The following is a 72,089-nucleotide window of genomic DNA, read 5'->3' on the forward strand; positions in this document are numbered from 1 at the left end:
ATTGCATGCACAGAATACATGGTATGATCTTCACACAATACGAAGGATCATATGGGCTGAATATCTGATTATACCATCCATTTAGGAGCTGCGGGAGTGTGCATTGGATCATATCCTACTTTAAAAATACATGATTTCTACACGATTCAGCCTACGACGCATCGAAAATCGGGCAATCGCCCAGAAATCGTGCTGGTGTATGGCAAGTAATAGTTATTATGTAGCTACACTAATCCACCAATAGTATCTAATTATCTCCAAACTTCTATGAGTGATAATACTATTGTACAATCCTCTAATATATAATGAGTGAGTGGGTGGTACTAGTGTGCTCTAGCCACTGATGGTATAATAGACTAAACTTTGATTACTCCTCTATATAATGCTGCATTTTAGATATATCAAGTGGCCCTATTCTATGCTGTTTCCCTAACTTCCAGCTGTATGCTGATATAATTTGACACAATAGGAAATCCCAATTTATAGCCCCCTCTCAGAGTAATCTGATAAAGGTGAACAGCCTTGTTATTGTAGCCACAAAATATGTGGCCTTATTTGCTCATCACGCATTGGTTTGTTAAGTAGCAGCCTTACTTATGGCGCCACACAAGAACCTTACATGCTGACTTAAATATAATAGGTAGTTTATTGTATGTCCACAAACTAAAATTTATTCAGAGCTCACTTATTTTATATGTAATGTCATCCACAATATATTTTGTATTCCAAATTTATGGAGATAATCAACAGTTTTTATGTGGTCACACATTAGACTCCAAGTGGTACACTTGCTGTCATTGGCAGTGTATTATGATTGATCTCTCTGTTTGTTAATCCAAATAGGGGAGCAAATGCTATGATTATAGTTTATGTTGCTTACACAAATAACCAGACTCACAATGAGTGTTCTTTCCCTTAGCTAAAATAAGCATGTATACACAATAAGTTGAAATACAAAGTTTGGTATAGAAAGCGGGTGTTTGCAATAAGTTAAAGTGTAAAGTTTAATATAAGGAGAATAAATCACAGTAAATTGTTATAATTCTGATATACTGGAATTTATATAAAGGGCTAACAATAACTTTCTCTACACATTAGCAACATATATACATACACCCCTTTCCCCAGTTCGCACAACATTGTGCAGGATAGGTATAAGAAGGGTTAATTTTAATACATATTGATGGGTCTAGAGCATCTTATAATAAGAGGCTGAGAATTACCTTCTTCTTTCAATACCTGCAGCGCATAACTTCACATTAGTATCCCTCATCCAATTCACACAGACTGCTTAAAGCTTGAACAGTGAAACACGCGTCGGCAGTTTCAGTTTTGTCTCCCTGGTTATCAGACCATACTATTATATATGTTTAATAAGAAAATATTTTTTATATATTCCTAAAATGTTGTGGGAACTTGAGGAGGGATACCGATGCAATACCATGCGCTGCTAGCACTAAGATACTATGACCATTGCTATCCCTTTATCATAAGGTGTACTAGCGCTGTTACTATGCATTGTTATTAATCTGCTCTATACCCTACCCTGCACATTGCTTTGTGAATTGGAAGAGGGATTCTAATTTGAGGTTATACACTGCAGGTGTTGAAAGAAGAAGACTATTCCTAGCCTCTTATTATAAGATGCATTAGTGCCATCACATTGTTGTGTGAATGGGGAAAAGAAGTGTATGGATATACGCTGCTAATTAAATAAGCCGCTCATTGTGTATAAAAGGTTATCGTGTGCAGCCATAAATTAGGCTGCTTAATATTAGTGTCTACCCCCTGGAAACAGGTGTTATGGGGGATAGTCTTCAAAAAATGTTTCATAAATATGCCCCCATAAGAGCTCATTGTTCTTCTGTTTAGTGGGTAAAACATTTGAAAAGAGGTCATGTTTATCCTTAGACAGATGTTTGGACTGATACTTAACCTGTTTCCTTCTAATGATGTAACATATGATGATGTGTGATTCCAATCAAATGCTCCTGTATGTGTGTTCAGCCATTTGTTCAGTTCCATAATGCATTTCTCATTGAGCCTTAGTAGGAAGATGTCATTGAAAAATTCACAGGCAGAATAGAGATGGTGAATAAAGGGTCCAGGACTGGTGTCAATTAAAATGTCTCCATTAATGTGACCTGCAGAGAAGGAGTACAATTATTAGAGAGTTCACATTGTTACAGTTTACATCATTCTGCAATGTGATGGAACACTTAAGGGGCTTATCCGTTAGACAACTTTTTGAGCGATCTGACCAGGAGGTTTTGGTCGGAACATTCAGAAATTTGTTAATGGATAACTGGCAAGGACCAGCGATGTGCGTGCACGCTGGGTCCTTGCCGACCCCAACTATCTGTGGAACATGCTCATCAACCTGACGATGAGCATCAGGTTCCACATGTTCACAGATAGGAGGTTGGTCTCCTGTACTGAATGATGTTCAGTGAATGCCATTCAGTGTTGTCACTGCACCCAGCGACCTGAAGGACTGACCGCTAGGCATTCAGTTTTTCAGGTCACCTAATAGATAGGCCCCTTTACTCAGGTTACTCAAGATGTTCAGTTTATTCACAGAGCATAAGCCAGTGAAGTGGTGTACTAGGACACAGCTTCAGCATGCCCAGAAAATGGATCCGACATACCTCCATTTTTTGGTACACTGCCTAATGTTGCCCCCAAATGGCTGCAGCCTGTTGATCAGGCTGCAACTTCTGGGCATTGTTAGCGACCTTGCAAAAGAAGATCTTCACATGCGCAGTACAAATCCTGTGCATGCGCAAATCTTCTAACATCAGTGTTGTATGCAAACCATCGGGTTTGAATACAGCTCTGAAAGGGGCCCTATGTCATACTGACATACACCTGGACATCAGTAATACCAGATCATTTTCTAAACTAATTATATGAGACAAGTTTGAAATAAATGTGTTGTTTATTTATTAATGAATTGAAAGTAGTAACTGTGCCCCTTAATCAAATTTCAACTAAATAAGACATATAATAATCTTAGCACTATGTATTACAATATACATACCCTCTTTGAAAATACTGTGGAGCCTTTCCATGGGAAATTTCAGTGACTCATCTGTAAAGACCATGTCTGGGCTATCAGCATAATAAGTATCCAGATATGCTCTGGAATCAAATCCATGTACATGATAGAGTTTGTGGGAGCTAGAAGTCATCTTAAAATTGTATATCACAGACTCAAGTCTTTTGTATCAGGAGTGCTGTTTATATTCACTAAGATCCAGATATTTAAATTCATCATGAGCAGGAAAATCAATATTATTACATGATTATTTGTCCTCTTCATGAGTCGGTCATGGGAATGCAGGTGATGATATTCTAACTGACATTCTACAGGCTCTGCTAGAAAAATGACAGTTAGAAAGTTAGAAGCGGATTGATAGGTTCTTTATCTCTCTTCTCTTTATATTTCTCAAAGATTTCATAAATCTCCTCCGATTTAAATATTATAACACAACCATTTTGTAATATGTTCCCAACATCTACAAAATTTATTAAAGGTAACTACTACACATACAACATTATTTTTTTTATCATCCATCTGGTGACAAAATTGGAAAGCCCTCCAGGGATTCTCAAGAGGAGATATTGTCAGTGATCAATAAGACACAGCAACATACAACTGATGCGTTTCATCCTAATATGCACATAACTCCAAATCACCAACAGAAAAAATGTTTGTTTATGTAATTACTCCTTGTTAAAATATACCATTTGGATAAGAGAGAAGCAATTGGATATAATAACCAAGATAAATTAAACTATGTTCATTATCCCATTATCATTTTTGGATCACACACAGAATTTATTTAAAAAAAAATGTAATCTCCTTCTCCCATCATCAAATGTAGTGTATACTTATTCTCTCATTGCTGACCTAATATAATTGTACACCACCAGTTTTATTGTTTCTATACACCCAGCACATGCTGCAGTTTCTATTAAACCTGCTTAGGCTTCCGTTCTTCAATTCGTTGGCATTTTTGCTAAAAACAAATCCCACAAGGCCAGATGTGGGAAGTGATTATCCCAAAAAGAGAGGTGACTGTTCAATATTAATCCTTCAGGAGCGCTCTGCAGCTTTTAGTACCACAGACCATGGGATTCTGATTGAGCGCCTGAAATATTTCTGTCAAGTGAATGGCACATTTCTTAGCTGGCTCTAATCATTTCTCACCAGCAGGTCACAGAGAGTTTCTTCTAGAGAATACTTACCATCACCAGTGCCACTGTCATGTTTTATTGCACAAAGTTCTATAATTATCTTCAATTAATTTTGCAGTATACATGCTACCATTGTGTGAAATAACCAGACTTCATGGATTGGTCTACCACTGCTACATATGGAGATGTTACACAATTGGACCTGTCCTTTGCTCCAGGTACTGAGAACCCAATACCATCCCTAAATGGCTATCTGGCTGAACTCCAGGAGTGGATGAGAGCCACTTGTGACTGAATCTTGGTAAAACACTTAAACATCAATTATCAGCCGCAATCAAATATTCATTCCTTTATCTGAGGAACATAGCCAGAATGCAGCACTTAATCCCCTCATGAGATTTGCCTAAAGTCAAACATGAATTTGTATCATAACGCTTAGACTACTGCAATGCTCTCTAAGTCTTCCAGCAAAATAATTTCACTGTATTTAAGTTTGTACAAATTACAGCTGCCAGGCTGTTAACTGATTTCTTACTGCCCTGCTCGATACTGAAATCTGTAGATGAATGATTATTAGCAGCACTTAGAATCATTATGTCATTTGTGCATCAAGCTTTTAGCTTTGCGACTCCAACTCTATGGAAGTAGCTGCCCCTTCATAGTTTGAGAAGCCTCCACTCTAGAATCCATCAAAAACAGACTCAAGATTTACCTGTTTACTAAAGCATTTCACTAATGTCCCTTTCCTGTAGTTCCATAAAAAATACAACCCAAATGCTTAGTTCTCTTTTCTTTGATTATTTTATATCTGCTAAATAAATGTTATTATTATTATTATTATTATTATTATTATTATTATTATTATTTATGTTGGGTGAGGGAGTTTAATAATCCTGTGAAGCATATTTTTAAAGTATATTTGCTAAAATACCTGTAAATATTAAGCACATATTAAGTGTCTCCTAGATTTAAGACAGAGGGACAGCAGCAAATATCTCCAGTATCTGCCATGATGCCGGCATTTACAACCATAAAGCAGACACCATAGTCTGAGCACAGCTATATTTGCTGAGTGTCTGAAAAGGTATTTAAAATGTAGACAGATAATGAATAAAGCTAAATAGTTTTTTTTATATTTCTAGGGTTCAGAGAAGATCAACAGGTGAACTTTACCTTAAATTTGTTGATTTGGTTTTATAAAATGTGTTTGTATGAAATTTGATTTTGATTTATATTTAGTACATAGTATATGACAGTTATTGGTATAAATATTGTGTGAACATTTTTGCATCCAAGTTTTATTCTCAATATTTTACAGTAGTAAAAGTATTTAGTTGCATTACCTCTTCAGAAGGTACAGTATATTGAAAAGTTTTACTATTTTTACATACATAATTATGTTTAAACTTTTTATTCAGTTTTTGTGTGCTTGTTTTTTTTCTAAGTGACTAATGATAAAATTAATTTGAAGCACAATACAATAATAGCCCTTTATTTTACTGCCTCATATTATTGATCCCATGAAATGAATATAGTATATTAAATCTTGATTTAAAAAAAATATATATACATTTTAGAGAGGTTCAGAGATAGAGGGGTGGTGGACTATTAGGAGATATAATAATATAAAATGTATTATTATTATTATTATTATTATTATTATTTGGTTCCTATTACTAAAAAAGTGCAGTATGCTAAAAATCCAAAAATGTATACTTTATATTTATAATTATTTCACTGATATTTTTGCCCAAAGTGGGGTAGACATACAACTACAGCAGAGTTTTACTGTAACTTTAATAAAATGCCAAGTAATGTACAGTACATATTATGATTTAATGACGTTAAAGAAGATGGATGCTCATAATGTGGTTTACATAGAGAAAAATATAAACTTGTTTTAAAATTCTGTATGTAAAACAAATATATATATAGAAATTTTAAAAGTTTGTAATTGATACAAAAAAGCCAGATGAGGCATTGTAATCTGTCCTTTAACATGATTAAGGAATGTGGCACAGTAAAGATGGTAAACTGTCTCCCTAAGGTCCCTTTTGAAAGCATTGGCATGTTTTATAGAAGCATATTAATCACACAGCATATAGCAAAGATTATATTCAGCTTCCAAAAAGGTTAGTGTGTTATTATGTTTTTAGTTATCATTGTGCAAAGTAATTAATTTTATTTTAAGTAAAGCAACACATTTATATAACAGTTTGTATGTAGGGATATGACTTCATTAGCCCAAGGAACACCTTGTACTAAGATGTTATGTGCAAAAATATTTGTAAGAATTTAAAAAAATATACATCAGTTTGACAACAATACTCTAAAAACCAATGCCTACCTACAGCATCTCCTCCTCACAACTCGGTCAGATCCCATTGAAGAGGCAGTCTATCCCTAGAGCATTTTCAAATTGTCCATCTTGGAAAAAAACAAGGCTTCCTCTTCCCTGATAGCCAGCTGTGATGCAAGATATAGACTACAGCTGAGGCCACCACCTAGCAGGTAAGTCTCCTATGGCCCTGGGTAGGAGTGATAAATAGTCTGTTCTGGGGCAGAGCAGATGTACTATTTTATTCTCTTGAGGGACCAATGCATGCTTCATACTGCAAGAGGGTATTGCCTTGAATCATTAGAATATATGCTTAAAAATTCAAATATACTATTTGGCAAAAGACACATTGACTTTTTATTGAAAGTTATCTCCAGCAACTTCTTTTGCAGAAATGCTTTTTAAAGACATGTTGATTGGCCCCAAACCAGAAATAAGACTCAGAAAGTTTATTGCTTTTTAGATTTTTTAGATTTTTATTATACATTTTAATGGATATTTTTACTAAAGGTAATCAAACATCAATCAACAGATTGTTGGACACTTTACAGGAATCATGGAACAGTAAAAAAAATAAACTAATGGTTAGGTTTGGTAAAGAGTTCACAAATGCATAGAAATAGATCTATTTAGTATGGGATGTATTACAGTTGTAATTCATGTCTTGGCTCCAAAGTTAATTAATTGATTCCTGCCTAGTGTCCAATGATCTCACCTTCTATAGAAGGGCAACATTCCTGTCCAAGTATTGCACAAATTCTTCCTTCAGCTGACAATAATTTATGTTAACGTAACATCTAAAAAAAACAGTATTCATTAAGTAAACAATTTTTGTGTTCTGATGCAGGAAAATGTTTGTCCTTGGCTCCAAAGTCAATAAAGATTGATATATTTTGGTAAAATGGACAAACACTTTCTCCCAGAGGTGACGCTATAAGGATATGTAATAAGGATTTGTGATATAATGCTTAAATTGAAGTTTAGAGTACTCAATTTACACAAAGTAACCTCTAGCCAGCACATATTTTGCTTTTGAAATTTTAGGGCCTCCCATATTTGGAACAATGAGTTCTGGCTTTTTCCCGGTATTATGTGAATCTTCATTTCCCCTTTCTGATATGGTTACCCTTGATCCTCCTTAGCCAATTCTGAATTTGCAGATGAAATTAGTGCAGTAGAAGATGTTGCTAATTGAATCAAGAAACATGATAGTTTTGTGCTCATTTAAATTAGAAACTGGAAGCCATCTTGTTCACAGAAAAAGATAAAATGTTTACTTTGTCTGGGAAAATCCCATTTTGTGAAATATATCATATTATGTTGTGTTCTTTATTACAGTATCTGGGTTTCTCCTGTCGAAGCCGGAAGATTGGCTGAGACCTAAATTGTAAAATTAGAATCTGCCCGACGCCATTTTATGTTGCCCCTGACGATGCCATCTTGCGTCATCAGCATGAAACCATTGTGTGCGATGCTAATATGCTATTATTAGCATTGTGTGACCGCATGTTGTTACCGCATATTGTTAAAAGTCTCACCATACCCCATACGCACATTACATCATACATATAATATGCAAGACGCACAGTTGCGCTGTTTAGCAAAGCACTCTACACATAAAATGCACCACGCACAGTATCGACTGTACAATACCCCGTGTACAGCGCTGTTATCATTATTAGTGTCATGCGTCTGCCACTGCCCCAGGTTAAAAGTCCTCAATATACAAATACGTACATTTATTACTACATATAATATGAACAACCCCGCAAAGTACGTACCATGTTGTAACCCACAAACATATAGATGCACAATGCATTCTAGCACCTTTTCTTAATATCCCCACACTAACACATTGCATACTTACACAAAAAGGTCCCCTAGCATTAAGGTTAATATTAATGGTTTTATATGTTATCAAATCTATTGTGAAATGCAGGTATTTTGATATCTAGGGCTTAGTACATGATAAGCAGACCGTGTTTGGTGCTATTCTAAACCATTGTTCATTTGCAGATATCCGGTTCCATTTGTAAAGGAGATCACAACATGCGTCTGTGAATTATGGATCATAGAGAAATAGGCATTGAAATGTACTCTGTAATGTAATGTTTATTAGCCAGTTTCTTCGGCAGGAAAATGCACACAAAGAGCTGTTGGAGGGCTGAACTATTACAATACAAACTGACCTATGAACTGTATCGTAACAGAAGAACCAGGAAGAAGAATTAATGGGATTATGCCAACTCATTCTATTGTATTGCCTATTTCTGCAAGGGTACATATGCAGGCACCCTGGATCTGGTAGTTAGTCATCTTTTCTGTTGGCGGAGGTTTCATAGTTGATGCCAGGAAATCTGGATCCAGGGCGCATGTGTATGTATCGACTGTACCTTGTGATTGTATAATTTGTTTGCGCTAATTGTATTTAGATCACAGTGTGTAACTATATGCTTTTTGGTGAATAATATCTTTTTGTGCTTTGGAACCACAATCAAAGTCTGGAAAGCAATTATTTCTTGTGCGACTTATAACACTAAATAGCGACATTATGGTATAAAGGTTAAATAGGAATTCATACTCCAGGCTTGAGTTTGAGTTCCAACATAATATACTGTATATGTATGTATGTATGTGTATATGTATATATATATATATATATATATATACAATGTCTTGGGCACTAGTTGTTGTTTACTCCTAACACTGTTAGAAATTGACAATGCTGTAAGTCTTATTCTTACTACTATGCAATATAACAATTAATATGATTGCCTAGATTTAATGAAGAAATTGTTACCCTTCATTGTAATTGGTAGTTAACAGCATATTTTGTAAACAATGTATTGCTACATTACATTGATATGGGGCTGTGTTCTCCAGAATTATCTTAGAATTTGTGGACATAAACTAAAAACATTTTATTTATTCAGACTTTTGGTAATGAACTAAACTTTATTTCTATAAGCAGCATTTCCTTATCACAGTCATTTGGACTAAACTATTGCCTTTTCACTCTGTAACATTCACTATGCTATTGAAAGCACTGCTAGAATGAGTCTTGTACTGTATCTTAAGTCTTATCTCACATAAGGAAGTATTTCTCCCATCCTGAGGGTTTGCTTTTCCATGGATTGTGCCTGTATTACCTGAAATTCTGCAATAGATGCTGCCATCTTAATTGCAAGATCTACCTGATGACTCTGGCAACATGGTGGATTTGTAGGTGAGAAATTTGGGGTGCAGGGCTCATTGACAATCTCTAGGTTATGTACTGTGTCCTCCACTGTCTCCATGTGCAAGTACTGTATGTGTTATTCATACATAATGTATGTAATGTGGTTTTCTTTGTTAAAAATGGCAATATTTAAAAGGGGACATAAATGAGAAATTAAACTATTGACAGAACAATGTGCCTGATTCAGAGTTGGATGTTAATGCTGCCGCAGTTGTGAATAAAAAAATATGCAAATGTCGCAGCTGCCAGAAAATATACTGAGACGCCCAAATGCAGCATTAGTATTGCAAATGCAGGCATTGGTGCACAGAGATGCCACATTGGCCACAGATCACTGGATAGTCACAGAACTGAATAACCCTATGGTCTCAAGGCATGGGTGTTGGAAATGAAATGTTGGAGCCATATTACATGCATATGGAATCGCAGAAGCTGGATGTGACACTCCCCAAAATGGTTGTGTTGTTTACCTGCAGCTCCCCATTACCTCTCCCAAATGTTTCCTGACTGTCAATCACACTGCAAGTATATAGTCACTGCCAGTGACTACAGTAATGTACCCAGATGCCTGTGCTGGGCAACTTAGATAGATGCACAGATTTATATTCATAGTATAGCTGTAAAAACTTTGCCATAGCATAGTACAGCTCTGAATCAGACCCTATGTTATTTTATTTTGATGGTGGACTCACCGGCTATCTCCTCATGCATGGCCTACTGGCTTGAAGGCCTTGTAATGTATCTGATGATTTAATAATGAGATGAATTATTATTTTCTGAATCATGACCTCTTAGTTTATGCTATGAAGTAAAACACTTTAACACATGACATTGAACTAATTACTTGTGGCTTCTGTAATCATTATTTTGCACATATTTGTAAAGTTTTATATTTAATATGATTTGTATAATAAGGTCAGATATACACAGTAGCCTAGTGCTGAGAGTGTGGCGTATCTGTTTCCAGCATGGCAGTGCACTTATTTAAATCTAAAGGCTGGAATTGCCTTGACTTCTACCCATAACCTGAGTATTCTATGACTATTGGGGCCAAAGCCTGAGACTGCTGCAGCCTTTCCTCTGCTAAGTTTTACTACAGCTATTTTAACTCTCCCTCTCTCACATATATCCCAACATATATATATATATATATATATATATATATATATATATATATATATATATTATATATATATATACAAAGCATCAAATCCTGCACACTCTAACTGTTTGAAATCTTCAGGGTGCCAGATTATAAATATTAATAGTTGCATAAGTCCTGAACACTAGATAACCAGCACACCATTTTCAAATGCAAAAAGGTTTTAATCCATTAAAGCCATCAAAAAGGAAAATTAAATAGCCTAACAGCTAACATCATCTGTTCATTTGAGTCAAAAGTGCAAAAAATTCAATCATGTAATAAAGTTCCAACATGGTACTCATCATATAAGCACAACCCTCATTGTAGCATCAATGTGTGGCCCGGCCAACATTGATGCTACAATGAGGGTTCTGCTTATATGATGCACTTTTGACTCAAATGAACGTGCTCCTGATGAAGGTGGTTGTTACCCCTGAAACGGCTGTTGAGCTGGGCTGGCTACTACTGGGATGGCATGCATTTGTTTATGGACATATGGATATGATGAGTATTATCTCACTATGGAATTTATGCTGACTTTTTGTGATGCTTAAAATTCTCCCAGGCTCTGCCAAGATGCTATTTGTATTACTATGTACTTTATGGCTGTGCACCTTATACAATACATTTTTTCTATTTTTTCATTCATTTGGATGTGCTGTCTCTTTCTTGTATATACTTTGATTTCATTTATGTGCCAGGTACTCCTCACAATGGAGTTGTAGGTGTGTGCTGCCTGTCTAAGAGTGAACTATAACACTAGGGAGGCATCTGATTGGCTACAAATTTAATCTGCAGCAGGGCAACAACCCCAAACATAAATAAAACTTCACAATTGAACTATCTTCAGCGTAAAGAAGACCAAAGAGTCCTGGAAGAAATGATATATCCCCCACAGAGTCCTGATCTCAACATCATCAAGTCTGTCTGGGATTACATGAAGAGACAAAAGGATTTGAGCAACCCTACATCCACAGAAGATCTGTGGTTAGTTCTCCAAGATGTTTGGAACAACCTCACTGCTGAGTTCCTTCAAAAACTGTGGGCAAGTGTACCTAGAAAAATTGATGTTTTTTGAAGGCAAAGGGTGGTCACATCAAATATTAATTTGATTTAAATCTCTAAAACTTTTGCACAGTATTGTATGTAAGTATGTATGTATATATATATATATATATATATATATATTCTGTATGTTGCTATCATGCTAATAATTCTATGTTCGTAGATGACCTATTTGTATATTTTTCTGCATTATATTATGCATTATATTTGCTGCCTCATTTTTGGGCTAGAAATTGCTGCATAGTTAATCATTTGACATTTGTTCAGATTTTGTTCTGATGCTCCATTTGTCTGAACCATTTAACTGAAAAAATTGCATTTTTGCAAGTCAGATGCAACCAATCACCTTAACATCATTATTTTTAGACATCACTTGTTGTTATCTGTACATTTAATTGTTTTTTTTTTGCTATGGCTATATGTGATTTGCTGAAGGAATCCTCTTACAACAATTTGACAAACATAGATTGACAACATAATTACAGTACACAGATACAGTTGCATATGTACAGTACTCCCTTTGGGCCTGATCCTCAGTTACAAACAGTGCAGATATTAATGTAGATTAGAGACTTTCTTTACATTGCACATATGTGAAAATCTCTATAGTCTTCTACACGGAAAGGTACAGTTGCAATTGAGATGCAAAATTTTAAAGATTTGCACTGGGCATTTCTTTTTTGGATACTCAGATGCATGAAGGTGGTCTGACTAGTAGGCATGTAATGAGAGTGTCAATGCCATGTTGCATAACTGGTTGCAAATTCATGCATTTAATCCCTGAAATTAGAGGCCAAACTCTGATGGAGAACATGAACCTACCATGGGGCTGGTATTAGTTTCAATGATGAGACCAATGTTGGCATAAAAAGACACATCAAGCAATATTACAGTTTCAAAAGATGCCCAAAGTGAGTGTCCCACAAGCCCTTAAATTCAGACACATGGATATTCATTAGTGAAAGGGTTGATACTAGCACTAGAGTAACCTAGCAAATGCAACTATAGAAAACAAAATAAAGTATCCTTTTCAGCATATGACTCAGATTCAGATCCCATTTGTCTATAGCAGTGAAAAAAACAGAGCAAGAGGCAGAAATTACCCCTTTAAAAGGTACACATAATATTCCAGTGATTGGTTCCTTAACTGGTGATCATTCATACAGATGATATGCTGTAAATAGCCCCTCTTGACGCAGCAGGTACTGTGGCAACTCATAGAGAAAACATTGCAGTCAGATTAGTAGACCAGAAAAAATTGTAAAATCAATGTATCTATTCATAATGCAAATGTTGTATGCATACCCAGTGATAAACCTCAATAGAAAGACAAAAAGTTTTTGATTTACAGGAAAGGGCGAAGTGAGAAAATATATAGTGCATACGAGATGAAAAACTGTTCTGACACAGCTGTGAAGTTAAGCCTTTTGCTCCTAGATCACTCTAGCTGACAATAGCACAACACTGATTTACCCATGCAGTTAATGTAACAATGATTAATCTTATTTATACTTATTGGAATGCACCAGATTTTATATGGATAGCTACCAGATAATACATTAGGCCTTATGTGTTATCTGGTTCCAGATGAATGCAGAGAGACCAGTTGAGACAAAAACGTCACAATATCCACCCACAATAGGTCAGTCCCAGGTAATTCGCATTGATTTAATCCAGTTTAATAATGACAGGCTATCACAATATATTCTTGTGTGTATGGTATTTGTTCTCTAGATGGACTGAATTTAATATAATTGTCACACAAACTGCATCTATTTCTGCAAAAAAAAATTGTATTAAAATTTGTATGTACATATCTTTTTGTGTACACATAGGTATTAAGCAGCTTTTGCATATGCTATATCATCCACAGTCAAATGGGAAGGTTGTAAAAAATCATTGGACTTTTAAAAATATACTCCATCTAGGCACCTTCTCCCTGTTACTTCATTTGCAGTGAGTTAATTCAAGTTTATTTAGCAAAATCTAGAAAATCATATAAAATAATAACAAGCAGTCCAACATCAGCTACCAGCAGCATGAAAAGTTACAATATCATGCTATCTCCACCAACAACACCTATATCATAACCTCCTCATTAATGATTGTAGGTTTTCCTGCATCCAAATTGTTAAAGCAACTGACCACTCCTCTGTCAATAATTTCAAAGAAGAATCATTGCACACTTGCTACATCTTCATTAAATCAGGGAACCAAGAAGTAGACTATTATCTTTACACAACAATTGTATGTGAAACAATCATTTGCAAGAGCAACCAAATACTATTTGACAGCCGCAATCCTGTTGCACAGTTGATCACTAAAGCCATGATGGCCATTATAGAAGGACCAGATTATAGGTAGGTTAACAGGGGCCCCCACATACTTGCCAACTATCCTGCATTCTTCCTTTGGGATGTTCCTGTTGTCTCCCACTGCCCTGCAGAGCCTCCCAATCCCCTGGGATCCCCAAGCCCCATTGGAAATAAGGACTGTGCATGCGCAAATTTAGCTGTGGCAAGGTGGATTTTGGCGCAAGTATTCACAATAGGCCAGCCAAGCACCACGGGTCCATGGGCAGCATTGGCCACCCAGCCCAGCAGAGCAAATGTGCGGCCACCTACCAGAACAGATATGTAGACAATGCCTTGCCGTCTCTTTCTCCAGCAACCATGGCAGTAGTGGAAGATCCCTCTCTCCCCTGCATGTCGGGAGCCACGGGGAGTGTGATATCTGGGAGGGAGAGTGATGGGAGACCTGGTCCAGTGACCAAAACAGCTGTAGTCTGGCAGGCATTTTGAAAGTTTGGTGGTGGCTGGGTCCAGGAGCTTTCAGGAGAGCTGGAGGGTGAGGATTTCCCAGTCCCAAGGTAGAGAAGTAAGTGTGTGTGTGCTGTATAGTGTGGTGTGTGTGTTTGTATTTTGATAACAGATAGGGGCCCCCACAAGTTTTTTGCCCAGGGGCCCCCACAAACCTTAATCTGGCCATGTATGTTAGCATTAGAAATTTGTGAGTTATTGGAAAGAGTGATCTGAAATGACTTGAATTCAATTGTCTAAAGACTGAACAAAACACATTAAATGAAACAACTTTGGTTGGGAGGAAGTATCTGCAGAAAATGGTTACACAGCTAATTGCTTGCAATAGGTAAATGGACTGTAATTATGCATTTCTTACACTACAGTAACCAGCTTTTCATTACTCCACTTTTTTAAAGGGAATAATGCTCCTTGAGAAGGAGTAATATTGAAGTTTCTCTGGAACTTTATTTGTGTGGACAAACAAGAGTGACCTATTGCTGGGTACCATCAATGGTATAATATTGAGAAATATTTTGGAGATAGCATCTATCAAGTGAACATAAAGAGACATAACTTTCTTAATTTTTTTTTTAGTGTGAGAGAACCTATCTGAATTACACTCACTAACTTTGTTTCACAGTATTAATTTTAGAGTTTTTTGGTTAAAGCTCTAGAGTGGAATTGGTGCTAGTAGCTCACTATTGCACAGACTGGACCCTATTGATTTGATTTGTTACATATGTTAGCATTAGATCTGCATCCAATATCCACCACCAATGCATCTAGTTTTAGATGATTAGATAAGATCATGTGTCCGAACTACAAAATTGTAGATCAAATTATTTTTTTCACTTTGCCAGGACCAATGGGTTTGCAACATCTTGCAATTGGATCAGTTCATTTTGGCAACCATGCTTGATCCTAGGTTTAAGTCCTATGTAATGTCTTTCTTTCCCACTGACACAGATTCTTATCCTTGCAGTCAAGTTGTCAGCTCAAGTGGCACCCACTGGTGTTGATGTTTAATCAACAAATTATGACTTCTGGTCAGGCTTAAAAGAATTGCCTATATATATTGTCAATTTTACCATGACTAAGTCTAAAACAGTAAACATCAGTAACATGGTGAGGTAACAATTTAATTTTGAGCTACTTGCACAAACTAACTATAGTTTACTTTCCAGCATGAACTTTGTGTGCTTAGCACATCCAGAAAGTTTGTCAGCCACTTGCATAGGAGATTACTTCCAAAAATGTTGAAAAACAAAATTCTTTGAGGAAGACCTTTGCTGCAAATTGCAACAAACAAATACTTTGTAACAGTGGATTCCAGTTGGTTTAAACAAATCACTAGGATTTATTTTGTTGGGACCCAAACACACAATCACTTCACTCACAAAAGTGGTTGTCCCTATCTCAGCACTGCTTGCTTTATGGGTTTCCTAGGACAATTACATCATTCACACATTTTCATTATGGGCTTTGCCAAGATTGTGTGTGTTTAACAAGCAGCATATATTTATGTACTTTACTGGAGGTTATCAAAATGATTTTAAAAAAGTGCAAAGCAAATTTCTGACCACGTAAAGACAAGGTCACAAGTCTCCATGTAATTATCATAACAATGCTATTGTACAATGAATGTGAATAGTGATGGCAACAGTATACGGAAAATACTGATAGACAAACTCTGGTAATTAGACTCTCTTTATACTCCTCCTAGTTGACTACAATGTTTACAGACTGTTAAAGATTCCTATTTCTCCTTTTCCTATCACAGTAAATGTTGGAGTATTAGCTCCAGCTTTTCAAGGCTCTTCTAGAGGTTATAGCAGAAGGATGCATCTCATTTTCGACAAACACTTGTCAAAGGTGTTGACATTCTGCATCCTGTATCTTACAAATGTTATTATTTTATTGGGCCTGTGATTTTCTGGTTAGAGAAGTTTGTTATTAACTATCTAATTAATTAATTATCACTTTTCTACAATTATCAATGTCTAATGACCTAAAGGTTTGTGACTTTATTTATTTATAAAACAAGTAGCACACTCACAATAAAATATCCTGCCGGTATTACACACAAAGAATCTGGAAGCCTGGTTGGTTGGTTGGTATACCAAGTGTTCCCAATCCTTACATGACGAGGTACACTGGATGTAGTATGTGTATATATATATATATATATATATACATATACATATATACATATATATATATATATGTAATGATTGATTTTGTCCCCCCTAACAATAGACGTGGTGATAGGGATCAAGTTGTATTACAAAAAGAGACATTCTGGATACATACTCTAAGAATGGTAAATCCAGATGGTCTAAACAAAATCTTGTCTCTGACATGCTTCCTCTAACATATTATTGGTCTTATTGTTATTTATCTTAGGATTTAGTGTATATGATACTTGGTTACAATTTCCCCCTGCCCATAATATTTATATATGGTTACTAGGGGTTACGAACGAGTCCATTAGAAGTTAGATATTGCCAGGGTGTTGGGTTTTCTTCTATTTTTAATATATAGAATCTGTTTCTGTCTTGCTACTGTAGGATGACCTATAGGCTGCAATAATGTACTAATTTTCAGTGTGACTGTTTTCAGTTATTATGTATAATGTTTTACTATTAAGTTCTGCTCTTTACTGCACTCCTAATGGATCTGTGCCATTATTGACAATAAGTACTCTCCTTTAGGATGGAGAAAATATATGCGCTGTATGTTTCTATTAGTTAATTCAGTGTTTATATGACTTTTCCTTTTTTTATTACAATGTATTTTCTCGATCACTTGCAGTGTTAGCCTTGCCCCCTGGAGTCACCGGGATGCCAGCACTGCAGCGAGGTATGTGATGTCATTGGGACCTCTGGTGTGTGTCAGGGAATGGTGAAGGGCAGCACTTTTGTATATAAGGTATGTTTTTTTATACAAATGGTGACTTGATAAATGGGTTTGCACCCCAAAACATTGAAACAGCTTACCATGTTGTCAATGTGAATCTATACAGAGTCATTGAGTGGCAGACATTTTCTTTGTATATGTGCATCAAATGAGTTTGAGTACCCGGCAAGTGGTATCCTACAGAGGAATCAGTATGATTTACTGCCGGCATTTCATATCCCAATAGCGGAAGAACAGCAGAGGTGAAAATCCTGTTTGCACTAAAGGTAAGTATAAACTAACCGAACCCCCCTAAAACTAACCCTCATTTAGGGGTGCCTAAATTTAACCTCCCCCAAGTGCCTAACACTAACCCCGCTCTAAGTGCCTAAACCTAACCACCCCATCCCCACACCCTAACCCTAACCTAACCCAAGGGGTGCCTAACCATAGCCCCCATTCTGCTAGCCAAACCCTAACCTCCCAGGGGGGCTAACCCTAAGTACCCCCAAGAGCCTCTAACCTAACCCTCCCCCCTGTGGCTCTCCATGCCTGGTGCCCGGCTTACCTTTGATTGGTAAGCCAGGTGTTGGGTTACCGGCATAGGTCTAATGACAGGCATCAGGATTTTGGCATTGTAACCATCGGCTTCCTGATTGCATCCCTCTGCAGGAGCTGAGTGCCGGTCAATGAGAGACTATGAGGAGAATTCAATTAGAGGCAAAAAGCTTTTTTTGCAAAAAATTTTGCCTAAATACTTTTTGCCTAATTCAATTCCAGTACAATTTCACCTAAGCAGAAACTCGATGCATTGTATTCGGCAAAAAATATTCTCCAATCAATAGCAGGTGACAAGAAGTGCAAATCTTTATTTTGTGGTGCAAACATGGGGAAACAACTCAGAACCCTTGGGACAGCCCCCCAAAGACAAACCTGCAAAAAAACATCTAAGAACACCCCCAAAAATACATAATTTTTGGGGTGAAAAGTTAAAAAGTTGGGGGATAAACATAAAAAGTAGCGAAATAGACTTCTTGGGTCAGGTGTTTTTGGGATTGCAGGTGCCTGCAGCAGATGGCTTTTTCATGTTTTTAAAAAGTTCACTTTAGAGACATAAACATATGCTAGCACCCATTTTCAAGTACCCCAAAGTTTACTGGATTACTTATTTTCACCAAAAAATACTGCTTTATGCCATTCTTCACCACTTTTACAAATATGCTAATAGCAAGCAATTTACACAATTTATGTACCAAAAGAGTTTTATTATTGCTATTAGTACACAACTATATTGATTCACTATGGTACTGTATCTTTTTCTGGGGTACAGACTTATTTCCCCTATTCTTTCAGTACTTTTCACCTGTTCCACATTCGCCTATTTCCATTTTTGCCTGTTTTGCAATTGAATTAGGAGAAAAGCTGGAATGTGCATGGAATGAATTCACCTCTGAAACAGGCGAATGAGGCGAAAAGTCGGAAATGTGAAAATTTTCCAGACATTTCGACTCTAATTGAATAACCTTCTATATAGTATATAAATATATATATATATATATATATATAAAAAGTTAAAGAAGATGGCACTCACCAGCATAAATGCAGCTTATTTATTCCAATAAATCAATCATAGGCTTACATACAGGCGGCAATGTTTCGGTCCCCAAACTGACCTTTTTCAAGCAATCAAGCCTTCACTTGCATAGTGACAATGAAATACAGCTCCCCTTAGAGTAAGGTCCTACTTACCTGATGCCTGCCTGGCCCTTAAATGCAGTCCTCATGGTGCTCTTGCCGCTCACAGACTGCGTGCGTTCCACGCGGTGGTACGCATCTCACGAAAGTCACTCCACTTCCGGTCATGTGATATCCAGCAGCAGCCGCTGGATTAGTCCATACACAGTGGAACGCATCACCTGGAAGTCACAATGCTTCTGATCAGGTGATCAGCATCCATAGGGGCAAGTCAACTTACAAGTAGTTCACAGACTACAATCACAGGGCAACTACTAGCCACGCCCACAGGGCTATCCAATTACTGGCAACAACTAGGGCAGAATATTAATAGAGAATGACCAAGAAAACATATATATTAAATAGTACATCATACACAATCAGGATGAATACCAAAAGAATAGCTATAGAGAACAGCAGTTCTAGGTATAAGCGGGCATCAGGACCCTTGTAATACACATCAAATATCTAATAGACAATAGACAAATAATACAATCTAAACAAACAAACTAACATTTTTAAATATAAAAGAATTTAACTATGTGAAGGAAAAAACCTACACATATAAATACATTTAGTGGAGTACTGTGTTAGCCAAAAAGCTAATTAGAGAAAAAAATGTTTTTAGAAGAACTTTTAGAGAAATTCTTCATAAAATTTTTCACCATATAACGGCTATTATGAGATCAAAGATATAGCCTATAATATCAGTGTGGCAAATAGGAACGAAGAGCATTATGCTCATCCAGCCCCCTAGGCGAGATCGTATCAAGTCTATATATCCAACGTGCTTCCAATCTGTGTAGCATAAGTTCACGATCACCTCCTCTTGGATGGGGAGGGACCCAATCAATCAATCTGTATCTCAGGGCTGATGGCTGATGATTGTTTCTCTGCCAGTGTCTAGCTACTGGTTTATCGGACGTCCCTGATGCAATAGCTTTACGTATTGAACTTCTATGGTTCGCCATCCGCTCCCTAAAATTTCGGGTAGTAAGGCCCACATATGTAAGTCCACACGGACATATAATCATATGAATGACATGGTCCAATGTGCAATAGAGATTATGCAGGATTTTAATCGGTTTGCCACTATGTGGGTGTAGAAATGTCGCACCCGTCACCATCGAGCGGCATGTCACACAATTAGTGCATCTGAAGCAACCCTTCCTAGTTGACTTCAGCCAGTTATCACTAGGTGCATCATCAGGCTGGCTAGGTGGTCGCATCAACAGTTGTTTTAAGTTAGGGCCTTGCCTGTAAGCCATCATAGGTACATGCTGCATGCTCTTCTTCAACATAGGATCTGATGCCAATATAGGCCAATTCTGTCTAATTGATTTGTTTATCTGATTAGACTTATTGTCATATCTGCTGCTATAAATCATCCTTTTAAAGCTAGTACGTTCATCAACCACCGGCCCAGTTAAAAACTTAGATCGTGCTTTTAGCAGGCATCTCTGAATGGTAGAATTAGTGTACCCACATTCCAAAAAGCGCGTTTTCATGTCCAGGATCTGTCTCTCTGCAATCTCTTCCTCAGAGTTCAATCTCAAGACCCTTAAGAATTGTGAGATTTGTAAACTCTGCTTTAATCTCGGGGGATGTTGACTCATTGCATAGAGTAACTTATTACGAGCCGTTTCTTTCCTGAAGAGTGTTGTACAGAGTTTACCATCTTTCTTGTATATAGTCACATCCAAAAAATGAATGCGATCCTCATTAATGTTTGCAGTAAATCTAATTGGGCTTGATAGTGCATTAAGATCATTGACCATCATCCAGAATCTTTCCTCTGTATCACCGCATATCATAAAAACATCATCAATAAAATGACTATAATGCAAAATTACATGACCAAATTTGGGTAAGATGTTAATACTCTCATAACTGTGCATTTAAATATTTGCATATGCGGGCGCCAAATTACTACCCATTGCTGTCCCCAAGCACTGTTTATAGTACTTTTTTCCATACAAAAAATGGTTCTGAACCATATAGTATTTCACGTACTACTGTCATACCTTCGTCATGTGGTATGACAGTATACAAAGATGCCACATCTAATGTGGCTAGAAAAATCCCTTCTCCTATACCATCAATCACTTTAATTTTGGACAAAAAATCACCAGTGTCCTTAATGTAACTCGGGGTTAAACATACTATAGGCTGTAAAAAGCTATCTATAAACTGAGCTAATGGTTGAAGTATAGAGCCCTCAGCTGAGATGATTGGACGCCCCAGAGGGTCCTGTAGAGTTTTATGAACCTTAGGTAAGGCATAGAGTATCGGACACCTGGGGTGTTCAACAGTCAAAAAATTGCTGATCAGATCATCTATCCAACCATGATGTACAGCTCTTTGGATAACTAAATCAACTTTCCTTTTGATAGTAACCATAGGGTTACTTAGACAGGGAACATATGTAGTGGTATCTTTTAGCTGACGTTGGATCTCTTTATCATAATCCACCCAATTCATCAGCACTACAGCCCCACCCTTGTCTGCCGGGTGTATCACCAAATTATGGTTATTCATTAATGATCTAAGGGCAATACGCTGTTCCTTACTGAGGTTATCATATGCAAACTGTTGGTCATTTTTCATAATGTCACTCTCTGTGATCCTCAAAAAGGTCTTAATAGACGCATTAGCTGATTGCGGATCAAAATTACCAGGTTTCTTAAATGGACATGCATCTATACTCTCACATGAAGGATCAACAGAAAAATTCTCTTTCAAACGCAGCTTCCTCCCAAATCTATAATGATCCACCTGAAAATCAAATGGATCATGACGTAGAGTAGGGACGAAGCTCAAACCCAGAGCCAATAAAGAAGTCTCAGCCTTGGATAACCAATAATCTGATAGGTTGAATATTAAGTTTACATCCATCTCCTGCGACAGCTTCTCCTTATGACTGCCCCTCCTCGGGTGTGGCATCCTTCTTTTAGGGTAGAAGGTCCTTCCCCTGACTCCGTCCCTTTTGTTTATCCCTAGAACTGCTATTCTCTATAGCTATTCTTTTGGTATTCATCCTGATTGAGTATGATGTACTATTTAATATATATGTTTTCTTGGGCGTTCTCTATTAATATTCTGCCCTAGTTGTTGCCAGTAATTGGATAGCCCTGTGGGCGTGGCTAGTAGTTGCCCTGTGATTGTAGTCTGTGAACTACTTGTAAGTTGACTTGCCCCTAGGGACGCTGATCACCTGATCGGAAGCATTGTGACTTCTGGGTGATGCGTTCCACTGCGTATGGACTAATCCAGCGTCTGTTGCTGGATATCACATGACTGGAAGTGGAGTGACTTCCGTGTGATGCGTACCACCGCATGGAATGCACGCAGTCTGTGAGCGGCAAGAGCATCATGAGGACAGCATTTAAGGGCCAGGCGGGCATCAGGTAAGTAGGACCTTACTCTAAGGGGAGCTGTATTTTGTTGTCACTATGCAAGTGAAGGCTTGATTGCTTGAAAAAGGTCAGTATGGGGACCGAAATGTTGCCGCCTGTATGTAAGCCTATGATTGATTTATTGGAATAAATAAGCTGCATTTATGCTGGTGAGTGCCATCTTCTTTAACTATATATATCTGCTGATGTACCCTTGACCCCGGAGGAACAGCTGGTGTGCACCCCAGTGCTGGACATTGGACTTATGTGATTGATACCTATGTGGAATCTTTCCAGCACCCTTCCTGGAATAAAGAGAAATTTTTTGATTAAATACAGTAAAATTTCCCCAGTGGATTTTTGGATCTGCTTTTTTATCCTTGTATGGGGTAATCTTGACTTGGTTATCACTAGTCTTCTTTAATTTTTCTAGTGGAGTACTGTTTTTAGGATCTTTCCTCTAACCCTGTATCATATAATATAGATCTGTGCTATTTATGTATATATTTCTTTGATCTAATTATATGTGTCTATAATATCTGATACTTATGTGTGTATTTGCCTGGATGCTTTTGTGAGAAAATCTACAGTGTACTTTGTATCCTGGCTTCAATATATTGTTCAGTTGTATATTCATCTAGGTCTATATGAGAGTATATCTGGTGTGTGTACAGGTCCTAGCTCTAATGCACTAATGTTTTGGAGATCTATCATTGTGGGTTGATAGCCTAGTAGAGAGAGAATTTATAATATATCCTTTTCTATTTTTTTGCTTTTGTGGTTTTCTGCTCTCCTAATGTCTCAAGAAAAATCTATTGCTTTGGATGATTGTCTACTATCTGAAGCAGAACATTTTCTTTGCTCATTAACAGATGAGGATGCTGAGAAGGTTTTGTTTGATAAACATGAATTTAGTAGTTTACCAGCTGAGAAACCTATTGACCTTTATTATAAATTGCTCCGTATGAAGAGACGTGAGGTTGATTTAACTCTACACGGGCAATTTTTGTTGGAATATTTTAGATCTAAGAAAATCCCTAGGGGTTTTAGGGTCAATAATATTCCAACTATTGGCCGTAATAACCCCAAATTCTGTGTGAAATGGTGTGGTGTCCTTAATAAGTGTGCACTAGATTTAATGCTACTTGTGATCGAAGAGGTTGGCATTGAATTAGGCCAGATTAAATCAGATATGCACAGTTTGATCTATGCAGTTCACAACAACTGTATAGTGATAAGGCTGAAAATTGGAGCTCTAAATTACAAGCTCAGATTGATACGTACAAAGCTGATCTGATTTCCTTTAAAAGGAAAAAGCTCAATACAGTTAATAACGATTATGTGAACCACCAAGTATATAGATTGTTGACTGGCAACACTGGACGTAAACCATATCATAGAACACAGAGAGTAAGGCAGACTGGCAAACTAGATACAGTTGATTCTGCCTCATCCGCGAATGCCTCAGAAACTGAGTACTCCGATAATATACCTCCTAGTGGTTTTTTAGGCAAAGGGATGGAGTCAGGTGAAGGACCATCGACCCTAAAAGAAGGAGGCCACACCCGAGGAGGGGCGGTCATTAGGAGAAGCCGTCGCAGGAGACGGATGTAAACTTAATCTTCAACCTATCAGATTATTGGTTATCCAAGGCTGAGACTTCTTTATTGGCTCTGGGTTTGAGCTTCGTCCCTACTCTACATCATGATCCATTTGATTTTCAGGTGGATCATTATAGATTTGGGAGGAAGCTGCGTTTGAAAAAGAATTTTTCTGATGATCCTTCATGTGAGAGTATAGATGCATGTCCATTTAAGAAACCTAGTAATTTTGTTCCGCAATCAGCTAATGCGTCTATTAAGACCTTTTTGAGGATCACAGAGAGTGACATTATGAAAAATGACCAACAGTTTACATATGATAACCTCAGTAAGGAACTGCGTATTGCCCTTAGATCATTGATGAATAACCATAATTTGGTGATACACCTGGCAGACAAGGGTGGGGCTGTAGTGCTGATGAATTGGGTGGATTATGATAAAGAGATCCAACGTCAGCTAAAAGATACTACTACATATGTTCATTGTCTAAGTAACCCTATGGGTACTATCAAAAGGAAAGTTGATTTAGTTATCCAAAGAGCTGTACTTCATGGTTGGATAGATGATCTGATCAGCAGTTTTTTGATTGTTGAACACCCCAGGTGTCCGATACTCTATGCCTTATCTAAGGTTCATAAAACTCTACAGAACCCTCTGGGGCGTCCAATCATCTCAGCTGAGGGCCCTATACTTCAACCATTAGCTCAGTTTATAGATAGCTTTTTACAGCCTATATTATGTTTAACCCCGAGTTACATTAAGGACACTGGTGATTTTTTGTCCAAAATTAAAGTGATTGATGGTATAGGAGAAGGGATTTTTCTAGCCACATTAGATGTGGCATCTCTGTATACTGTCATACCACATGACGAAGGTATGACAGTAGTACGTGAAATACTATATAGTTCAGGACAAAAAAAAACACCTGTTGAAATTTTGTTGGAATTATTGGAGCTGGTATTGAGTGAGAACCATTTTTTGTAAGGTAAAAAAGTACTATAAACAGTGTTTGGGGACAGCAATGGGTAGTAATTTGGCGCCCGCATATGCAAATATTTATATGCACAGTTATGAGAGTATTAACATCTTAACCAAATTTGGTCATGTAATTTTGCATTATAGTTATTTTATTGATGATATTTTTATGATATGGGGTGATACAGAGGAAAGATTCTGGATGATGGTCAATGATCTTAATGCACTATCAAGCCCAATTAGATTTACTGCAAACATTAATGAGGATCGCATTAATTTTTTGGATGTGACTATATACAAGAAAGATGGTAAACTCTGTACAACACTCTTCAGGAAAGAAACGGATCATAATACGTTACTCTATGCAATGAGTCAACATCCCCCGAGATTAAAGGAGAGTTTACCGATCTCACAATTCTTAAGGGTTTTGAGATTGAACTCTGCGGAAGAGATTGCAGAGAGACAGATCCTGGACATGAAAACGCGCTTTTTGGAATGTGGGTACACTAATTCTACCATTCAGAGATGCCTGCTAAAAGCACGATCCAAGTTTGTAACTGGGCCGGTGGTTGATGAACGTACTAGCTTTAAAAGGATGATTTATACCAGCAGATATGACAATAAGTCTAATCAGATAAACAAATCAATTAGACAGAATTGGCCTATATTGGCATCAGATCCTATGTTGAAGAAGAGCATGCAGCATGTACCTATGATGGCTTACAGGCGAGGCCCTAATTTAAAACAACTGTTGATGCGACCGCCTAGCCAGCCTGATGATGCACCTAGTGAAAACTGGCTGAAGTCAACTAGGAAGGGTTGCTTCAGATGCCCCAATTGTGTGACATGTCGCTCGATGGTGACGGGTGCGACATTTCCACACCCACATAGTGGCAAACCGATTAAAATTCTGCATAATCCCTATTGCACATTGGACCATGTCATTTATATGATTATATGTCCGTGTGGACTTACATATGTGGGCCTTACTACCTGAAATTTTAGAGAGCGGATGGCGAACCATAGAAGTTCGATACGTACAGCTATTGCATCAGGGACGTCCGATAAACCAGTAGCTAGACACTGGCATTGAAACAATCATCAGCTATCAGCCCTGAGATGCAGATTAATTGATTGGGTCCCTCCCCATCCAAGAGGAGGTGATCGTGAACTTATGCTACACAGATTGGAAGCACGTTGGATATATAGACTTGATACGATCTCGCCTAGGGGGCTGAATCAGCATAATGCTCTTCGTTCCTATTTGCCAACACTGATATTATAGGCTATATCTTTGATCTCATAATAGCCGTTATATGGTGAAAAATTTTCTAAAGAATTTCTCTAAAAGTTTTTTTCTCTAATTAGCTTTTGGGCTAATACAGTACTCCACTAAATGTTTTTATATGTGTAGGTTTTTTCCTTCACATAGTTAAATTCTTTTATATTTTAAAATGTTAGTTTGTTTGTTTAGATTGTATTATTTGTCTATTGTCTATTAGATATTTGATGTGTATTACAAGGGTCCTGATGCCCGCTTATTCCTAGAACTGCTGTTCTCTATAGCTATTCTTTTGGTATTCATCCTGATTGTGTATGATGTACTATTTAATATATATGTTTTCTTGGGCGTTCTCTATTAATATTCTGCCCTAGTTGTTGCCAGTAATTGGATAACCCTGTGGGCATGGCTAGTAGTTGCCCTGTGATTGTTGTCTGTGAACTACTTGTAAGTTGACTTGCCCCTATGGATGCTGATCACCTGATCGGAAGCATTGTGAGTTCCGGGTGATGCGTTCCACTGCGTATGGACTAATCCAGCGTCTGTTGCTGGATATAACATGACCGGAAGTGGAGTGACTTCCATGTGATGCGTACCACCGCGTGGAACGCACGCAGTCTGTGAGTGGCAAGAGCACCATGAGGACAGCATTTAAGGGCCAGGCGGGCATCAGGTAAGTAGGACCTTACTCTAAGGGGAGCTGTATTTGGTTGTCACTATACAAATGAAGGCTTGATTGCTTGAAAAAGGTCCATTTGGGGACCGAAACATCGCCACCTGTATGTAAGCCTATGATTGATTTATTGGAATAAATAAGCTGCATTGATGCTGGTGAGTGCCATCTTCTTTAACTTTATGTATCTGCTGATGAACCCTGGACCCAGGAGGAACAGCTGGTGTGCACTCCATCGTTGTATTGGTGCTTGATGTGAGTGCTGGACATTGGACATATATATATATATATATATATATATATATATATAACTCCCACAATTGATGGCTGCACTCACAGGTCTAATACCATAAATCACAGATAAATGTATCTATTTCAAATAGTGACATCACTCTGTGATTTCTGGTATTAGACCTGTGAGTGCCGCCATCAATTACTGGAGTTATACTTAGGCTTGGAACATGGACCCTGGATTGCACCTGGGCAAGTAACATAGTTAATAAGCCAGCTTGTCTAGTTTTTCTCTAATATACATATATACCTCGCAGAATGAACGTCACTTGGAGACAACAGAAAAAATATCAAGTGTATTAAATCTAATGTTTTTGGGGACTCAGCCCTGTCCTCAGGATCATACACACAGACTTCATACAACACTCACCCCACAGGTATAAAACCCCTCTCGTGTCCATCAGCTGTCCCACTACATACCAGACATAGGTGCCTCCCACATGTTCTCAACACTGTCGTACTTCCGGGGTCCACTGTAGCCGTAGCCATAGCATCCGCCCGCTTGCGTACCACTGGCTGACCGCTTGCATTCCAATCACCTGTACTCAGCATCCTGGAGCCAGGGGGCATGTGTTATACATCCGGAGTCAGGAAGGCTGTGGATATCACAAGACACCTATTACACAAAGACCATATAGAAAACATATTACACAGACATGTACCAGACCATAGACTACAACAAATAAAAAACTTCTTAATGAGCCATGCCCCTAAGAACAAACACCCACATTAAAGAATGCACCAAATGACACAACAATACATGACATTAACATGAGCATGAAAATGTAAGGAATAAACAGATAACCATAGCAACCAAATCCAATTAAGTAACACTATAGAAGACTATTCCAGTTGATTTTATCATTAAGACCACCCAGCTTAGTCATACCCAGCCGTGTAATCTATCTTGATTCTTTAAATAATAGGGTCTTAGCCTGGTCACCCCCTCAAAGAGAGGGTGGAACATGGTCAATGATAAAATATTTAAGGGAGTCCAAAGGATGGCCTGCCTCCCCAAAGTGTCTAGTGACTGGCTGATCAACATCTTTGCCACTCAATAACATATGTATTGCAGAGCTAAGTACAGCAATGCGTTCCCTAAATTTTCTAGTTGTTTCACCCATGTAGTGGAAACCACAAGGCCATATAATAACATACACTACGTGGGTGGTCTTAAAATATTTAAGGGAGTCCAAAGGATGGCCTGCCTCCCCAAAGTGTCTAGTGACTGGCTGATCAACATCTTTGCCACTCAATAACATATGTATTGCAGAGCTATGTACAGCAATGCGTTCCCTAAATTTTCTAGTTGTTTGACCCACGTAGTGGAAACCACAAGGCCATATAATAACATACACTACGTGGGTGGTCATACAAGTCAGAACAAATCTAATAGAAGACATCTTTGTGAGGATGTTTAAACTTTTTACAGGGTACCAGAAATTTACAGGTAGTATATCCACTACACTTATAACACCCTGGTGGCTTAAAGTGTACATTGGGCTGGTGCTTTATATATTTCTCAGTGATGTGTGGTGACGTAAATGGCTAGTATAAGAGCCAGATAGCCATATTTGCAGATACATATATGAACCCGAGTGTTCATGTGGGCAATGGTGCAGCAGTATATAGTGCTGGAAATTTGTTGCATTTTTATCAGGAACGTGCATAAAATATTGATAGGGGAGGCAGTGCCTCACCTACCATAGACTTTTTACTCCAGAGTTTTGACTATAAAAATGCTCAGAATAATACAAAGAAGATAATTATTATAATTTCTTTAATTCATACTTATCATTTTTACAGTCAAAACTTTGAAGTATACCTATATATTTGGTTGTAGTTTTGCACTCCGGACAACAAAGTGTACAATGTTCAGGGTGCTTTCCCGATACTTGTAGTATTATGCTGTTACTTGTTTAAGGCCAGTGCTGGACCCCCGATTCACATGTCCAGAGGAAAAAGCCTAGAGTGGCTGTGAAACTTTGGAGAAATATGAGAGAGATAGATCTTCTGTGTATGATTTACAATCACCACAGTCCTATTATCCTTAATTTTAGCTCAACACAAATTGTTCTGTTTTTTTTCTCTAACCATAACTTTTGCTTGTGGCATGGCTTGCTAGGGTTCTCTGTGCATTGTTCTTCAAAATTTGGTCAAGGTATTGAATGTTACTGCTCATTAACACACACATTTTAATCTCCACTGTGTCTCCTCTGGTTCTTCCTGCTCAATCTGCCTTTATTCTTCCTCTATGTTCTCTTACCTTTTCTTTTTCTGCTCTTCATACCCAAAAGAAAATAAAACATAGAAATGAAACAAGTCTAATCACATTAACACAAATAACACTTACAGTACATCATTATTTTCACTTATTGTACACATAGTGTATATGATTGTGTATTGTATTTTTTCATTAATTTATACATAAATGAGTATTTTCCTGAATGTTCTACACAAAAAATACAAATACAACTATACAATGTAATATTTTTTTATGTTATCATTTTTAATTTCTTTATTTATGATTATTATGCCATTGATGCATTTATGACTGTGTATTTTTATTATATTTATGTCTATTGTTTTTTTCTACATAAAAATAATCTCATAATAGGTACATCGAGTATGAGAAGCCATGACCCTTATGAATTCTAGTGATTAAATGCATAAGTTAAAATCTTGTAGCATTCTTACTGTTTCTTTGCTGCTACTGTAAGCAGAAAATTATTGTTTGTGAATTACACCATAACATCTAGGGGCATATTAACACTTGAGAAGAACTCTGTGGAGTTGGCTTCCTCCTCTGAGCAGTTTCCCCACCACCACCATCTCTCTACATCCCATTGTACCTTGTGACAATAAGCAGGTACCCCCTTCTTCACAGTACAATATTCAGGTTTTCCTACAGTTCTTAATTAAACATGGAGTCCTTGCAGATAATTCTACAGTCTCTGGAAGTAGGGGATTTTTATACATCCCTGGATGTAAAAAGTGCTTATTTGCATGCCCCAATTTCAGAGAACACCAACAATTCCTGAAATTTGCAGTTCTCTCAGACCACTTCCAGTTCTGTGCCTTAGCCTTCAAGTTGGTGATAGCTCCTTGGGTGTTCACCGAGGTGAAATCTGGATAATCCCATAGCTGGACGATCTGCTGATGACCCAATTGAAGGTCACTCAATGAAGGTCACTCAGTGCTACCATCTCTTCCTTATTATTCAGCTGCTTTAGTCTCATATGTAGCTCCTCAATTGGTACAGATCCAGTTTAAACCCTATCAGTCACTGATACATTTGGGGGCCTCTTGGACACTCAGTGTTAACAGGTCTTTCTTCACAGGGTCAAGATTGAGTCACTTCTGGTTTTTATCCAAGCACATCTCTGCTTTTGGAAAGTCTCTGTGCACCAGTGCAAGAGAGTCTTATGGGAGATGGTAACTACTTTTGACATGGTGGAGTACACCCAGTTCCACTCAAATATTGTCCCCTATCCAATGCTTCTAGAGAGGCATCTCTCTACATAGTGCTTAATTTTATGCCCCATAATATTGTACTTTTTCATTTTATGCACAATACAGTAATAGTAACCTAGTTAATTTTATGTTTATACCCCATAGTAGTACCCTTGTTCACATTATGTCACACAGTGCCTCATTTCATATTATTCCACACTATATTCTTCCCCAGTTCACAATATGCCACATTGTAGTGCCACCAGGACACATTATGTCACACAGTGCCATCAGTTTACATTATCCACACAGGGGGTGTGGACCGACCAGCTCCTACCATGAAAGGATACTTCCTAATGCAGTATGTTTCAATTTGAGTGGAGATCTTCTTAATTTAGGCCCACTGGGCCTGATTCAGAGTTGTACACTAATGCAATCTCAACTGCATTCCCGCACACAGCTGTCGTGCAAAAATATGCAACTGTGGCAGATGCTGGGTTATGTATGGAGATGTCCAACAGGGCCATCACAAATCCATGCAACTGCATACACATACACAGCCGCCATCAAAGATCATTTTATTATTTGACATCTGAGTAGCCCTATGGTTATGAAGATTGGCTGTCTGAATTAAGACATCAGAACCACTTTATCTTTATATGGGATCACAGTTGTATGCTGAGACATGCCCTGAAAATGGTCACAATATGCCTACATTTTTGCCACTACTCCCCGTAGCTGCCTCCAAATCGTCCCTGACTGTCAATCACTTTGCAAAGAAATCCTCACTGTGAGCAGTTACCTTGGCATGTGTGCAATGTGACCATAACATATGTGCAGTCAACTGATAATCGCTCAACTGTGTAAATATCAGCATTGTGTGCATGTCTGAATCAGGCCCATTGTCCCTTTCTGCAACAGTGCTAATCGGATTCCCACCCCAAGGCTGTAAACTAGGAGAATCTTACTTTCTGGCAGTGCTGGACTTAATGATTATCTCAGCTCTGTCTGTGAGCATGAAACATGAGTGTGGAAGATGGATCAGATCATTGTGGAACTTTACTGAGAGGGAGAGACAGAGATCAACATTGACCAGTCCCCCTTTTCAGACCTGGGCAATGGGCTGGACCTTATTTCTTAGCAGGCAATTTCAGGAACTTGGTAGAGACAACTATATGTGCTGGGTCCAGGCCCCTAGGCCCTATATCAAAGGCATTTTTTGCAAACACTGTAAAAGGGCCCATGGGCAGATGCATATGCATCTGTCTTGTATTTCAGCATTAATTGTATTTGTGTGAACATTGTCTTACTGTATTTGGCCTAAGTTTGCATGCCCCTTCCATCCCTTCTCTGACCTCTATTCTTACTCTCTAAGCACAGGGATCTATAAGTGCAAGGTGCTACCTAATCTACATACAGGTTAGAGTATATTTTTGGTGTCCATGCACAGTTTCAATGTTATCAAAATGATGCTTAATACTTGTCAGTTTTCTAAAAAAGATTGACCCTTTTATTCCCATTTCTTATAAGCTTTATGGTTCCTTTTTTATTAGGATCTGCTCTCTATTTAAAAACAAATAATGTTACTAGTAAAGGGAACCTGCATATGCCATATCACCTCAGTTTGCCCTCCCAATATGCTCTGCTCCCACACTGTTCAGCCCCACCCCTCTTTCAGCTGTTCTGCTCCCCTATGCTCTGCTGCAGCTGCCCATCATGTCTCTCTCATCCACCAAACCTCCACTTTGCTGTGTGCCAACCCCCTTCACTACCTTACTTACTTCATTCCCATTGGTCAGTCCTCTGTGCCTTGGTCTGTCCTGTCTCCTTAGTAGTGGGAACAATTGGAGACAGGATAGACCTTATACAATTATTTTATAGATTGTTATAAACACTTTTGTGCTCATTTTAAACTAAAACTATTATTGTTACTTATTATTGCTACACATATTTCATGTAATTGTTTAGTTTTTGCTTTTGTATATAATTTTTATCATTATTTTATTCCATTTTTTCCTGTTTTGACACCTGCCATGTTATGCTCATGGGATTAAAAGTTGCTATACTTTAGATTAATTCCAAACAAACACATTCCTCAAAATCTTTTTGACCTCCAGCCTCATCTTGTCTAGAAATCAAGAGGATCATTTGATAATAACTGAATTTATTATATGTGTGGCTGTGAACTCTGTAAAACCACTCACAGATCACACAATTAACTGATATGTCTTAATCAACCAAAGCTACATGAAATGTTAAAATTAACTTATGTGTATCCATAATCAGTGCATATAAATCCAGTAATAATTGACAATTCATCTGCAACTATATGATTTTAGATTAACATTGGCAAAGTCACATGAATATCTGATAACTACTCAGTTTCCCAGACTTAGGCTCGTATTCAAATCCAAGCCAAAAGTCTGAATCTGCAGTAAAGTATCGAGAGGGACATCATTTCACCAGGTGGAAAGTTTCTGCCGTATTCAATTGTTACGACTTTTCACTGGTGCGGAAAGTCATTACAATGTACCCGGCAAAAAAGTTTTGCCTCTGAATAGCCGGTGGAAAAAAGTACAGAACTGCGGTTTTGGGGTGCAAAGATGTGGAAACCACTCTGCACAATTTAGACAGACCCCCAAACAACTCAATAAAACACTTTGAAATTGAGGGCAAAAAAGTACAAATTGGGGGTACAAATGCAAAAACTAGTGAAATAGACTTTTGGTGTGGTCTGATAGTATGGGAGTGGTGTTTATTTATTGCAGGTATTTGCTGAAGGTTATCTTTGAAGCACTTAAATCTTGACTTTAGCTATTTTTAACTAAGCTTGCACCCATTTTCAAGTACCCCAAATTTGACAGGAATAATTATTTTCACCAAGAAAAAACTGCTTAATGCTATTCTTCACCACTTGTGCAAAGCCATTATTTGGGAACAATTGACAGCACTTAAATTCCCCAAATAGCTTCAGTAGGGCTAATCGAGGACATCTACATTGATCCCCAAAGTTAGTGCATCTTTTGGGGGGTGTCAGGCAAATTTCTCCAATTCTGCCAACACTTTTTGCCTGTTAGAATTTCACCAGGATGCGTTTGTGTCCTTTGGAGTTGAATACGGCAAATAGCGGCGGCACACACAATTATTTTCCGCAGCTAAAACACACGAAGTCAGCGAAAAGTGCGGCATGCGAAAAAGTAACACGGGTGCAAAACTAATTGAATACGGCCCTTAGTGAAGATTTACAGAAACAGCAGCTTCTATAAGATGCTGCTTCCAGGCAGTTTGCAAGTGAGTATTTTAAACAGCACCCGGAGTCAGTGTACTCTGACTGCAGGTGTTAAATATGGCCCCACAACCCGCCGGCTGCATCAGCTTCATAAATTCTCCCCTTAGTTTCCTTTACGAGCTGTGATGAGCATAAATGAATGATAGTCGGTAAGATCACTCACTGACTTTCTTCTATGGATATCACAGTGATCAAAAACAAATCCTTCTCCTGTAAGAACATTTCTGGCATAATTCTCATCATATTTGAACAAGTGGAACCTGTCCTGGCCAATCATGTAATAAGTTGCATTTAAAGATCCAAGTAATATCAGGTGTCCTCCAGGTTTTATCAACTTTAAGATTTTCCTCAGATTTCTGAGGTGATCTTCATGGTCTGTGCTGATGACATCCAGCAGCCAGACACTGATCACACAGTCGGCTTGTGGTAGCACCACCGGGTCAGTGAGATTTTCTTTTTCCATGTCACATTTTACTATGTCTTTTATGGCTGTCTTCAGCCTCATTTCTTTGTCCTCACATTGGTTACTGAAAAACACAAACACAATAATTGTCATAAAGAAATATGTAGACACTCTGGCCTCTTAGTGCTTTTAGCATTTCTACCAGTTTATATGTAAATATAACTGATTTTAAGCAAAAAGCAAGGTATCTATGAAATAATAATAAAAAAAAACCAGTGTATGTGTGGGGAGAAATCTTCTGCCTGGAGGAGTTGGGTTGTTTGGGAAGTTGAATGCTCAGATACATGTGTGAATGTGACTAGTTATGCACCCATACTTGTGTGTGTTCATTTTGTGGTATTTTTTATCTAATTAAAACAATTAGAACATATTTGTTTGTGGGGAGGGTTTTTTTTTCTGGCACAAACAAACATGGAATACAGATATACACACTCACACTGACAGACAAACAAACAGCGGAGACTGGGAATAGCATCCAGTATTCAGGAATATCAGTAGAATACCTGCATGTGGCATATAAGTAGAATTTTAGGCTTGTTCATACTTTGAGGGGCAGTTGCTAAATAAAGTCTTAAGCATGTTCTAGTGTCAGGCGAATTAACTTAAACCCTACAAGAGGCAGACATTTTTCTTGAGACTGAAAATTCACAGAGAACCATGTATAATAAGCCACTGCTGTTTTGGGATTGGAGACAAATGGACGGTGCAATTGTATACAAAGTGGTGAGTGAAGTTTTGACAGGATCATAAGTCCCCCTCCACTTTGACAGCCTAGGCCCCTGGTAAGTGTACCCTCAGTAGTGCTCCTATAAATCTTGACCATTCACTCCATTAACACATGGACACATTAACGTAATACACAATCAACCTTCTTTTTTATTGTTTATGGTCTGAGCCTTATAATATACTGTACATACAACAATATGCTTTTGGAATTCAAAAACAGGTTTTTAACTTAAAAATGGAAATTATCTGTCCTTGGCAAAATTGTATGAAGTACAATATATCTCCAGTACTCTATAATCAGTACACCATATTAGTCATTTTGTTAAATTATATTAGAGATGTTCAGGTCTGGTTCTCAGAGAACCAACAACAACCAAATTTAAGGGTTCAAGCTTGGAATCACTTGAGGAAACTGAGTTGAACCAAGACCTCGTTCATATCTTCCCATTATTTAGAACTCTGATTTAAAAGGCAAACTCAGGTTTAGGATTGCATGCTTATAGGGGGAAATTACATAATTTTGGTATCATTTTTGTGTTTACTGCAGATCCAAAACCAAGATATGTGAAGGTATTTTTGGAAAACAAAAATAAGAAGATGAATCTGGATCTAAAACCAAAACCAAAACACTGGGGTTGGTCCGTATCTCTGTATTATATGCATCCTTTGACAAAATGTGGGAATACTGTTTGGCAGAATCTTTTTTATCATCATTAATAAATAAAATAAACTTCAACTACTATTATGAGATTTTTTCCTAAAACAATGTCATTCTTATTCTTAATCATATTTTATTTACATTATTTATTTGCACATAATTTTTATATACTGTATTTAACTCCACAGAATTTTAAAATGTGTAAAAATAATTTTATAGACAGATTTCAATTAAATAGGTATTTTAGCTTTTAGTCTACACACACAATGATTCTAAGTCTGCGTCTTTTAATGGTTGCACATCAATGACTTTATGCAAACCCCACTACAAGCACTGCCCTGGTGTAAAGCCATGCATCTGAATGTGCAAGGACTGAGATGCCCACTTTGAGCTTCTTTGTACACTCAAATACTTATTGGTTGTGTGTTTAGATGCCACCATGAGTCACACCATTAAAACTTGCTTCAGATTTTTAGTCTAAGTATGATCTCCAATGTTAGGGCCGCAACTAGGAAGGGGGGGGTCTGGAGGTGCATGTGCATTGGGTGCCGGATCAGTGGCCCATAGCCCCTGCATCCAACAGTGCTGCTGCACCTGGCACCACAGGGAAGCTCCATTTGCCAGATACCCACTGGGATTTTTACTACAAATGGGCGCCCGACTCCTGCCCTGCAGTGCTGCGCTAGCTGGAGGCTGGAGTTCTCTCCTGAACTCCAGCTTCTGGCTCCCCCCCACGGGCACTATGGGAGAGACATCATGACATCTCACCCATAGTTCCGAGGAGCAGCCGGGCAGACCCAACGGTGGCGGATGCAGTAGTGAGGTTTAAGGTAAGTATTGTTTGTTTGTTTTTCCTGTGTAATCAACACTACAGGGATCATTACTATGGGGGCATTACCTCAGGGGGTATTACTATAGGGGCACTTCTGAAGGAGGCATTACTATAGGGGTACTGCTGCAGGGGCATTACTATAGGGCTACTGCTGCAGGGGGCATTACTTTAGGGGCACTACTACAGGGGGCATTACTATAGGGGCACTACTACATGTGACATTACTATAGGGGCACTGCTGCAGGGGGCATTACTATAGGGGCACTGCTGCAGGGGGCATTACTATGAGGGCATTGCCTCAGGGGGCATTACTATAGGAGCACTGCTGAATTGGGCATTACTTTAGGGGCACTACTACAGGGGGCATTACTATAGGGGCACTACTACATGTGACATTACTATAGGGGCACTGCTGCAGGGGGCATTACTATAGGGGTACTGCAGCAAAAGTATTACTATAAGGGTACTGCTGCAGGGGGCATTACTACTGGTGAACTACTACAGGGGGCATTACTATAGGGGAACTACTACAGGGGGCATTACTATAGGGGAACTTCTGCAGAGGCATTACTATAGGGGGACTGCTGCAGGGGGGGCATTATGTGTAAATGGTATTATAACATGTGGCATTATGTGTATAGGGCATTACAATATGTGGAATTATGTGTAATATGTTTGTTCTGTCAATAGTTCTAATTTTAATAAAATAATTTGGACATTTGATGGTTTTATTTATGAAACCGTAACTAATATTTTTATGGGATGGATATTAAATTTATGTCAGAAAAGGCCATCTTATGAGGGGTGGGGAAGGCGCCAAATTACTGTCTTGCACTGGGTGACAAAAATCCTAATTTCGGCCCTGCCATTTTGAGCATTTAACCTTCTGTATATGCAACCAGTTCAGCAACACACTTGTGACACTTCCATATCATCCATAAGATGGTCCATATCTTTGTGTCTAAATAGCCTCCTCCCTATCACCAGCCAGCATATTTTTAATACACTTCTGAGTGTGCATATTTGAAATTGCTACCGTAACTCTGTCCAAACACAATTGAGATGCAAGAGCAGTGAGACTTAGATGCATGTGTGGGAAAAAAAACGCTCAACTGTATTCTACTTACAGTTTGTCCAGCTACATCTTTGCTCCATACACCATGTAGCGCGTCATGGTATGCGCACCCTGCCATGCCAATGCCTGGAATTCTAAGTCACTTAATGTAATGTGACATTCTAACATAATGTACTGAGACACTAAAAAAACTGGAGAGTGTAATACAACTTTCTGTCCACCAGATGTCACTTTTCCCAAAATACACAGCACATGCCAATGAAGCTTTTGTAGCGCCAACTGCTGATTGGCTGACAGAACCTATCATTCATTACAATCTACAGTAGTACTAAACTGCATTTTGTCATTAATGCAGGATTAAATTAAAAAATAAATAATTTGGTATGTGAGTTAAATATCAGCAATGGCCAGAATATGCATGTCCAGTATTAAATAAAAACAGAGCAATCGTAGTTAAATATTCTTAAGGAGCTTTGCCTAACTCAATACATTGCTTCCAACTTCCCACTACCTGTTATCTCTATGCTCTGCCCCCAAGCTGCATTTTATGCTAAACTGCTATAGATATTGTATTGTACATGTTACAGGGTCATCCATACTGCAGAGAAAACTGTCCTTACATGATGTAAAAAAGCCTGTTGTGAAGACTTATGAAAAGTTTTTCATAAAAATAGATCATTTCAACTTTATGCTCAACTTTATGTATTGCTCCACACTTTCCCCCTCGATTCATCTCGAAGTTACTGTAGCCACCCAGCTGCATTACACTCTAAACCGCTATTACCATTATATTGTACAATTTACATGGTGTAAAGTCACACACTTATCATCACATGCTGATACAAATGGCATGTGTGGCTGAAAGGGTAAGGTGAGCATGTTAAAGAGCTGGCACCTCGAGGCCCAGAAAGGGACAATGTCACCTGACTAGAATTAAGTCCAGTGCTGGTTTTAAAAATAGGGGAACCCTATGCATTTTTTCCCTTGTTTTTAAAACCAGGACTGGCTCAGGAGCCCAGTGCTGATTGCTAAAAAAGGAATAACCCTACTCATTTTTTCCCCATATTTTTTAAACTAGGACTGGCTTAGGAGCTGGGGGCTGGTTATGCTTTTTTAGGGGAACCCTAAGTCATTTATTTTAACATTACCCCTTTATACAGTTATTACAGGCAAAAAACATTCACATATCACACTGATCTATGTATGTTTCTGCCAAACTCGCAGCTCAGTGGGTAGTTATTTAAAACTTCTATATAGTTCTGAGTTTTCTGAAATCACACCTGTGATTATAATCACAATCTTGTTAAATTCCTGAGTTGAATTCCAGGCTATGAAAAGTACTCGAGAGTTACTTGGCCAATGGTGTTTTTATTTCCGTTTGTGTTCTCACTCATGTTTTGAAGAGTGTTTCATGAATTCTCACCCGAGTTTGCCTTTAGTAATAGTCTGTGTTGTAAAAAATGTCAAAACACACCCGAGATTGCAATCTTGACCAAACACGAATCTTAGTAATTGTACCCCCTACTGTATCAACTTGTAGGCATCTTCCAATAGTTTATGGGCCCAGAGATGTGGCTGTGAAAGATACATTCAACAAGACTAATTCTTATTGAAGGTGAAAATTTACAGTATGTACAATATACTCCAAGCTCAAGTACAATTTGAGCTTCATAAAACTGAAAGGCTCAGAGAACTACAGTACTGTACATTAAAAAAATAAATAAAAACATGCAGACAGTATGAGAAGTAAAAGTAATTTATTTATTAAATACACTATTTCCTATAAATAATGTAGGGTTTTTTAATAACATAAAAGTTTAAATTATGGATATACAGAACAATACTTGGACATGAAGGTATACAGTAGACATTTTCCCCAAAAAATTCACATGGATAGTGCTGTAATGTAGACATTGAAGTAAGAGGGAGGTGCTGTGAGGTGGACATTGAAGGGAGGAGGTGTGCTGTGTGGTAGACAGTGAAGTAATGAAGGAATGCTGTTAGATAGATATTGACGTAAGTGGGAAGTGCTGTGAAGTGGACAATGAAGTAGGGAGTGTTGTGTGGTGGACATTGAAGTAATGATTGCTTTGAGGTAGACAATGAAGTGAGGGACATGTGCGGTGAGGTGGGCAGTGAGGGGGCCAGTGAATGAAGTAAGGGCTGTCAGTGAGTGCTGTGAGGGGCTCAGTATTACAGGTATAGAGTACTGTAGAAGCTACATAGCAGTGGCATTACTCTTTATTTCAATGACAACAGGTAAGGCTTTATACAGATGATTAAAGTAATTATTTCACTGGACAAATGTCAGTACATCTTCCCCAATATTCTGTGTCCCATCCAAAAGTTACTTTTATGTTTCAGTTCGCATTAGACCTGATGAACCTCTTCAATTGGCCCAGAACAATTCAAGAGGATTCATGTCTGGTGACCTACAGTACAGTATATAAAAAAAATCATACAGTAATTAGATTAATGAAAGTTAATGAGAATAATTACATATTGTACAGTAATTACTGAATATATTAGAACAATGCTCTCCCTGGCAGTGTGTTTTGCCAATTTATACCTCTCCCTTCCAATAATTTTGCAGAGGCAGAGTATTTAGGATCATCAACCTGGCATAATCTTTGTCCAGATGGATAGTATTTTCTGACAAAGGCACCAAACAGTCAACTACTATTTTTTTCTTGGAAGAAGGTCTTATCCATGATCCCTACAAAATATTGTTTTGCCATTAACAAGCACACACTCAGGGCTAAATTAAGGGGAAGGTGACAGGGGAAGTTTCCCTGGGGCTCCCACACACAGAGGGGCTCCCACACAGGGTAGTGTGGCCCTGCTGAGAACAAGTGCCTAACAGCACCTGTTCCTGGATGGGAGCACAGCTGCCAATTTTCTGTATTTTTTTATCATTGCAGCAGCACAGTTTTAAATTTCCTACAGTATAACACAGAAATAAATTATATAGAGTCTGTTGAATTTGCAATGGAAAGTACAGTACTTTATATAGCATTGTGTAAAGTACCTACCATGTGCATTTGAAAGGAATTCTATATCTGCGCCATATCCTCATAAATGCATGAAAGTGCACAGTCTGTAAAGTAACTATAACACCACTCTCTTTCAGCCAGGTCTGGAACTCTCATGTTGTCTTATTTTCTTTTATCATGTTTGCAATTATCCTGCTCACAGATTTGCTTATTTTTGTTGGCATGTTTCAAGACAGGAACTGTGTAGAGAAAATAAATATTGTAATTTAGTGTACTGTATTGCATAATTTACAAAACATAGGGGGATATTCATTTGTTTTAACACCCATGATATACAATAATTAAAGGAGGCCCTCAGAGTAATTATAATGTACCATCCAGGCACTTCTCACACATAATTATAACACTTTTAAACCTAGTTATACTACTGTACTTTTCCTGGATATTCCTTTTAATTTACGATGGTGATAGAAATCAAAAAATTAGAGCAAAAGCCAAGAACTGGGCAATTTGTCCATCCAGGAATAGGTCATGTTGTGAGGTAATGTTACAAGTCCATCTAAGGACTTGTCAAGTGCACAGATCAGAACACAGGTCAAACATACAGTACTGTATGTAGCACTACAGGTATTTATAGGACTGAGTGTACAATTGGGCATAAAATGGCCACCGACCGTTAAGACCAGCTGCAAGGTGGTTGACCCCTAGAGTTGTAGCAGCAGCATGCAAGTGAGCTCAGTGCTGCTGCTGTGTGCGAATAAATAAGGGGGGTGTCTAGGGACATGGCAGCAGTACAGTGCAAGTAACTAGGACAAAGTATAATAGGTTGAACATGGCACTAGGGGATTTTATACAAGCTGGTGCATAATAGGGCACAAAATGGCTTCCAAATTTTGGCAAACCCCTATGGATATAGCAGAGGCATGCAAGTGAGCTCAGTGCCATCATTGTGTGCGATTAAGTATGGGGACTAGGACACAGTATGCTAGATCAAACATAGCACTAGGGGAATTTATACGAGTGGGCACATGCTCAGGCACAAAATGGCCACTGAACATTGAGACCAGCCATGAGGTGGCCGACCCCCATGGGTATAGCAGCGACATGCAAGTGAGCTCAACACCACTGCTGTATGTAGCTAAGTATGGGGACTAGGAAACAGTATGATAGCATGAACATAGAACTAGGGGACTTTATACAAGCAAGCGCATACCGGTAGAACAAAATAGCCACCAACCATTGAGACCAGCCACAAGGTGGCTGACCCCCACAGATATAGTAGCAACATGCAAGTGAGCTCAGAACCACTGCTTTGTGTGAGTAAGTACAGGGACTAGGAAACAGTATGATAGATTGAACGTGGAACTAGGGGACTTTATACAAGTGGACACATTCTGGGGGTCAAAATGGCTGCCGACCATTGAGGCCAGCCACGAGGTAGCTGACCCCCACGGATGTAGCAGTGGCATGAAAGTGAGCTCAGCTATGCTGCTGTGTGTGACTTATTACTGGAGTGTGCATCTAGAGACAAGGCAGCAGTACAATATAGAAATAAGGCAATCAGCAGCATAGAGTACAATATGGTTAAACAAATTAGTAATTGCAATGTACTTACTGTACCAGCAGGATGATGCTGTAGTAATGTACTGTTACAGCTCAGGGTAGAAGCAGTAGTAAGCAGCAACAACATGACTTGGAAAATAGCAAAAGCTCTTGGAAGTCAGCAGAAGTCACAGAGGGTATCTCAGAGGTTCGTATTAATGATACGTTCTGAAGAGATGATCCGAGCAGCAGGTCTGCACTGTAAGGCACAGATTCACAGAGTGGATAGCTACCTGCCACTAAACTTGCATTTTATGCAGCCATAGGCAAAAGGACGCCTTCCTGCCAAAACTCTGATAGGTGTATTTGAATTCTGATCGACCAATGGTAGAGCAGAGTATCATCAGGAAGTTTCTGTTTGTTTGCAACCCAGGCTCAATGGCACCACACACAAAAGACAGCCTCTGTGGCAGAAAGGTTCTCTTTATGAAGTTTCCTGTCACAGAAGTTGTCTTTTGTGTGTGTTACAAGTAAGTGCATCTTTAGACCAGGCCAGCACTTATCTTACCCACTTGCCTACGCAAACTAGACATACGGTAGTAGCTGTTCCACCTATTGTGTACTGTGGGTCTCATTCAGAGCCGCTCGTAAGAGGCCGCTCGTTCGTTCCAAGCGATTTTCGCACATCTGTGCATGCGTATGGGTTTTAGTACGCATGCGCGAACCAGTCAGTGTGGTCAGAAATCGTGTGCTCGCAAAATAGCGAATGCCTGGTAATTTGAGTGACAGAGTGAGGCATTTGTGGGTGGTAACAGGGGAAGGTGCTTGAAAATGGGGAGTGGAGATCCGAACGCAGGCGTGGCAAACGGTCAAAATGGGCGTTTTATGGGTGTGCATAATTAACAAAGCAGCGTCATCGACCACGTCAGTTGGGTGTCTTTTAGCCAGAACTGCTCGCATGATTGCGGTAGGAAAATGCAACCACAAGAATAGCGAGCAGTTCATTCGCCTTTTGATGTACTCGATTAATCTAATAAATAGCGGAGATGACGTATGATGCGAGCGGCCAGGGGGCGTTTTATAGAAAAAAACGTCCGCATGTTTTGTTCGCTCATTCAGACATAGAGGCGTCAACAGACCGCAAAGAACGAACAGTCAATTTAAATAGCCGGCCCCTTTTTCTGGACGATCGAGTGCAAATAGCGTCCGGCTCTGAATGAGGTCCTGTATGTCATGTTAAGCCTTAGAGTGCAATGCAGATAGGTGGCATTACATAGAGATGCAGGAATGTGGACAGTGCCCGATAGTATACAGTATGGATGGCTCGTAATGAGTACAATATAATGTCTCTAGTGGTTTAGTCTTGACACAAAGTTATTATTGCAAGCAGTGCCCCTGAAGGCCACTGGAATTGCAAGGACCATGGCACAAATTGCAGTGTGTAACACTTTCATATTGCTTCCCTGCCCCCACACCCCTGTGAGGTTTGTGATGAATGACTCATGCTGACATGTTTTTGGGGAAGGGACTCATCCAGCATGATGTGTAAAATATAATGCATTGTCTATATCAGTTTACAGTCTAATGAAGCTGGGTGTCATGACTTGGAGGATGAAGGGATGAGGAAAGTGCAGAAAACGACATAAGGTTGAGCAGAGAACTTTAAAAGTATTGAACCTGAAATGATCTCTTTCTAAAATACTGACCATGTGTCTTTAAGCCAGGTATATTTACACCATATAGCGATGGTATACAATACGGATGGCCTGTAATGAGTACAATACAATGTCTATAGCAGTTTAGAATAAATACAGCTGGGTGGCTTAACTTAGAAATAAAAGATAATGGCAAATCTGGAGCAATGTATTAAGGGCCTGATTCAGAGCTGGACGCTATTTGCGCTTGTTCAGAAAATAGGGGTGGCTATTCAAATGAACCGTTCGCTCTTTGCGGTCTGTTCACACCTCTAGGTCTGAACGAGCGAACAAAACTTGCGGTCGTTTTTTGGAAAACTACGCCCCCTGGCCGCTCGCATCCTACGTCATATCCGCTATTTATTAGATTAATCAAGTACATCGACCAGCGTATGAACTGCTCGCTATTCTTGTGGTTGGTTTTTCCTACCGCAATCTTGCGAGCAGTTCTGACTATAAAATAACCCAGTGACGTGGTCAATGACGCTGCTGTATTAAGTATGCACACCCATAAAACGCCCATTTTGACCTTTCAGCACGCCTGCGTTCTGATCTCCACTCCCCGTTTTCAAGCACCTTCCCCTGTTACCACCCACATACGCCTCCTCCTGTCACTCAAAATAGCAGGCATTCGCTATTTAGCGAACAAACGATTTCCGGCCACACTCACTGGTTCACGCATGTGTATTACGATCCATACGCATGCGCAGTTGTGCAAACATCGCTCGGAACGAACAAGCGGCCGCTTATGAGCGGCTCTGAATCAGGCCCTGAGTTCGGCAGAGTACCTTGATAATATTGAACTTGAAATCTTCTGTCTTGATGAAATGCTGCACATGCATCTTCACACCAACGTAGATATGTATTCTAATAAAACACAGGACTCACACACCAAATGATTGAAACCTTTATTTAAAGTAAACCTGTATAGTAGATTACAAAAATAAATAAATAAAAAATGCTGAGTTACAAAATTATATTGTCCTCTTCCGGGCCTCAAATCCGAGGTGCAAGCTTTGGAAAGTTCTAACCTTATCCACTCACCCAAGCAAGCCAGCTGTAGCAGCTATTACACCTATTGGGTATGTCATGTCTAGCATGCATCTTTACACCAACATATACAATACAATGTAAATAGCGGTTTATAGTCTAATGAATCTGGGTGTCATAACATGGAGATGAAGGGATGAGGAAAGTGCGGAGCAATGCATAAAGTTGAGCAGGGTACTTTAAAAGAATTGAACTTTAAATGATCTCGCTTTCTAAAAAAACATGCCCGTGCGTATTTATGCCAGGCATCTTTACACCATGTAGCGACAGTAAACAGTAGAGATGAGTGGTTTGGATTCTGAGGAATCTGAACCGCTTCGATAAGGTAGAACCCGAGTCCACCTCGAATGCAAGTTCAGGTGTTCTCGCCTAACTCGGATTCCACCTCAAGGCCGAACATCAGCCGGCTGGTGTCAGATTCTCATGAGACTCGGGTGACTTTCGGCCTCTATAAAAGGCACGGCGCCCAGGACTCGGCGCCATTCTGCTGAGAGAGAGGACAAATTCACTTCAGTGAACTTGCCGCTGGACATCAATTACTTTCAAGGGCATTAGCCCTCTGTGATAACCACTATGTGTGTGCTCTACGACTGGGCATATACCTACTTTGTGTCTATAATATACAGTATACAAGGTCAAGCTCCGTGACTGGGCACATAACTGTGACTTTACTGGGCATAAGCCCACTGTGTATACAAGCTCTGTGACTGGGCATAAGCCCACTTTACTGGGCATAAGCCCACTGTGTGTATACTGTATACAAGCTCTGTGACTGGGCATAAGCCCACTGTGTGTATACAAGCTCCGTGACTTTACTGGGCATAAACTAACTGTGTGTATACAAGCTCCGTGACTGGGCAGTAGCCCACTGTGTGTATTTGTATACAAGCTCTGTCACAGGGTATAAGCCCACTGTGTGACTGTATACAAGCTCCATGACTTTACTGGTCATAAGCCCACTGTGTGTATACAAGCTTCGTGACAGGACATAAGCCCACTGTGTGTATACAAGCTCTATGATTGGGCATTAGCCCACTGTGTGTATACAAGCTCTGTAATTTTACTGGGCATAAGCCCACTGTGTGTATACAAGCTCCATGACAGGGCATAAGCCCACTGTGTGTATACAAGCTCCATGACAGGGCAAAACCCTACTGTGTGTATACAAGCTCTGTGACAGTGCATAAACCCATTGTGTGTATACAAACTCCGTGACAAGGCATAAGCCCACTTTGTGCAAACAAGCTCTGTGACTTTACTGGTCATAAGCCCACTGTGTGTATACAAGCTTCGTGACAGGACATAACCCTACTGTGTGTAAACAAGCTCCATGACAGGGCATAAGCCCACTGTGTGTATACAAGCTCTGTAATTTTACTGGGCATAAGCCCACTGTGTGTAAACAAGCTCCATGACAAGGCATAAGCCCACTGTGTGTATACAAGCTCCATGACAGGGCAAAACCCTACTATGTGTATACAAGCTCTGTGACAGTGCATAAACCCATTGTGTGTATACAAACTCCGTGACAAGGCATAAGCCCACTTTGTGCATACAAGCTCTGTGACTTTTCTGTGCATAAGCCCACTGTGTGTATACAAGCTCCGTGACTGGGCATTAGCCCACTGTGTGTAGACAAGTTCCATGAAAGGGCATAAGCCCACTGTGAGTATACAAGCTCCGTGACTTTACTAGGCATAAGCCTAATATGTGTATACAAGCTCCATGACAGGGCATAAGCCCACTGTGTGTATACAAGCTCTGTGACAGGGCATAAGCCCACTGTGTGTATGCAAGCTCCGTGACTGGGCATTAGCCCAGTGTGTGTATACAAGCTCCATGAAAGGGCATATGCCCACTGTGAGTATACAAGCTTCATGACTTTACTTGGCATAAGCCCACTGTGTGTATACAAGCTCCGTGACTTTACTGGGCATAAACTAACTGTTTGTATACAAGCTCCAAGACTGGGCAGTAGCCCACTGTGTGTATTTGTGTACAAGCTCTGTGACAGGGCATAAGCCCACTGCATGTATACAAGCTCCATGACTTTACTGGGCATAAGCCCACTGTGTGAATACAAGCTCCATGACAGGGCATAAGCCCACTGTGTGTATACAAGCTCTATGATTGGGCATTAGCCCACTGTGTGTATACAAGCTCCATGACAGGGCATAAGCCCACTGTGTGTATACAAGTTCTGTGACTTTACTGGGCATAAGCCCACTGTGTGTATACAAGCTCCATGACAGGGCATTAGCCCACTGTGTGTATACAAGCTCTGTGACTTTCCTGGGCATTAACTCACTGTGTATATACAAGCTCTGTGACAGGGCATAAGCCCACTGTGTGTATACATGCTTTGTGAATGGGTATAAGTCCACTCTGTGTATACAAACTCCGTGACTGGGCATAAGCCCACTGTGTGTATACAAGCTCCGTGACTTTACTAGGCATAAGCCCACTTTGTGTATACAAGCTCCGTGACAGGGCATAAGCCCACTGTGTGTATACAAGCTCTGTGACAGGGCATAAGCCTACTGTGTGTATACAAGCTCCGTGACAGGGCATAAGCCTACTGTGTGTATACAAGCTCTGTGACAGGGCAGAAGGCCACTGTGTGTATACAAGCTCCGTGACACCAGTTCACAGTGATAAATTAATATGGATCATGAGAATGAACCCAGAGGAGAGCAGAAGCAGCAAGCAATGCTAGCACTGCAGCTGCTGGAAGACCATCACTATCATTTAAAGCTGATGCTCAAGGGCATAGAGGCTTTAAAAAATTAGGGAACCTGAAATAAAAAAATCTAGATTTCACAGGGGCAAAGACAAAAAAAACCCTCTAAAGACTACTACTAGTGCAAAAAAAAGAAAATTTGCAACAAACCATTCACCACACGTAGTGGCAAGGAAAGGCTCAGGCATTGGTCTATATTTCTGAGTGGTGGTTCTGCAACTGTCAGTGAGGCATCTTGTGCCTCTCATGACAATAAAATACCTTTTCAATCTGACTATAGAAGAAGTGTAAAAAAATTTAAACCAATAAGGCAGTAGATCAAACTGTGTTTTCAGAAACACACATTTCAGAAATCCCTGAGGAGAGTCTAAGTGGGTCCACGAGTGGTGTTGCTATGTGTAAGCCTGACCTTTCAGAGAAGTCGCCCTCCACAGTTTCTGTTCCATCTATAGTTGTGGTGATGAGCAGTATTACCGAGGACATAGAAATTGAGGATGCCACGGTGGAATTGCAAGAGGATGAGGGGAATATATGTGCAGCTGATGCTGGCACTAATGAGGATGTTGAGGATGAGCATATTATTTGTATAAGTCAGGCACCAGTGGAAGCAGCTCTTGGCCAAGAAAAGAAGGCGATTGCCATGCCTGGGCATAGAACCAACAAATCCACATATTTTGTGTGGAATTATTTTTACTTAAACCCTGACAACATTTGTCAAGCCATTTGTAGCCGTTGTAGGTCCACAATTAGTAGAGGTAGGGATGATAAGCATCTAGGAATCTCCACGCTATTACATCATATACAGCGAGCTCATGACAGGTGTTTAATAACAGAAACTACTGCAAAAATATAACAACAAGCAGTCCAACAGATGCCTTCTCTCTACTAAATCCCAGCACTTGCTTATCCTCAGGAATGATCAGTGGTAGTTCAGCATCCAATTTGTTAATGCTATGTCACAGTGACTCCTCCACTTTCCAGGACACCTCAGAAGAAACTGAATCTTTGAGCCCTAGGCCTGCTGCTGCTGGGGGTGGATCTTCATCCCAGAAGTGGATCAAGAAGACTACTAGTAGTTTCCAAAAAAAATTGATTGACTATTAAATAATCAGTTGCAAGGGGAAGCAAGTATGACTGCTCTCATCCTGTCGCACAGCAGATCACTGATGCAATGACAGCTATGCTACTATCAGATCTGCATCCAATATCCGCAATTAATGCAGTGGGATTTACACAGTTAATTGAGGTTCTGTGTCCCTGGTACCAAATTCCATCTCGGTTTCATTTTACCTGAAAAGCCATTCCTCGGCTGTACCAGGAAATTAAACAGAACCTAATTATTGGCCTGCAAAATGCTATTGTACCCACTGTCCACTTACTGTAACCACAGATATGTGGACAAGCGGTAGTGGACAAACTAAAGATTGCATGACTGTAACGGCCCACTGGGTGGGTGAATCGCCTTCAGCAGCAGAAGCAGTATCTAACAAACAACACCAGCTCATTCTGAGGCAGGCAAATCTGTGCATCACCAGATTCAATAAGAGGCATACCACTGACAACCTCTTAGAAAACTAAGAAATGTCATAAAAACATGACTTACCCCACTTGGACTCTCCTCAAGATTTGTGATTTCTGACAACACTACAAATATTTTGAAAGCATTACAGCTGGGTGAATTCCAACACATCCCCTGTTTTGCTCACACAATCAACTTAGTGGTGCAGGGTTTTAAAAAAATGACAGGGGCATGCAGGAGAGGCTGTCTGTGGCCCAAAAAATGTCGGGACATTTTTGGCATTCAACAACAGCGTGCAGGAGATTGCAGCACCTGCAAGAGCAGTTTAATTTGCCCTGCCATCAACTGAAGCAAGAATTTGTTAATGAGGTGGAACTCCACCCTTTATATGCTTCAGCGGATGGAGGAGCAGCCAAAAGGAATCCATAGCTATATATACAACAAGCCATGACATTGGGAGAGGTGGGGGAATGTACCTTAGCCCATCACGGTGGAGAGTAGTTTCTGTCTTGTGCAAGGTGCTCAAACCATTTGAAGTTGCCACATGTGAAGTGAGTGTTGACACTGCTAGCTTGAGTAGGTGATTCCTCTGATTAGGCTTTTGGAAAGGCAGCTGGAAAAATTGAAGTATGAGATTAAACAAAGTGATTCCGCAAAGTATGCTGGACTGATAGATAAAGACCTTTATTCACTTCGCCAGGATCGAAGGGTGGCCAAGATCTTGAAATCTGATCATTATATTTTAGCAACCATGCTTGATCCTAGGTTTAAGTCATATGCTGTGTCTTACTTTACAACTGACCCAGATCTTGAAAAATCCAAAGCTCTCCTGGTGAGCAAGTTGGCAGCTGTAGTGACACATTGCACTACAATGACGTCTACTCCTTCGGTTTCTCCAGCAGCAGCCAGAAAAAAATCACCTTTTCCAAAAGACCCAGTGGTGATACAGATAAGTCAAGTCAACATTTTGACATCTGGTCGGGTCTAAAAGAATAGCTTAACACCAGTGACAACTCTACCATAACTCCATCTAATACGATTACCATCCAAAGTATGGTGGAGGATTATTTTCAGGACACTGTACAAGTAGACATGTCACAGAGTCCCTTTGAATATTGGAAGAAAAAAAGGCATTTTAGAGACCATTGTATAAACTGGCTTTCCATGACTTAAGCTGCCCACCCTCCAGTGTGTACTCGGAGAGGGTTTTCAGTACAGCCGGGAACCTTATGAGCGAATGACGTAGTAGGCTACTTTCAAAAAATTTTGAAAAAATGATGTTCATTAAAATTAACTGGAAATTTCTCGAGGAAAACCTTTCCCGCCAATCACATCATAGTACAGATACTTCTATAATAATGGATTCCAGCGGGGATAAATTAATATTGTGTGAGGAATCAGATGATGTACACACTGATGAGGGTGAGGATGGCAATGATTGTGACATCTTGCTACTGTAGACCTGTTGCCTTTAGCCGATTGGTAGCTTTTTTTGTGGGGGGTCCAAACAAACCAAGCACTTCAGCCACAAAGTGGCAGTCCCTGTTGCTGAAATGCCTGGTTTGTTAAAGTGTGCATGTCCTTTTTATTATCCAATATAAGGGTGGGTGGGAGGGCCCAAGGACAATTCCATCTTGCACTACCTTTCATTTCTGCCACTGCTGTGTGGCAATGTTTCATAGATGTGCTTTAAACTCTGGTGTCTATGCTACTGCGCCCCTGCTCTGACTCTTGGTAACAAGTCAGCTCACTGCAGCCTTTGGCCTATAATGGTGAAAACTATAATGTAAGCTGTGAGGTGGTCTAAATTGACTGTAGATGACTGGAAATTAATGTTATTGAGGTTAATAACACTCTAGGAAGAAAAAAATCCCAATGTATGTGATTTTAGCTTTTTGTCAATATTTGTAAAAAATCCAAATCCAAAGCCGGACGACAAATTAGAACCAAATCCGACAAAAACGGTCCGGCACACATTCCTAGTAAACAGTATGGACGACCTGTAATGAGTACAGTATAATGTCTATAGCGGTTTAGTTTTGACACAAAGTGATAATTTCAAGCACCTGAATCAGTGACTGTTTACACTGCCTGTACGTGATTGGCCAGCCTCTCATGGATCACCATCCACTGCTACAGTATTATATTCAGTACTTGAGTTTTCATCTGTGAAGCATTTACCACCCAGCAGTTAAACTGTGTTGTAGTCTTATACGGCATACAGTATGCCATGCTACACCATGACGTATATTGACAAGTTGTAGCAGGAAAGTCAGAATGCCACACTATGAGCAAAGATGTAGCAGGACACATCCTTAAGATATGACTAAGAATCTGGGCCATTGTCCATATACTATTACAAATGTTTCCCTGTCATATTTTCAATGAGTAAAGCATTTACCGGGATCAACATACTGTAAACTGTCAGTAATACAGATACTTAACCTGTTCCCTTCTAATGTTGTAACATATGATGTTGTGTGATTCCAATCAAATGCGCCTGTACGAGTGTTCAGCCATCTGTTCAGCTCCATAATGCATTTCTCATTGGACCTCAGTAAATAGATGTCTTTGAAAAAGTTGCAGGCTGAATGGAGATGGTGAATTAAGGGGCCAAGACTAATGTCAATTAAAATCTCTCCCTTAATGTGACCTGCAGAGAAAGATTGTGATGATTAAAATGGGCAATATGTTATATAATTATTGTAAACATTGTTCTATAATGTGATGTTATAGATACACAACAGCATCACAACAGTCATATTACTTCTTAAATGTATGAGGGATGTGGACTCAACCAAAAAGCCATCTTTATATCACATGCAATCTATTTTTCCTGGGTGTCTATTGAATAGAAACAACTCTGACTTCTGGACAATAACCTTTTTTGTCCAGTATTTATACAGTATATAAATAACGGGGGTGAATTTCCTATGAATTTACTAAGAAACTAAGATCTGCCTGTGAGGTTTGTGTATTGTATACTATAGTGAAAGGGTTAAAATAAAATAAAAATGGTGTGGTGGTACTGATGTGTGTTTCCCCCTATTTTTCTATAACCAGCCCTAGGCTGAACCAGCTGGGGTGGCAATGATTCAGCTTGGGGACACACAGCATGGGGACAAAAAGCATAGGGTCCCCTTGCCAAACCATTTTCCAGACCCAAACTGAACAGCCCAGGCCTCAGGCCTGGAAATCCTTGGAAAGTCACAAAAAATGGGGTCCCCCCTCATGAGGATCAACCAGATTTGGGCTGAAAGTCTATGGCTCTTTCCTGCACCCCTGGTGGTGGTGGGTATAGGGGTAATGGTTTAAATTAAATACTAATACAGTGGAATTACAAGTCACAGCCAGTCTGCCCTGTAGTTCTTGTAGAAACTAAAGTGCCAGCACACTTCAGGCACCTGTACCCCCACTGTGAAACAAATATAAAAAAATCACACTACACACACACTCAATGTTTTAGTTCTTTATTTCAAATTCACTCACTTACCCTCAGTCACACTTACCTGCCCTCACACTACATACTTACCTACTACCAGGTGTTGGTTGATCCGCTTGTCCAGTACAATCCGGTCTTCAGAAAATAAAAAAAATATTTTCCCAGAGCCCACAGACTGCTATACTGTATACAAACTACAGTGCTACCCGAATGACTGGAACCCCACAAAGTGTCCTGCACCTTAGCTGCTCTTAGCCAACCAGCAGCTGGTTACTATGAGAGTGGCCGTTGATTGGCTAAAAGCAGCTGAACTCTTAGTCAATCATGGCTAAGGTTAAAGTAAGCACATTTTTGAGGGGTCCCCACTTTCTGAGTTTGCTAGCCCTCGAATTACCAATTTTGGGGTTGAGATTGGTTTGTCAGGGTGACCCCATGCTGTGGTTTCCTTGGTGTGCCATTACCACCCAAGCTGGTTCAGCCAATGCTGGTTATAGGAAAATAAGGGAACCCCACATTGCTTTTTCCCCTGATTTTCCTGTTACAGAATAGTCTCACAGGTCCAGGGTTGGTTATACTTTTGGGGGTACCCCATCCATTATTTTGTTTTTAATTTGAACCCTTTCACTACAATATACAATAGAGAAGCATTCCATAGACCACACTGATATCTGCAGTGCTTCCACAAAACACGCTGCTGAGGAGGGGGTTTATTTTAAACTTTTTGTTCTGAGTTTGCTCCATTTATTATCATGTTTGCAGACAATTCTTGGTAAATACCCATGTTCTATTTTTGTCTATGGAAATAACTTGTGAGTTGTTTTGATGGTGTATTGACTTCTGTTTGTGTGTTTAGGCATATTTTGCAGATAGATTTTTGTGTTTGCCTTTAGTAAATCTCTGTGTTTGAAAATCAGGGAAAACTCTCATACATAGTTTTCTGGGAGAGGGCAGCCAGGTTGGTGCATTAGGGGTCATGGTCGTGACAATGGTGGGCAATGTGAGGGGCATGGTAGTGTGATTGTATTATCGCGGCTCCATCCCCACTATACAATTCAGAGCTTACTGGCATTGTAAAGTAGGGGTGGAGCTACGGTGATGCAATGCAGTGTAAATTGGATCATCAACCCCTCTGTACAACCATCTTTCACTCGGGTTTAGGATAAATTTTGGGGGTAATTATTTACAGTATAATTTCATGAGATTGAAGGCATGTGATTGGTTAGCAGCTACATCCTATTTTGACACAAAGGTCAGATTTCTAGAGCATCACTGCCTAACAATAATGTATGTAGAAATGATCTTAAGGTGCCTACACACTAGACAATGTGCTCACAATATGATATGAGCAATTTCCCTTGTACTCTCCACGGCAGCTTCCAGGCTCCCCAGGACATGATATGGTGCTAAAAAGTGTCCAACTTGACAATAGATCTATCGTGCACAAAATTACCTATTGCACAAAATCATGTTTGAGATTGGCAAAATCTTACCTAGTGTAGGTCAGATCTGAAGATGCGCTGTGTGGCACAAGGTCACATGCATAGGCATCGTGAGTGGACATCCACAATTTGAACATATTTTACATGATTTGTCATTCCAATGCATTCAGAAAATTGGGTGAATCATGTAAAATATCATCTATTGTGTAAGCACCTTTACTTTTTTAATGAGCTTTACGTACAATACACATCAAATAAGCTCTCTAAAAGTGCCTATACACTAGACAATATTTTACACGATTCACCCAATTTTGATGTATCGGAATGACAAATTGTGTAAAATATGTCCAAATCTGACTAGATCTTTAGTCAGATTTGACACTTTTTAGCACCATATCATGTCCTGGAGAGCCTGGGATCTGCCTGGGAGAGTCTAGTGTGTAGGCACCTTAAGGTGTCGATTCAATTGGAACAACATGTAAATGCCAGCAATGGTACAGTACATCAACTCACCCCAGTTTCACCCAGAGTTTGCAGATTTTTATATGCAACACCATGGTGCTTTAAACAAAATTATGTGAGTTCAAGGCTACCATAAGTGTGATATATGTGCACACTTAATCAACGGGATCCTCACAGCTAATTGAATTGTCCCTTAAAACTTAAAAAAGTGTAGTAGAAGGCTTTGCTGTTGTGACAATAGAATCATATCAGACTACAGAAAGGATTTTTGTAAACATGTGATCACATGTCTTGCTGGTTATGGCACCTACTTTCCACTACAATTAGGAAAGTGACACCAGCAGCTGAAGACATGTGACTGAAAAACTCAGCCCATTCCAGTTTCCATCACATGAGCAACATACAGAAATTAATTTTGTTAGAGAAGAGCACACTTTGTCTGCAACCCTGCAGCTGAAGGGCACTAGGACTCCCTCTTGCTTTGCAAGCTATATACTTATTTTAAAATAAATTTGAAATGAGAGTGGAACACAAATATTTCAGATCATAGCCTTGCAACTCCCCTAAGTTCCCTAAGACTATGTAGCTTACACCACCTCCATTACCCTGTGGTAAAGTCAACCAGTGTAACAAAACAGGTAAAAGCTGAAACTATTGGACTATTAGGAGAGTACCTTCACCAAACATTGGACATCTTCACCACACTGGTCCAAGGACACCACTGGACAACTCTCCATGGCACTTTCTACTCCACTCCTCTGAATCATTAAAGAGCTTCAGCTCAGTGTCAACTCACCTACAACCTATACTGATCTACCATGAGACAGCAGGTGGATACTACCTTGTCTATGCCAAATGCACACACTGGACTCATTGGAACAATAGGACTATTACCAACTAGAGATATTTTTACCAGGTGCTCATCCAAGAAATCAACTGCACAATTATATATTTACCGGTAATGACAATTGCTCCATAGTCAAATACTATTCATCAATTTTTTTATAATGTTATTTATTGAATACTATTGTGGTTTTGGATGCAGTGGTGATGTTGGACACAAGCGGTCAATATTTATGTTTGTTCAAGCATCCAAGTCACAATGCACATCCATCCCAATGGAACGAATTTTGATGCAAGATCTGTGGATTTCAAAGGGCATTCCTAGGAGGTAACAGGTGGGTGGCTAGCCAGATATGGGTATGTCATGGGTGTGTTGCTGACAATGACTGCATCTCAGCACTCAATATCAATGACACTGGTCGCCATGTTCAGAGAAAATGCACCTGCAATAGATCTGGGGCAAGCTTTGATGTTGCGACTGATGGTGCATCTGAAGATGCAGTGATACAGAATAGCGCAGCTGCAAGTGAGCATCTCAGTAGGTTGAAAATTGCAGAATTAGCATAACGGGGCAGCTGTGGTAAAAAATCCTGCTGCAGCCGTGTCTGTGTGCACCCGTTAAGTGATCCATTCCATGTTATTGGGCAGTCTGCTTAAATAGACTATGCCATGCCATTCCCACTTACACGACATCTTCTTAAGATCTGACAAATATCAGTTCCCTGTAACATGTAAGCAGACAGGTTCTGACTTTTTAGACATTGCATTACGTTCAGAACTAATTGTTTAATAAAAAAATGTAAAAGCTGTTTCCTTACTTTAACAAATGCACCTACAGTAACACAGAAATAATGTAACCTTGGCAGCAAGATAAAATATAGTATATAGTACAGACCCATGCTGAATAGATGGTGAAGCTTCTCCATGGGAAATTTCAAGGCATCATCTCCAAAAATAATTTCTGCTGTATCAGAAAAATAAGTATCCAGAAGATTTCTTGAATCAAAGTCATGTACATGATAGAGCTTATGGGGGTTGCAGTCCATCTTGTATTTCTTGTATTATTGTATCACTGGTCGTTGACTGTCACATTTTTTATCTCTGGTACACAGGAGTTCTATTTATATTCATTAGGATCCAGCTTTTATCACATGATTGTCTATCTTCTTCATGAGTCAGTCATGGGAATGCAGATAATAATAACATAATATTTTATTTGACTTACATTATCATAGTATCTACCATACTTTCCATTTTACATTTATTAAAACTAAACATATATTTGAGTATATATACATAATATCTACAGTAAAAACATGTTCAAAAAATCAAACTCCTCCATTAAAGTAGATGTAAAATATGAGATCGGTTATTTTAGTGAACATTTATATTAGTACAGTGAGCAACAGAACTATCACAAGATCATCTGGGCCACAGTACTAAGAGGGGGGTGGACATGGCCAAATGTGGGTGCATGGTGACTGCCTTTTTGCTCTCTGCAGAAGTTTTATATCCCTCCGAAGCATAGTTAAACCTGGGCACCCTCTGGTGAGATTGGAGGACTGTCCATGTGCCTGATCCCTGCAGTGTGACATGGACCCTACAGTACATCGTCAGATTTGAATTGATCAGAGTAAATGGCTAATAATATTATTGATGTTAGTTTGGAAGGTACCACAATGCTCTGGAGCACTGAACAGTGAGGGGAAAAGCATACAGTACATATAACAGGGTGGACAAATAAAATTCAAAATTAAAACACAAAGACTAGTGGGTTAAGGACATAGTTGACTTTACATTTTTATTTGTAATCGTTTCTGTTTAATGTGATTCTGAATCAGAATTCACCCTAGATAGCAGAAGGCATCCCAATTAAACTATAATTCTTGGTTCGGTTACTGTCACCTGGGTGGTAATCAGGGGCATATCTATAATGGGTGCAGGGTGTGCAGTGTACATGGGCCCATGGGTACAGGGGGGGCCTGCACCGCATGTCCTGCACCCATATTATTTAAAATCTACCTCTCCGAGGTCCCACGCTGGGTGTCAGTGCTGTATAAAAAGCCAGAAAAATGGCCACTGTGGCCATTTTTCTTGCATATTGCGCATGCACAGTAGACTCCGGGAACACTCTAGTGCCTAGAGTCTACTAATGCTCTGGTGTCCTGCCAGCCACATCAGTCAGCTGCCGGCCACCGGGAAAAGAGTAGGGGGCCCCGGATGGCTAATGCACGAGGTCCCCCTTCTCTCTAAAGATGCCCCTGGTGGTTGTCACAACCAGGGCTGTGAGGGGTCTGGGTCAGCGGCACTTACCTGTCCGGACAATCTGGCAGGGTCCTTCTGGCAGTGGGGTGCAGGCACATGGAGGTCTGCACTGCATGCTACAGGGGTCTGGAGGCATAGTGTCCTTGCTGCTAGTGTGAGTATTGCACACCTTGGCAGTGCTGCAGCACGACATGGGCGCCACCATCTTGGATGTGGTCAGGTGACTCCTTTTGGCCAATCCAGTCAGAGCATTCCTGGGTATCCCTAGAAGCCAATCCTGCACTTCCTCTGATTTGCAGTCCTTTCATTGTCAGTACAATGTTATTCCCAATCTAGCTGGGTGTTAGTTTTCTGAGCTCCCTTCTATTCCTTGTTCCTGCTGAGTCTCACATATAGTATACTGCTCCAGGTTCCAGCCTCCCAGACACTCTGCATACCAGCGGTGCTACTCCCTACTACCACCACCAGAGGGAGCCCTGCTTAAGCTATCCTGACAGTCTGTGATCCTCCCGGATGTCCCAGTTACCTGTTGGGTGCATCCGCAGTCCACCCCAGGTGTATCTCGTCTCCAATATCCATTCTTCATCAGTGGGTCATTCATGAGCAACATACCTCTCAGACCAGAGTCCTTTCAATATCAGACATCTGCTCCTATAAACTCCCCTGAATCCAGCCCGGGTTCACCTCCACAAGTACTTAACCCTCTTGTGACAGTGGTAATGTCACAATTTGTTTGTTCTCTGTGACTAAACAGGTCCTGAAAACTCATGATCTCCAAAATACATAATCTCTATTATATGCTTAGTGGAATAGCCCCGCATGCAGTCAGATCATTGACAGCATGTCAACAGTTATGATGGCAATGTCATTAATATGTTGATATCTAACATAAAGATCTGGAAAATGTCAACCTGGATGAAATTGTGACGTAATGAAAATGTCCACAATAGCACAAGGTTACAATTAGGTGTAAGAGTTAAGGATACTTGACAATTGCATTGTCAACATTCTGAATTTGCCAACATTTAATCTGTGATGACATGCTGAATGTCAACATAGTAATTGTAGATATAATTCACATGTCAACATGCTGTCTGTCAACTTTATGACCATGGAGGGAAGAGGAAGACTCATGCACTAGCTATATTATCATACAATATATATATAACACTGATATCATAGCAAAATACTTAAAGGTCCTATATATATGTAGAGTATTGGTGCAGTATATATGGGTAAGATTCACCAGAGGGGACAATCTGATAAAAATGCCTTCTCTGGTGAGTCATTTCCCGACCCTTATATACTAACTTTATGACCATGATGACATTCTAATGTCGATATTATGGGGTGCACCAAATGTTGCATTTAAAATCCCAACTAGGTTATAGAAACTTCACAAATTTCCTCAAATTTCCAGTGTAATAATCTTGGTCTTTGCTGATGGCCTCCAGCACTACACTGATGACACAATTTGCTTGTGGGAGCACTAATGGGTTTGTGAGATTGTCTTTTTCAAGGTCACATTTCACAATCTGTTTTTTTGTTGTCCTCACCCCTATTTTTTTGTCCTCACATTGGCCACTGAAAGATGCAGACACAATAAGTAGTTATAATGTGGTTTCTATAAAATCATTTCATTTTTAGCAATGTACAGGGTTATTGGCTGTAAAAGTGGCAGTTGGTAATGTTCCAAGTTCTGATGGAATAGATGGGTGGTTTGGGATGTTTTTTGCAGGGTATTTGATTAGTTATGAAATTTCATTTTGTGGGGTAGGATTATTTAATAAGGTTTCAATAGCTGGATAAGTCACATTTAGAATAGCATTCCTTATTTCTTACAGTGGCGCAGAGGGACAACGAGCTTGCTTTTCTGATACCTTTTACAGTTTGTGGATTTTGGGCTTCTTTCTTTATGAGCACTTTAACCAATGACATACATAATTTTTAAATGTCCAAGAGTGACACATGTAATAATGTTTGTCCAGGCCCCACTCCGATCCTGCCCCTAGTCACTCCCCCGGTCCCACCCCCTGCCTATATGCGCATATCATATAAATAGTTTTTACCATTGAATTCTTATTATGCAATGGTTAGTAACGATCACATCGAAAGTTTCAATATTAGAAACCTATCCATCATATGATGGTTAGCTTCCGATTTTCATCCCTACCCAGGGGTCCTGAGCCAGATCTACAAAATAAATAGACTGTGACAATCAGCATAAGAACTAAGAAGCGCTGTTACCGAAGTTGCAGCACTGATCCCTATTGTATACATCTCTGAATCCCCCCCTGTATACAGATGTGTCTGTATATACCCTGGCCTCACTCTCAGGTCTGTGGTAACTTAACCAAGTTGAGTACATTTTTCACTCAAAATGTGCATCCTTCTAGTTTTTAGTGATTAATCTGATGTGTGATATTTGTACATCTGTAGAAGACTTTTGGTGTAGTGTAGATGGTGGCATTACTGTCTGAAGTCTGTACTAATATTTATACTAATTCTCTAATGAAAGGAGTATAAAATTTGCTGGTAATAAAAATGTATAAGTATGATAATCTAGATGATGTATAGGGTCTCTTGTTTTCTTTTTCTGTCATTCACGTCCCCGTTGGTATGGTGTTTGTTTCATAAATACATAGGAAAAAACAGACATGGCATAATTTGTAAGAAAATCCACTAAAAAGTTATTATTGGCGTTCACTCAATTGCTACAATGGGTAAAAATAGAGCATGCCCCACTCATTATGTAAAGATGGGATTGTCTCTTAAAAAGGTACAGTACGTTTAGGCACTTGGGTGGTAATTGAAAGCCTTTGCTGATACTGATCTTTTGATTGTTTGTCTACATATAATTATTGGTTACAATGAAGAAAGTTGTACAAGATTGAGGTGGCTCATTGTAAACATAAACTATTATTGTTTTGTATTATTGCTACACATATATTTATTTTATTTGTATTGTTATTGTTTTTGTATAAATTGGGGTCAATCAAATTATGTGTGAATTGTGAGTTGCTATTTTCTCTTCGAATTTGCATACCAAATTAATTTTGCAATCCAATTTGCAATATGCACTGAACCAGTCAGAGTGAATTTTTTCCATTCGCACCTCCCTGATGGTGAAAGATAAAAAGGAAAATCTTTATTTTAGAGTTCAAATGTTGGGACACTGCTAAACCCCTTGGACAGCCCCCTAATGACTAATTAGGCAATTGGAAGTTTTTAATAAGCTTAATAAGTCCAATAATTATATGTAATTTTTGGGTGTTATAAGGCCTCAAATTGCCACAAAATAAGATTTTAATTAGTTTAGGCACCCCAAATTTAAATAGAGTATTTTTTAATTGAAAAATAATTGTCTTCACAATCTAGAATTTGAGGTCTGGAACCTGACATCTAGAGGATGTGGGTGGGCCCACAGGCAGTGATGCCCACCAGGGATTTCCTTTGTTTAGGTAAAAGGTGTGGGGGGAAATGTGCTTTGGCCCGTGTCCACTTGTATAGGATATGCTACATAGCAGTCTGTGAACAGGCCACTCAGTGACATTGGTATAAGTGGCAGGTGAATAGGATAGGTTACCTAGCAGTCTGTGAACAGGGCACACAGTGACATTGGTGTGAGTGGTGGGTGAAAAAGATAGGTTACATAGCAGTCTGTGCACAGGGTACATAGTGAAATTGGTGTGAGTGGTGGGTGAATAGGATAGGCTACATAGCAATCTGTGCACAGGGCACACAGTGACATTGGTGTGAGTGGTGGGTGAATAGGAGAGGTTACATAGCAGTCTGTATACAGGACACACAGTGACATTGGTGTGAGTGGTGGGTGAGTTACATAGCAGTCTGTGCACAGGGCACACAGTGACATTGGTGTGAGTGGTGGGTGAATAGGAGAGGCTACATAGCAATCTGTGCACAGGGCACACAGTGACATTGGTGTGAGTGGTGGGTGAATAGGGGAGGATACATAGCAGTCTGTGCACAGGGCACACAGTGACATTGGTGTGAGTGGTGGGTGAATAGGAGAGGATACATAGCAGTCTGTGCAAAGGGCACACAGTGACATTGGTATAAGTTGCGGATGAATAGGATAGGCTACATAGCAGTCTGTGAATATGCCACACGGTGACATTGGTGTGAGTGGTGGGTAAAGGCACTGCTGCCACCAGTCTGTGTAATGTTACTGGTCAAGTGGGCCACTCCCATGACTGAGCCCCTATGCAAAGCAATACAAATAGAAAACTTGAAATAAATAAAATGTTGGCAGAAGAGATTACATTGTGGGCAAAGCCATGGACAACAGCTTGTATTTATTGGAATGGGTATAATATGCCGGTGTATCAATTGCCAATCTTTGAAATCCCAATGGTGCAGAATTCCGACAGGGGCTGGTAAGTACCCTAACCCTCCCTTGGTGGATATATTGATACAAATAGTTAACTATGTGTATCAATATATAGCACTAAGAGGAGCCATTTTAACATTGGATATAAATGAACTGCTGTATGCTCACATATGATACTTATACAAGAATTAAGCTGTGGATGATACAAACAATGGAAGTATAGATTGTTGTTTATGTGTTTAATTTTATGACTGTTTCTTTTATACTCTTAATAAAAATATATTATATATTGTATATGATTCCTGGGGTCTAAACAAGCACACCCAAAGGTGAACAATTTCGAACTCACCTCTTTTTATTATAGCTTATATTAATAAGCTAGATAATATTCTAGATGGAGCTTTGAACAATCATTGGATTAGTCAGGACATCCATGGATTTGTGAAAACACAGTTCCCTTATGTCCCATACTGTATTTATTGCCTAAAATACACAAGACCCTTGATAGACCACCGGGGCAACCTATAATCTCTGCCCGAAACTCCTTGTTTGCCCCTGTGGCTCAAAATCTGGATCATTACTTACAAGGTTGTGTGGTTAAGATTGGAAGTTACCTTAAAGACACAAGTGATTTACTAGAGAAGATTAGATCTTTATCTGTAATTGACAATGGCATTCTAGTAACTTTAGATGTGTCATCTCTGTACATGGTTATCCCACACGAAGGGGGTATGGCAGCAGTGAGGAGAGCTCTTCTGGAATCACATGTGGGACCACCACCTATAGAATTCCTGATGGAATTACTTGAATTGACACTAACCTGCAATTATTTTAGTTTTGGAGAACACTACTACCTCCAGACGGCTTGAACCCCAAAGGGTAGTATCATTGCGCCGGCTTACGCCAATCTTTACATCGACGCTTTTGAGAGAAATTGTGTGTTCCCGCTGTTTGGAGGTAGTATTGGTTTCTATCAGAGATTCATAGATGATATTTTCCTCATTTGGAGTGGTTCTGAGGAGGCTCTCCTTGAGATGTTGGAATATTTAAGTCAACTTGATAATCCTATCAAGTTAACTATAGTCAGATAGATTTTATAGATGTGACTTTATACACCACTGATACAGGTTATGGTTATAGACTGTATAGGAAGCCAACCAACCGAAATACTTTTTTGGACTACATGAGCCATCATCCTTACTCTTTAAAACGTAATCTACCTGTGTCCCAGTTCTTACGCGTTCTTCGCAATAACTCTGATAGGACGACAGCAGAAATCCAACTTGGAGAGATGCAAGAAAGATTTTTGTCTAGAGGATACAATCCTGACACCACTGAGAGATGTCTGACTAAGGCAAGGAAGATCTTTGATGAAGGAAACTATAGGAGACATGAAACTGATACAGTAAATCCCTTTGTCATAACAGCAACTTTTGATACAGCAGGGCCACTAATTCACAAGTCTATACATAATCACTGGCATGTTGTCACAAGCGATCCTATTTTTAAGGGGCGATTACCTGGGAAACCGCTGATGAGCTTTAAATGGGGTCGTAACCTCAAGGACATACTTTTGAGGCCAGATATGATCAGGTCTCAAGAAGCTCCAACATGGTTAAATTCATTAAAGACTGGGTGTTATTGATGTGTGAACTGTACTACATGCAAAAGCATGATGACTGGACAGCTCTTCCACCACCCCCACACAGGATGCAAGATCCCCATTCAACATCAGGTCACATGCACATCAGACCATGTGATTTATATTTTGATATGCCCTTGCTCGTTTTATTATGTGGGCAAGACCGTCCGCCCATTCCGTGACAGAATGGCGAACCACAGATCTTCAATCAGATCAGCTTTGTCAACTGGACAGTCAGATAAGCCGGTTGCTCGCCACTTTCATGAGACCCATCATGCTCTATCCTCATTAAAATGCATGATCATTGATTGGTTGCCCATCCCGAGAAGAGGGGGTGACCGTGCTAAGTTACTATTGAGGAAGGAGGCGTTTTGGATGCACAAGTTGGATACTATCTATCCTTGTGGCCTCAATGATGCTATCCAGTTAGGAATATTTCTGGATTATTATACATTGGGGGTGCACCAATCAGATCTATATATTATATTTTTTTATATATATATTTTTCTACATTTGTTTTTCATAAATTCAATTTTTATTTTTATAGACTTTTGATTTTTCTTTTTTAAATTTTTTCAATATTTGGTCGATTTGGCAATACTATACAGTCTTTTAGCCTTAGAACACACTTTGGTTTTAAATATGTACCATTTGATATGGATTTAGTTTATCTTTTATATAATGACAAGGCTTTGTCATGTAAATATGATAAGGATTGTTTTCTTTTATATCAACAGCATTTATAAGTGATTATATATCTTGTCCTTTTCCCCCTCCCTTCCCCCTCTTTTTTCTCTTTTCGTTTCCCTTATTTCATTGGTTATTATGATTGAGATATTTTTGTTGTCATTATTAACCCCACGCATGCACTGGTTTGGTTAAAATGCCTATTTAGTATCCTTGAGCGCTGGTTGCCTAACAACCTACATGCATCAGTGTTGACTGCCCAGAAGTAAGATTGGTCTAGTAGGTGGCTCTCTGGCATGCGCTCCAACTGTAGGAAGTGAGAGGCAGTAGAGCACATGTGAGCAGCTGCCATCGGGACTCCCACGGTGCTACATGGTGAGACAACCATGGTGCTTTCTTGTCAGCAGGTATGTGCTTTAGATCTACACATGAGATTTGGCTTGCAGATCACTTTGTGGATTGATCTGTATATTTGAGATGATCTATTAATACAATATATTGCTGCTCGGAGTGAGTCATTAAGGTTGCATGGGAGGGGCCATAAGCTACTTAATTGATTAGGTGGGTATATAAGGGGGATATGCATCACTTGTTCTGGTATCTTGACAAAGGTCCAAATGTAGAACCGAAACGTTGATCCCGCAATTGCTGTATTTTATCCATTTGAATAAAGATTATTACTTTAAGAAGACTGGTGAGTGCACCCCATTTTTTTCATTTCATGATATGACCGTGAGTGGTCATCTTTGGGTTAGCCATCCCAGCATTAATTATTAAAACGTGAGTGTGGACACATCTCTATCTATCTATCTATCTATCTATCTATCTATCTATCTATCTATCTATCTATATATATATATATCGTAGAATTAATTGGGTTGCAGCATTTATATGTTTTGTACAGACAACTTGGTAATTACTAGGGATGTGCAGGCTTGGATAGGTTCGAATTTTCCCACCAAGTTAGGATTTTTTCTGGTAAAAAATGGGTCTGAGAAGGAGGCAAAAGGTCATATTTCATGGACAAACATCATCTTCCATGGACTTTTGTCCAGGAATAATGATGTTTGTCCATGAAAGATGACGTTTTGCCTCTTTCTGAGATCTGATTTTTCGCGGGAAAAATCTGAACTTGGCGGGAAATTTCAAACCTATCCGAGCCTGCACATCCCTAGTAAAAACTTAATAGTAAGCATAAATGTGCATAAATTAGACACTGTGATACCATATGCCTCCTGACATCTCATAGCGTGCGCAGAAGTTAGCAAATCCTGAGTGAGGTCTGACCTGCCTTAACTGTGCATCTGGGTCCAATGTTACTCGATGAAACTGATTATTTTGTTATGTTGCCCTAGTATACAGAGTAGGGGAAGTGGGTGTCCTTTTTTCAAGCTGGGTACGCAATGTGAATAAACACATCTATATAGCACCGCTGATATTAGCAATGCAGTTGCGTGCTTATAAGCAGAGTAGCGATCCATGCTAAATCAGGCCCTGAGTTTTCTATTTACTGTGTGTTAAAAAAGCTAGGACACCTTGGTGCTGTCCACATCCTCTATACCACAGGTTCTCAAACTCGGTCCTTAGGACTCCAAACAGTGCATGTTTTCCAGATCTCCTCACATAATCACAAGTGAAATAATTAGCTCAACCTGTGGATCTTTTAAAATGTTTCAGTGAGTAATTACTACACCTGTGCACCTACTTTGTGACCTTCAAAACGTGACTTTTGTGGAATCCTGAGGACCGAGTTTGAGAACCTCTGCTCTATACTAATTCATACATATGTGTTCTCATACACTGTTGCTCAAATCAATTGCAAATAGCCTTTCTCGGAGCAAATATTCCAGTCATATGAGTAGATAAATCGTAATAACAAATGTTGTATGCATTCCCAGGGACAAACATCAATAGAAAATTTTAAAAAAAGTTTGAAATTCAGTAGAAAGGGCCAAGTGAGAAGATATGAAGTGCATGTGAGATGACATATGTAGGGTACTGACACAACTGTGAAGTTAAGCCTTTTGCTCTTAGGTTACTCTTGCTGGCTTTGGCACAAATCTCGTGGACTTAACTATGCAGTTAAAATAGCTGTTATTAATCTAATTTATAGTTACTCATATGCAACAGATTTCATACGGATAGTTACCAGATCCTGTGCTTTATAGGTTACCTGGCTAAAAATTAATGTAGGAAAACCAGCTATGACAATACCTTCATATGCAGGAAGGCAATACCATCATAAATAATATCCATTCACAATAGGTCAATCTCAGGTAATTTTCATAGACTTCATCCAGTTTAATAAGGTCAAGATATTACAATATATTCTAGTGTGTACTAGTGTGTAGTATTTCTTGTCTGGGTGGACTAAATTTTATGTAATTGTCACAGCAACTGCATCTGTCTTAGCAAATAAATGAGTGCAGAAACATGTCTGTAGATATAGCATACACATATATATCTGTCTATATGCAGTACATATATATATATATATATATATATATATATAATAAAATAAATTTCCAAAAAATTCAAAAGTTCTTCATTGGCCTGAGGTCTTACAAATGGGGCTGCACTGGGTTAGTGGGATTCCAAAAGTAACATTATAATGTTTCACCTTATAAGAAACTGTTGCATCAGTCTATGAAATGATTTGACATTGATATACAGTATTTCTTTCAGCAATCAAATACCGGGAGAAAGTGCCCGCGCTTGCGCCGACCGGCCGCCGCTGCTACCCCGAGGCGCTAAGCCCCGCCCCTGTCATTAAGCCCAGCCCCGTGATCGCGGAGCCCCCCGCGTTCCTCCCCATGCGACCCCCCTCCCTTAATATCACTTTTATTGCAGTCATCGGTGCTCCTTTGATGTCTTCCATACCTCCGGTCAGCTGATATCCCATACTGCACTGGGACCCGATCACCTGATGACTGGGCCGCAGTGCACTGTGGGAGACCAGCTGACCAGAGGGAATCATCACTGGAGCCCCGACCACCGGTCCCTGGAGTCAGATAAGTGAATTTTTCTTTGTACTATTTTTTTTTTTTTGCAGTGAATCAGCTTGCGGTCTTTTTAGACCACACAGCTGATCACTGGGACCGGCTCCGGGCTCTGCTCTGCCTTTTAGAGCAGAGTAGGAGCAAGGTAACCGGGGGAAACCCTGGACAATGCCACCTCCAGGTGGCGTTATTATCACAGGGCTTTCCCCGATATTTTTTTATCATTTATTTTTAGTAACTTTGGTCGGATCACATTTCCCATTACAATTATGGGAAATGCGATCTGCTTACTAAAAGTAAGTGATAATTATGGGTTGGAGCAGAATTTTATGAATTCTACTCCAATTGCCCTGTAATAACTATAGGTGATACTAAAATAATGTGAAAAGGGTGTGAAAACACCCTTTTTCACTTTATTTTAGTCAAAATAATGTTAATAAATAGAGCCCCAGGTGAGTAGCGTATGTCCTGGAAGGAGGGGGGACAGGCTATTCCATGACCCGGGGGAGGGGGACGTGCTTAAGCAGCATCCCTTTGCTGGCTTCAGCACATGCCTATGATTGCAAGAAAAATTATCCTAAAACAGATCAGCCACAGGATATATTGCAGGACTTTCCAGTGGAACCTACTAAATAAAAGATATCAAGTGAGTAACTTTTTTTCAGCACTATATACTACGCCATTTTCCCACATCTCTATAAGCGGGAAAAAAGTATCACCCTGTATTAATTAGTCCTAAACCAGATAATGGTATATGGAACTGCATGCTGGGAATTTCCACCCTAGAAGTGACTGTAATATTTCTTATCTAACAGAAGTGAAGTAATGACATTGAACAAAATCTGACAAAATACATGTAGATAATAAAGGGAAGGTTTAGCTTTGAAGCAACATACATTTTATGTATTTTAACATGCTTTAGACTAGTGTATTCACAATTTGTATAACAAGCCTTTGCAGATGAGTTGTGTTATTTTTAGGTACATTATTATACTGTGGGCCTGATTCTAATACCCCTTTTACACCAAGCTAAAAATCCCGGGTGAATATGCATCAACCCAGGATTTTTGTTGGTGTAAATGGATCCACCCGGGTCCAGGGACCCGGGGATAGAACTCGAGAATTTTGCATGGTTGGCCATGGGTCATTCCCTGCCACACTGCTGTATAAATGGTGCAATCTGGGTCATGATGACCCGGATCGTGCTGCAATTCTGCCGATTGGCTGGCTTCAGTGGCGCTTGGAGATGATGTTATCTCCAAGTGTCACGTTCAACGCCGGAAGAACCTGGTCACTGCTGTCCCGGCTCCTGTGTGAATGGCGCTGACTCGGGAATATCCTAGGTCAGCGCTTGGGAAGATCTGAGTCTGATCCTGATTGGAACCCTGTACCAATCTCCAGGTCAGACGCAGAACTTTGGTATATCAGCGGTATGAGTCGGACACGGACATGGCTGCATGTTATGCAGGAGCTACACCTGCATCTGCTAATTCTATGTCCAATTTCTTTAAAACTGAAAGGGCCTTGTACTAGTATAAGCACAAGGAGTAATAATGTAAGGTATGATGGAGATGCGTTGCGCTTAGGTTAAATTATTGGGGTTATGGGTCAGGAGCTGCTATATAAAAGGGATCACCACCTCCATTTTCAGAAATATAGTAAAAGTTGGATTATATAGCGCTCACCTTTTTGTGTATAGTATGATGGGTTTATAACTAAATTTGGTTGACAGATTGATTTACTACATAGGATAATGTAACCAGCTCACACTCACCTTGTGAGGTTTATGTGTTTTTCTTTGCTAATAGTAAGTTTCATAAAATGTTGACAATGATATTCCAGTATAATATAAATGAATTTTATTTTAGCTCATATAAATATGTTAAAATAAACAAACAGACATACTGTAGATAATGTGGGGGAATGTACTGGTGGAAAAAAATGGGGGAGGAAGGGGGAAAAATGAATGTGGGAACACACAAAAAAGGGAAAAAGTAAAATAAATTAAAAATAAAAATAAATATGAGATGAAAAATGAAGAAAAAACAGATATAAAATTACAATTATAATCCATGAATTTGTATATTCAAATCAGTCCAATACTGAAGAAAAGATTATAAAGGATATTCCACAAAAATCCTAGAGATCCGCCTGTTATACAGTTGCCAAATTAGTAAATAGACATTGTATCAATTGAAATAGATGTGTTAGACCGTTTCAAAGATGTCAGCCAGGAAAATTCCTATCCAGATAGGCACCTTCGATATAGTGGGTGGTCTATGGTAACAGAAGTGATTTCTGTAAATGTTAAAGTCCTTATGAGAACTGGACCCACCCACTGTGGTTAAAACTAGGCTGTCCACTCTGCTGTGGCTGGCAGTCTCTCCCCGATAGCGATGTACTGAGGAAGGTAAATAACCGGGCTAGAGCAAATACATACTGCAATGGCTGGAAGCATGTATAGCGTTCCCTACAGTTGTGGCTGAAACGGATGCCTGATGGTGTTCCAGGATAGAGTGCAGGAATGCTCAGGCAGCGGGCACTCAGGGGTCTATTTACTAAGCAGTGTTAGTAGACAGAGTGAAAAGTGATAAGAAAGTGATAAGGTGCCAGCAAATCAGCTCCCAACTGTCATCTCACAGGCTGTGATTGAAAATGACAGTTGGGAGCTGATTGGCTGGCACCTTATCACTTTCTTATCACTTTTCACTCAGTCTCCTAACACTGCTTAGTAAATAGACCCCTCAGTCATGTTTCCCAGCACCAACAGCGTTTCCTGTTGTAGTGCACAGACTTAGCTTACCTTCAATAAATATAAGGAAAAGACTCTATTCGGGGTGCGCAACACCTGCAGCCTACAGAACACACAGAGAAAAGAGATTGACACCACACTCTTATAGAAATATATACCAGAAAAGGGAACCGGTATATGCCAGACCACCTCAATCTTCCCTCCCAATCTGCTCTGCACCCACACTGTTCAGCTCCACCCCTCTTTCTGATGCTCTGACCCCCTATACTCTGATTGCTGCTGCCCATCCTGTCCCTCGCCTCCACCATCCCTCTGCTTTACTGTGTTCCAATACCCCCACTCCCATACGCAGGGGCGCAGAGAGGGGGGGAGAGTGGGTACTAATTACCTGGGCCTGGGCTTGCTGCAGGGGCCCGCCTGGGCCCAGTTCTGGCACCGCTCCCCCACCCTCTTAAGTCACAGCAGCCCAGCACACAGCAGTGTGCACTGGGAGACTTCTCGTGGCTGCTAAAGCAACAGCCGAAGCCGTCTCCTATGCCTATGGTGGGAGCGTTCATGCTGATCGCACCCCCCATTGGCTGTGTGCCAGGCTGAGGGGCACACAGCGCCCCCTCCGCAGTTCACAGTGCTGCTTTGTGGCGCTTAAAAAATTATTTTATTTATTTTTTCTAAGGGGGCATGGCCACGCCTCCTGCAAAAAAGCCATGCCTCCTGTCACCTGGGCCCGGTGCGGCTCTCGTTGGCCCTGCCCATACTTACCCAAATGGTCAGTCCTCCTTGCCTTGGTCTGTCCTGTCTCCTAGTGAGAGCAGTTAGAGACAAGACAGACCTTACACAATTATTATATAGATTGTTATATGCACTTTGTGCTAATTTTAAACTTAAACTATTATTGTATAGTTATTGCTTTTGTATGCATTATTAATTATTATATTATTCCATTTTATTATGTTCTGATACCTGCCATGTTATGTACATGTGAGTAAAATATTATACTTTAGATTAATTCCAAGCAAACACATTCATCAAAGTTTCTTTGAACTCCAGCCTCATCTTGTAAAGAAATCAAGAGGATTGGTTGATAACTGAATTTATTTATTATATGTGTGGCTGTGAAATCTATGAAACCACTCAAAGATCACAAAATTAAGTGATAGATCTTAATCAACTATAAAATTAACTTATGTGTAAATATCCATAATCAGTTCATATAATTCTTGTACTACTATTGACAAATCATCTGCAATTATTTAATTTAAGATTAACAGTGGCAATGTCACATGAACATCTGATATCTACGTATTTTTCCTGACTTATTAGGAGTATATTTACTAATGGGAGAGTTTTTAGAAGTGGAGATGTTGCCCATAGCAATCAATCAGATTCTAGCTATTATCTTCTAGAAGGTGTTAGATAAATATTAAGTAGAATTTGATTTGTTGCTATGGGCAACATCTCCATATTTAAAATCCTGCACTGTAGTAAATATACCCCTTAGTTGCATTTATGAGCTGTTATGAATATAAGTGAATCATAATCAG

At 39.5% G+C, this 72,089-nt stretch overlaps 1 protein-coding gene and 2 pseudogenes across 2 annotated transcripts in view; all 3 read right to left on the reverse strand.

Annotated features, from left to right (window-relative positions):
- LOC148509636 (nicotinamide N-methyltransferase-like) overlaps nucleotides 1-3,212 on the reverse strand; it is a 4,836-nt pseudogene extending 1,624 nt beyond the window's left edge.
- A 31,265-nt stretch (nucleotides 3,213-34,477) lies between these two features.
- LOC148509637 (nicotinamide N-methyltransferase-like) lies at nucleotides 34,478-56,898 on the reverse strand. The gene is made up of 3 exons (XM_088442896.1): nucleotides 56,748-56,898; nucleotides 52,112-52,319; nucleotides 34,478-34,901 (listed from the first exon to the last, which is right to left on the reverse strand). Exons 1-3 carry the CDS (start codon nucleotides 56,896-56,898, stop codon nucleotides 34,478-34,480), a joined length of 783 nt encoding a protein of 260 aa, XP_088299022.1.
- A 15,101-nt stretch (nucleotides 56,899-71,999) lies between these two features.
- The window catches only part of LOC148509638 (nicotinamide N-methyltransferase-like), a 7,548-nt pseudogene continuing 7,458 nt past the window's right edge, over nucleotides 72,000-72,089 (reverse strand). Inside the window, exon 3 of the transcript XR_015869415.1 lies at nucleotides 72,000-72,089. This exon is cut by the window's right edge and continues 377 nt beyond it. The product of XR_015869415.1 is annotated as a nicotinamide N-methyltransferase-like (transcript).

Source organism: Taudactylus pleione, unplaced genomic scaffold (assembly GCF_031769625.1).
Source record: "Taudactylus pleione unplaced genomic scaffold, aTauple2 ptg000318l, whole genome shotgun sequence".
Lineage (NCBI taxonomy): Eukaryota > Metazoa > Chordata > Amphibia > Anura > Myobatrachidae > Taudactylus > Taudactylus pleione.

Bases quoted from the DNA above. Each gene is read 5' to 3' on its own strand.
- LOC148509637 (XM_088442896.1), bottom strand. From the start codon at position 56,898: ATGGACTGCAACCCCCATAAGCTCTATCATGTACATGACTTTGATTCA. The intron at 52,320-56,747 runs GTCTGTACTATA...CTTTCTCTGCAG, and splicing joins TCACCATCTATTCAGCATGG to GTCACATTAAGGGAGAGATT. The intron at 34,902-52,111 runs GTTAAGTATCTG...TGTGTTTTTCAG, and splicing joins ACAACATTAGAAGGGAACAG to TAACCAATGTGAGGACAAAG.